The sequence below is a fragment of the Paramisgurnus dabryanus genome, chromosome 18 (genome assembly GCF_030506205.2).
Source record: "Paramisgurnus dabryanus chromosome 18, PD_genome_1.1, whole genome shotgun sequence".
NCBI lineage: Eukaryota > Metazoa > Chordata > Actinopteri > Cypriniformes > Cobitidae > Paramisgurnus > Paramisgurnus dabryanus.
Genome location: NC_133354.1, coordinates 36,558,692 through 36,630,780, shown reverse-complemented (window position 1 = coordinate 36,630,780; position 72,089 = coordinate 36,558,692). Strand labels below are relative to the sequence as shown.

The window sequence follows — 72,089 nt, the reverse complement described above, 5'->3', positions numbered from 1 at the left end:
ATGCTAACTTCCTTGAGCAATGCTCATTCAAGCAGCGGTAACTATCAGTACCTTTGCAATGGCACTGACTTGTCTGTTGTATTCAGTAAGTGCTATTTGTTGGGGTAGTTTTAAGTGACCTATGCTGCTAATAAGAAGACCTTTCGGGAACTCCATGCTGACTTATTCGAGCAATGCTCATTCAATCAGAGGATAAAACACAGTAAGATTACTTCAAATGGCAGCATTGATTGGTCAAATATTCATAAGTGCTTCTCTTTGGGGTAGTTTTAATAGTGTAGTGAACTGCAGACAAGACCCCACATCTTTCCTGTGGTATTTCTTTCACACGAGCTCCAACAACCTACTTGCAATAAAATGCATGCTTAAATGAGAACAAGCTGATTTTTGCTCCAACTTTAGCATTATCCTTCCATCTTGATTAGAAAGTGCTATCAAGTTGGGGTAATTTCTTGCTGACTGACTTCGTGGCCTTGGTTTATTGTTCTTTATGTCCATATCCTACTCTGGATTTCTACAAAGAGAAGCATTCATTAATCTCTCAAAGAATAAGTGCATCTCTTTGGGGCAGTCTTGATGGTGTTTGTTCGTCAATTGTTGTTCCTCTTTGTGTCTTTTTTCAACTCCCACTTCAGACAGTAGTAGGTACTGTTCCACTTAAAGATTTTGCGTTCATCTCATTTTCATTCTTGTAAATACTATTTGAGAATATATGCTGTACTTTGTTTAAATTTAGAAAAGGCAGTAAACAGCTAAATTTCCGTGTTGTGCTGTAAAAGTGTGAAAACCCATTTTAAAATATGATGAGTCGTTCCAAGGATATTAACACAGCAATCAAAACTTGATGAGCTCAGAAGGCCCCCTAAGTGTGAACGACCACTGGAGAGCCAGGGGCACACGGACATACTTAAATGGCTGTTGTTAAACAGCTAGCCTCAGACCAGCTAGATCTACCAGAAAGCAACACATTACTCCTGTCTCTGTCTGTAAGTGATGTCCATTACTGCTAGAGATTTCAATTGTTTTTAGCTGAAAATAATGTTACTATCAGTACCCTTGCAATTGCACTGACTTGTCTGTTGTATTCAGTAAGTGCTATTTGTTGGGGTAGTTTTAAGTGACCTATGCTGCTAAGAGAAGACCTTTCGGGAACTCTATGCTGAATTATTCGAGCAATGCTCATTCAATCAGAGGATAAAACACAGTAAGATTACTTCAAATGGCAGCATTGATTGGTCAAATATTCATAAGTGCTTCTCTTTGGGGTAGTTTTAATTGTGTAGTGAACTGCAGGCAAGACCCCACATCTTTCCTGTGGTATTTCTTTCACACGAGCTCCAACAACCTACTTGCAATAAAATGCATGCTTAAATGAGAACAAGCTGATATTTGCTCCAACTTTAGCATTATCCTTCCATCTTGATTAGAAAGTGCTATCAAGTTGGGGTAATTTTTTGCTGACTGACTTCATGGCCTTGGTTTATTGTTCTTTATGTCCATATCCTACTCTAGATTTCTACAAAGAGAAGCATTCATTAATCTCTCAAAGAATAAGTGCATCTCTTTGGGGCAGTCTTTTTGGTGTTTGTTCATCAATTGTTGTTCCTCTTTGTGTCTTTTTTCAACTCCCACTTCAGACAGTAGTAGGTACTGTTCCACTTAAAGATTTTGCGTTCATCTCATTTTCATTCTTGTAAATACTATTTGAGAATATATGCTGTACTTTGTTTAAATTTAGAAAAGGCAGTAAACAGCTAAATTTCCGTGTTGTGCTGTAAAAGTGTGAAAACCCATTTTAAATTATAATGAGTCGTTCCAAGGATATTAACACAGCAATCAAAACTTGATGAGCTCAGAAGGACCCATAAGTGTGAACGACCACTGAAGAGCCAGGGGCACACGGACATACTTAAATGGCTGTTGTTAAACAGCTAGCCCCAGACCAGCTAGATCTACCAGAAAGCAACACATTTCTCCTGTCTCTGTCTGTAAGTGAAGTCCATTGCTGCTAAAGATTTCATTCGTTTTTAGCCCACAAAGCTGTTACTATCAGTACCTTTGCAATGGCATTGACTTGTGTTGTATTCAGTAAGTGCTATTTGTTGGGGTAGTTTTAAGTGACCTATGCTGCAAAAGAGAAGACTTCAGGAACTCCATGCTGACTTCCTTGAGCAATGCTCATTCAAGCAGCGGTCACTATCAGTACTTGCAATGGCACTGACTTGTCTGTTTTATTCAGTAAGTGCTATTTGTTGGGGTAGTTTTAAGTGACCTATGCTGCAAAAGAGAAGACTTCATCAACTCCATGCTGACTTCCTTGAGCAATGCTCATTCAAGCAGCGGTCACTATCAGTACTTGCAATGGCACTGACTTGTCTGTTGTATTCAGTAAGTGCTATTTGTTGGGGTAGTTTTAAGTGACCTATGCTGCTAATAAGAAGACCTTTCGGGAACTCCATGCTGACTTATTCGAGCAATGCTCATTCAATCAGAGGATAAAACACAGTAAGATTACTTCAAATGGCAGCATTGATTGGTCAAATATTCATAAGTGCTTCTCTTTGGGGTAGTTTTAATAGTGTAGTGAACTGCAGACAAGACCCCACATCTTTCCTGTGGTATTTCTTTCACACGAGCTCCAACAACCTACTTGCAATAAAATGCATGCTTAAATGAGAACAAGCTGATTTTTGCTCCAACTTTAGCATTATCCTTCCATCTTGATTAGAAAGTGCTATCAAGTTGGGGTAATTTTTTGCTGACTGACTTCGTGGCCTTGGTTTATTGTTCTTTATGTCCATATCCTACTCTGGATTTCTACAAAGAGAAGCATTCATTAATCTCTCAAAGAATAAGTGCATCTCTTTGGGGCAGTCTTGATGGTGTTTGTTCGTCAATTGTTGTTCCTCTTTGTGTCTTTTTTCAACTCCCACTTCAGACAGTAGTAGGTACTGTTCCACTTAAAGATTTTGCGTTCATCTCATTTTCATTCTTGTAAATACTATTTGAGAATATATGCTGTACTTTGTTTAAATTTAGAAAAGGCAGTAAACAGCTAAATTTCCGTGTTGTGCTGTAAAAGTGTGAAAACCCATTTTAAATTATCATGAGTCGTTCCAAGGATATTAACACAGCAATCAAAACTTGATGAGCTCAGAAGGACCCATAAGTGTGAACGACCACTGGAGAGCCAGGGGCACACGGACATACTTAAATGGCTGTTGTTAAACAGCTAGCCTCAGACCAGCTAGATCTACCAGAAAGCAACACATTACTCCTGTCTCTGTCTGTAAGTGATGTCCATTACTGCTAGAGATTTCAATTGTTTTTAGCTGAAAATAATGTTACTATCAGTACCCTTGCAATTGCACTGACTTATCTGTTGTATTCAGTAAGTGCTATTTGTTGGGGTAGTTTTAAGTGACCTATGCTGCTAAGAGAAGACCTTTCGGGAACTCTATGCTGAATTATTCGAGCAATGCTCATTCAATCAGAGGATAAAACACAGTAAGATTACTTCAAATGGCAGCATTGATTGGTCAAATATTCATAAGTGCTTCTCTTTGGGGTAGTTTTAATAGTGTAGTGAACTGCAGGCAAGACCCCACATCTTTCCTGTGGTATTTCTTTCACACGAGCTCCAACAACCTACTTGCAATAAAATGCATGCTTAAATGAGAACAAGCTGATATTTGCTCCAACTTTAGCATTATCCTTCCATCTTGATTAGAAAGTGCTATCAAGTTGGGGTAATTTTTTGCTGACTGACTTCATGGCCTTGGTTTATTGTTCTTTATGTCCATATCCTACTCTAGATTTCTACAAAGAGAAGCATTCATTAATCTCTCAAAGAATAAGTGCATCTCTTTGGGGCAGTCTTTTTGGTGTTTGTTCATCAATTGTTGTTCCTCTTTGTGTCTTTTTTCAACTCCCACTTCAGACAGTAGTAGGTACTGTTCCACTTAAAGATTTTGCGTTCATCTCATTTTCATTCTTGTAAATACTATTTGAGAATATATGCTGTACTTTGTTTAAATTTAGAAAAGGCAGTAAACAGCTAAATTTCCGTGTTGTGCTGTAAAAGTGTGAAAACCCATTTTAAATTATCATGAGTCGTTCCAAGGATATTAACACAGCAATCAAAACTTGATGAGCTCAGAAGGACCCATAAGTGTGAACGACCACTGAAGAGCCAGGGGCACACGGACATACTTAAATGGCTGTTGTTAAACAGCTAGCCCCAGACCAGCTAGATCTACCAGAAAGCAACACATTTCTCCTGTCTCTGTCTGTAAGTGAAGTCCATTGCTGCTAAAGATTTCATTCGTTTTTAGCCCACAAAGCTGTAACTATCAGTACCTTTGCAATGGCATTGACTTGTGTTGTATTCAGTAAGTGCTATTTGTTGGGGTAGTTTTAAGTGACCTATGCTGCAAAAGAGAAGACTTCAGGAACTCCATGCTAACTTCCTTGAGCAATGCTCATTCAAGCAGCGGTCACTATCAGTACTTGCAATGGCACTGACTTGTCTGTTTTATTCAGTAAGTGCTATTTGTTGGGGTAGTTTTAAGTGACCTATGCTGCAAAAGAGAAGACTTCATCAACTCCATGCTGACCTCCTTGAGCAATGCTCATTCAAGCAGAGGATACAACACAGTAATATTACTTCAAATGGCAGCATTGATTGGTCAAATATTCAAAAGTGCTTCTCTTTGGGGTAGTTTTAATTGTGTAGTGAACTGCAGGAAAAACCCCACATCTTTCCTTTGGTATTTCTTTCACACGAGCTCCAACAACCTACTTGCAATAAAATGCATGATTAAATGAGAACAAGCTGATATTTGCTCCAACTTTAGCATTATCCTTCCATCTTGATTAGAAAGTGCTATCAAGTTGGGGTAATTTTTTTGCTGACTGACTTTGTGGCCTTGGTTTATTGTTCTTTATGTCCATATCCTACTCTGGATTTCTACAAAGAGAAGCATTCATTAATCTCTCAAAGAATAAGTGCATCTCTTTGGGGCAGTCTTGTTGGTGTTTGTTCATCAATTGTTGTTCCTCTTTGTGTCTTTTTTCAACTCCCACTTCAGACAGTAGTAGGTACTGTTCCACTTAAAGATTTTGCGTTCATCTCATTTTCATTCTTGTAAATACTATTTGAGAATATATGCTGTACTTTGTTTAAATTTATAAAAGACAGTAAACAGCTAAATTTCCGTGTTGTGCTGTAAAAGTGTGAAAACCCATTTTAAAATATGATGAGTCGTTCCAAGGATATTAACACAGCAATCAAAACTTGATGAGCTCATAAGGCCCCCTAAGTGTGAACGACCACTGAAGAGCCAGTGGCACACGGACATACTTAAATGGCTGTTGTTAAACAGCTAGCCTCAGACCAGCTAGATCTTTCAGCATGCAACACATTACTCCTGTCTCTGTCTGTAAGTGATGTCCATTACTGCTAGAGATTTCAATTGTTTTAGCTGAAAATAATGTTACTATCAGTACCCTTGCAATTGCACTGACTTGTCTGTTGTATTCAGTGAGTGCTATTTGTTGGGGTAGTTTTAAGTGACCTATGCTGCTAAGAGAAGACCTTTCGGGAACTCTATGCTGAATTATTCGAGCAATGCTCATTCAATCAGAGGATAAAACACAGTAAGATTACTTCAAATGGCAGCATTGATTGCTAAAATATTCATAAGTGCTTCTCTTTGGGGTAGTTTTAATTGTGTAGTGAACTGCAGGCAAGACCCCACATCTTTCCTGTGGTATTTCTTTCACACGAGCTCCAACACCCTACTTGCAATAAAATGCATGCTTAGATGAGAACAAGCTGATATTTGCTCCAACTTTAGCATTATCCTTCCATCTTGATAAGAAAGTGCTGTCAAGTTGGGGTAATTTTTTGCTGACTGACTTCGTGGCCTTGGTTTATTGTTCTTTATGTCCATATCCTACTCTGGATTTCTACAAAGAGAAGCATTCATTAATCTCTCAAAGAATAAGTGCATCTCTTTGGGACAGTCTTGTTGGTGTTTGTTCGTCAATTGTTGTTCCTCTTTGTGTCTTTTTTCAACTCCCACTTCAGACAGTAGTAGGTACTGTTCCACTTAAAGGTTTTGCGTTCATCTCATTTTCATTCTTGTAAATACTATTTGAGAATATATGCTGTACTTTATTTAAATTTAGAAAAGGCAGTAAACAGCTAAATTTCCGTGTTGTGTTGTAAAAGTGTGAAAACCCATTTTAAAATATGATGAGTCATTCCAAGGATATTAACACAGCAATCAAAACTTGATGAGCTCAGAAGGACCCAAAAGTGTGAACGACCACTGAAGAGCCAGGGGCACACGGACATACTTAAATGGCTGTTGTTAAACAGCTAGCCTCAGACCACCTAGATCTACCAGAAAGCAACACATTTTTCCTGTCTCTGTCTGTAAGTGAAGTCCATTGCTGCTAAAGATTTCATTCGTTTTTAGCCCCCAAAGCTGTTACTATCAGTACCTTTGCAATGGCACTGACTTGTGTTGTATTCAGAAAGTGCTATTTGTTGGGGTAGTTTTAAGTGACCTATGCTGCAAAAGAGAAGACTTCAGGAACTCCATGCTAACTTCCTTGAGCAATGCTCATTCAAGCAGCGGTAACTATCAGTACCTTTGCAATGGCACTGACTTGTCTGTTGTATTCAGTAAGTGCTATTTGTTGGGGTAGTTTTAAGTGACCTATGCTGCTAATAAGAAGACCTTTCGGGAACTCCATGCTGACTTATTCGAGCAATGCTCATTCAATCAGAGGATAAAACACAGTAAGATTACTTCAAATGGCAGCATTGATTGGTCAAATATTCATAAGTGCTTCTCTTTGGGGTAGTTTTAATAGTGTAGTGAACTGCAGACAAGACCCCACATCTTTCCTGTGGTATTTCTTTCACACGAGCTCCAACAACCTACTTGCAATAAAATGCATGCTTAAATGAGAACAAGCTGATTTTTGCTCCAACTTTAGCATTATCCTTCCATCTTGATTAGAAAGTGCTATCAAGTTGGGGTAATTTTTTGCTGACTGACTTCGTGGCCTTGGTTTATTGTTCTTTATGTCCATATCCTACTCTGGATTTCTACAAAGAGAAGCATTCATTAATCTCTCAAAGAATAAGTGCATCTCTTTGGGGCAGTCTTGATGGTGTTTGTTCGTCAATTGTTGTTCCTCTTTGTGTCTTTTTTCAACTCCCACTTCAGACAGTAGTAGGTACTGTTCCACTTAAAGATTTTGCGTTCATCTCATTTTCATTCTTGTAAATACTATTTGAGAATATATGCTGTACTTTGTTTAAATTTAGAAAAGGCAGTAAACAGCTAAATTTCCGTGTTGTGCTGTAAAAGTGTGAAAACCCATTTTAAAATATGATGAGTCGGTCCAAGGATATTAACACAGCAATCAAAACTTGATGAGCTCAGAAGGCCCCCTAAGTGTGAACGACCACTGGAGAGCCAGGGGCACACGGACATACTTAAATGGCTGTTGTTAAACAGCTAGCCTCAGACCAGCTAGATCTACCAGAAAGCAACACATTACTCCTGTCTCTGTCTGTAATTGATGTCCATTACTGCTAGAGATTTCAATTGTTTTTAGCTGAAAATAATGTTACTATCAGTACCCTTGCAATTGCACTGACTTGTCTGTTGTATTCAGTAAGTGCTATTTGTTGGGGTAGTTTTAAGTGACCTATGCTGCTAAGAGAAGACCTTTCGGGAACTCTATGCTGAATTATTCGAGCAATGCTCATTCAATCAGAGGATAAAACACAGTAAGATTACTTCAAATGGCAGCATTGATTGGTCAAATATTCATAAGTGCTTCTCTTTGGGGTAGTTTTAATTGTGTAGTGAACTGCAGGCAAGACCCCACATCTTTCCTGTGGTATTTCTTTCACACGAGCTCCAACAACCTACTTGCAATAAAATGCATGCTTAAATGAGAACAAGCTGATATTTGCTCCAACTTTAGCATTATCCTTCCATCTTGATTAGAAAGTGCTATCAAGTTGGGGTAATTTTTTGCTGACTGACTTCATGGCCTTGGTTTATTGTTCTTTATGTCCATATCCTACTCTAGATTTCTACAAAGAGAAGCATTCATTAATCTCTCAAAGAATAAGTGCATCTCTTTGGGGCAGTCTTTTTGGTGTTTGTTCATCAATTGTTGTTCCTCTTTGTGTCTTTTTTCAACTCCCACTTCAGACAGTAGTAGGTACTGTTCCACTTAAAGATTTTGCGTTCATCTCATTTTCATTCTTGTAAATACTATTTGAGAATATATGCTGTACTTTGTTTAAATTTAGAAAAGGCAGTAAACAGCTAAATTTCCGTGTTGTGCTGTAAAAGTGTGAAAACCCATTTTAAATTATCATGAGTCGTTCCAAGGATATTAACACAGCAATCAAAACTTGATGAGCTCAGAAGGACCCATAAGTGTGAACGACCACTGAAGAGCCAGGGGCACACGGACATACTTAAATGGCTGTTGTTAAACAGCTAGCCTCAGACCAGCTAGATCTTTCCGCATGCAACACATTACTCCTGTCTCTGTCTGTAAGTGATGTCCATTACTGCTAGAGATTTCAATTGTTTTAGCTGAAAATAATGTTACTATCAGTACCCTTGCAATTGCACTGACTTGTCTGTTGTATTCAGTAAGTGCTATTTGTTGGGGTAGTTTTAAGTGACCTATGCTGCTAAGAGAAGACCTTTCGGGAACTATATGCTGAATTATTCGAGCAATGCTCATTCAATCAGAGGATAAAACACAGTAAGATTACTTCAAATGGCAGCATTGATTGCTAAAATATTCATAAGTGCTTCTCTTTGGTGTAGTTTTAACTGTGTAGTGAACTGCAGGCAAGACCCCACATCTTTCCTGTGGTATTTCTTTCACACGAGCTCCAACACCCTACTTGCAATAAAATGCATGCTTAGATGAGAACAAGCTGATATTTGCTCCAACTTTAGCATTATCCTTCCATCTTGATAAGAAAGTGCTATCAAGTTGGGGTAATTTTTTGCTGACTGACTTCGTGGCCTTGGTTTATTGTTCTTTATGTCCATATCCTACTCTGGATTTCTACAAAGAGAAGCATTCATTAATCTCTCAAAGAATAAGTGCATCTCTTTGGGACAGTCTTGTTGGTGTTTGTTCGTCAATTGTTGTTCCTCTTTGTGTCTTTTTTCAACTCCCACTTCAGACAGTAGTAGGTACTGTTCCACTTAAAGATTTTGCGTTCATCTCATTTTCATTCTTGTAAATACTATTTGAGAATATATGCTGTACTTTGTTTAAATTTAGAAAAGGCAGTAAACAGCTAAATTTCCGTGTTGTGTTGTAAAAGTGTGAAAACCCATTTTAAAATATGATGAGTCATTCCAAGGATATTAACACAGCAATCAAAACTTGATGAGCTCAGAAGGACCCAAAAGTGTGAACGACCACTGAAGAGCCAGGGGCACACGGACATACTTAAATGGCTGTTGTTAAACAGCTAGCCTCAGACCACCTAGATCTACCAGAAAGCAACACATTTTTCCTGTCTCTGTCTGTAAGTGAAGTCCATTGCTGCTAAAGATTTCATTCATTTTTAGCCCCCAAAGCTGTTACTATCAGTACCTTTGCAATGGCACTGACTTGTGTTGTATTCAGAAAGTGCTATTTGTTGGGGTAGTTTTAAGTGACCTATGCTGCAAAAGAGAAGACTTCAGGAACTCCATGCTAACTTCCTTGAGCAATGCTCATTCAAGCAGCGGTAACTATCAGTACCTTTGCAATGGCACTGACTTGTCTGTTGTATTCAGTAAGTGCTATTTGTTGGGGTAGTTTTAAGTGACCTATGCTGCAAAAGAGAAGAATTCAGGAACTCCATGCTGACTTCCTTGAGCAATGCTCATTCAAGCAGAGGATACAACACAGTAATATTACTTCAAATGGCAGCATTGATTGGTCAAATATTCAAAAGTGCTTCTCTTTGGGGTAGTTTTAATTGTGTAGTGAACTGCAGGAAAGACCCCACATCTTTCCTGTGGTATTTCTTTCACACGAGCTCCAACAACCTACTTGCAATAAAATGCATGCTTAAATGAGAACAAGCTGATATTTGCTCCAACTTTAGCATTATCCTTCCATCTTGATTAGAAAGTGCTATCAAGTTGAGGTAATTTTTTGCTGACTGACTTTGTGGCCTTGGTTTATTGTTCTTTATTTCCATATCCTCCTCTGGATTTCTACACAGAGAAGCATTCATTAATCTCTCAAAGAATAAGTGCATCTCTTTGGGGCAGTCTTGTTGGTGTTTGTTCCTCAATTGTTGTTCCTCTTTGTGTCTTTTTTCAACTCCCACTTCAGACAGTAGTAGGTACTGTTCCACTTAAATATTTTGCATCCCTCTCATTTTCATTCTTGTAAATACTATTTGAGAATATATGCTGTACTTTGTTTAAATTTAGAAAAGTCAGTAAACAGCTAAATTTCCGTGTTGTGCTGTAAAAGTGTGAAAACCCATTTTAAAATATGATGAGTCGTTCCAAGGATATTAACACAGCAATCAAAACTTGATGAGCTCAGAAGGCCCCCTAAGTGTGAACGACCACTGAAGATCCAGGGGCACACGGACATACTTAAATGGCTGTTGTTAAACAGCTAGCCTCAGACCAGCTAGATCTTTCAGCATGCAACACATTACTCCTGTCTCTGTCTGTAAGTGATGTCCATTACTGCTAGAGATTTCAATTGTTTTTAGCTGAAAATAATGTTACTATCAGTACCCTTGCAATTGCACTGACTTGTCTGTTGTATTCAGTAAGTGCTATTTGTTGGGGTAGTTTTAAGTGACCTATGCTGCAAAAGAGAAGAATTCAGGAACTCTATGCTGACTTCCTTGAGCAATGCTCATTCAAGCAGAGGATACAACACAGTAATTTTACTTCAAATGGCAGCATTGATTGGTCAAATATTCAAAAGTGCTTCTCTTTGGGGTAGTTTTAATTGTGTAGTGAACTGCAGGAAAGACCCCACATCTTTCCTGTGGTATTTCTTTCACACGAGCTCCAACAACCTACTTGCAATAAAATGCATGCTTAAATGAGAACAAGCTGATATTTGATCCAACTTTAGCTTTATCCTTCCATCTTGATTAGAAAGTGCTATCAAGTTGGGGTAATTTTTTGCTGACTGACTTTGTGGCCTTGGTTTATTGTTCTTTATTTCCATATCCTCCTCTGGATTTCTACACAGAGAAGCATTCATTAATCTCTCAAAGAATAAGTGCATCTCTTTGGGGCAGTCTTGTTGGTGTTTGTTCCTCAATTGTTGTTCCTCTTTGTGTCTTTTTTCAACTCCCACTTCAGACAGTAGTAGGTACTGTTCCACTTAAATATTTTGCATCCCTCTCATTTTCATTCTTGTAAATACTATTTGAGAATATATGCTGTACTTTGTTTAAATTTAGAAAAGTCAGTAAACAGCTAAATTTCCGTGTTGTGCTGTAAAAGTGTGAAAACCCATTTTAAAATATGATGAGTCGTTCCAAGGATATTAACACAGCAATCAAAACTTGATGAGCTCAGAAGGCCCCCTAAGTGTGAACGACCACTGAAGAGCCAGGGGCACACGGACATACTTAAATGGCTGTTGTTAAACAGCTAGCCTCAGACCAGCTAGATATTTCAGCATGCAACACATTACTCCTGTCTCTGTCTGTAAGTGATGTCCATTACTGCTAGAGATTTCAATTGTTTTTAGCTGAAAATAATGTTACTATCAGTACCCTTGCAATTGCACTGACTTGTCTGTTGTATTCAGTAAGTGCTATTTGTTGGGGTAGTTTTAAGTGACCTATGCTGCAAAAGAGAAGAATTCAGGAACTCTATGCTGACTTCCTTGAGCAATGCTCATTCAAGCAGAGGATACAACACAGTAATTTTACTTCAAATGGCAGCATTGATTGGTCAAATATTCAAAAGTGCTTCTCTTTGGGGTAGTTTTAATTGTGTAGTGAACTGCAGGAAAGACCCCACATCTTTCCTGTGGTATTTCTTTCACACGAGCTCCAACAACCTACTTGCAATAAAATGCATGCTTAAATGAGAACAAGCTGATATTTGATCCAACTTTAGCTTTATCCTTCCATCTTGATTAGAAAGTGCTATCAAGTTGGGGTAATTTTTTGCTGACTGACTTTGTGGCCTTGGTTTATTGTTCTTTATTTCCATATCCTCCTCTGGATTTCTACACAGAGAAGCATTCATTAATCTCTCAAAGAATAAGTGCATCTCTTTGGGGCAGTCTTGTTGGTGTTTGTTCCTCAATTGTTGTTCCTCTTTGTGTCTTTTTTCAACTCCCACTTCAGACAGTAGTAGGTACTGTTCCACTTAAATATTTTGCATCCCTCTCATTTTCATTCTTGTAAATACTATTTGAGAATATATGCTGTACTTTGTTTAAATTTAGAAAAGTCAGTAAACAGCTAAATTTCCGTGTTGTGCTGTAAAAGTGTGAAAACCCATTTTAAAATATGATGAGTCGTTCCAAGGATATTAACACAGCAATCAAAACTTGATGAGCTCAGAAGGCCCCCTAAGTGTGAACGACCACTGAAGAGCCAGGGGCACACGGACATACTTAAATGGCTGTTGTTAAACAGCTAGCCTCAGACCAGCTAGATATTTCAGCATGCAACACATTACTCCTGTCTCTGTCTGTAAGTGATGTCCATTACTGCTAGAGATTTCAATTGTTTTTAGCTGAAAATAATGTTACTATCAGTACCCTTGCAATTGCACTGACTTGTCTGTTGTATTCAGTAAGTGCTATTTGTTGGGGTAGTTTTAAGTGACCTATGCTGCAAAAGAGAAGAATTCAGGAACTCTATGCTGACTTCCTTGAGCAATGCTCATTCAAGCAGAGGATACAACACAGTAATTTTACTTCAAATGGCAGCATTGATTGGTCAAATATTCAAAAGTGCTTCTCTTTGGGGTAGTTTTAATTGTGTAGTGAACTGCAGGAAAGACCCCACATCTTTCCTTTGGTATTTCTTTCACACGAGCTCCAACAACCTACTTGCGATAAAATGCATGCTTAAATGAGAACAAGCTCATATTTGCTCCAACTTTAGCATTATCCTTCCATCTTGATTAGAAAGTGCTATCAAGTTGGGGTAATTTTTTGCTGACTGACTTTGTGGCCTTGGTTTATTGTTCTTTATTTCCATATCCTCCTCTGGATTTCTACAAAGAGAAGCATTCATTAATCTCTCAAAGAATAAGTGCATCTCTTTGGGGCAGTCTTGTTGGTGTTTGTTCGTCAATTGTTGTTCCTCTTTGTGTCTTTTTTCAACTCCCACTTCAGACAGTAGTAGGTACTGTTCCACTTAAAGATTTTGCATTCATCTCATTTTCATTCTTGTAAATACTATTTGAGAATATATGCTGTACTTTGTTTAAATTTAGAAAAGGCAGTAAACAGCTAAATTTCCGTGTTGTGCTGTAAAAGTGTGAAAACCCATTTTAAAATATCATGAGTCGTTCCAAGGATATTAACACAGCAATCAAAACTTGATGAGCTCAGAAGGACCCATAAGTGTGAACGACCACTGAAGAGCCAGGGGCACACGGACATACTTAAATGGCTGTTGTTAAACAGCTAGCCTCAGACCAGCTAGATCTACCAGAAAGCAACACATTTCTCCTGTCTCTGTCTGTAAGTGAAGTCCATTGCTGCTAAAGATTTCATTCGTTTTTAGCCCCCAAAGCTGTTACTATCAGTACCTTTGCAATGGCACTGACTTGTGTTGTATTCAGAAAGTGCTATTTGTTGGGGTAGTTTTAAGTGACCTATGCTGCAAAAGAGAAGACTTCAGGAACTCCATGCTGACTTCCTTGAGCAATGCTCATTCAAGCAGCGGTAACTATCAGTACCTTTGCAATGGCACTGACTTGTCTGTTGTATTCAGTAAGTGCTATTTGTTGGGGTAGTTTTAAGTGACCTATGCTGCTAATGAGAAGACCTTTCGGGAACTCCATGCTGACTTATTCGAGCAATGCTCATTCAATCAGAGGATAAAACACAGTAAGATTACTTCAAATGGCAGCATTGATTGGTCAAATATTCATAAGTGCTTCTCTTTGGGGTAGTTTTAATAGTGTAGTGAACTGCAGACAAGACCCCACATCTTTCCTGTGGTATTTCTTTCACACGAGCTCCAACAACCTACTTGCAATAAAATGCATGCTTAAATGAGAACAAGCTGATTTTTGCTCCAACTTTAGCATTATCCTTCCATCTTGATTAGAAAGTGCTATCAAGTTGGGGTAATTTTTTGCTGACTGACTTTGTGGCCTTGGTTTATTGTTCTTTATGTCCATATCCTACTCTGGATTTCTACAAAGAGAAGCATTCATTAATCTCTCAAAGAATAAGTGCATCTCTTTGGGGCAGTCTTGTTGGTGTTTGTTCGTCAATTGTTGTTCCTCTTTGTGTCTTTTTTCAACTCCCACTTCAGACAGTAGTAGGTACTGTTCCACTTAAAGATTTTGCGTTCATCTCATGTTCATTCTTGTAAATACTATTTGAGAATATATGCTGTTCTTTGTTTAAATTTAGAAAAGGCAGTAAACAGCTAAATTTCCGTGTTGTGCTGTAAAAGTGTGAAAACCCATTTTAAAATATGATGAGTCATTCCAAGGATATTAACACAGCAATCAAAACTTGATGAGCTCAGAAGGACCCAAAAGTGTGAACGACCACTGAAGAACAAGGGGCACACGGACATACTTAAAGGGCTGTTGTTAAACAGCTAGCCTCAGACCACCTAGGTCTACCAGAAAGCAACACAATTCTCCTGTCTCTGTCTGTAAGTGAAGTCCATTGCTGCTAAAGATTTCATTCGTTTTTAGCCCACAAAGCTGTTACTATCAGTACCTTTGCAATGGCATTGACTTGTGTTGTATTCAGTAAGTGCTATTTGTTGGGGTAGTTTTAAGTGACCTATGCTGCAAAAGAGAAGACTTCAGGAACTCCATGCTGACTTCCTTGAGCAATGCTCATTCAAGCAGAGGATACAACACAGTAATATTACTTCAAATGGCAGCATTGATTGGTCAAATATTCAAAAGTGCTTCTCTTTGGGGTAGTTTTAATTGTGTAGTGAACTGCAGGAAAGACCCCACATCTTTCCTTTGGTATTTCTTTCACATGAGCTCCAACAACCTACTTGCAATTAAATGCATGCTTAGATGAGAACAAGCTGATATTTGCTCCAACTTTAGCATTATCCTTCCATCTTGATTAGAAAGTGCTATCTAGTTGGGGTAGTTTTTTGCTGACTGACTTCGTGGCCTTGGTTTATTGTTCTTTATGTCCATATCCTACTCTAGATTTCTACAAAGAGAAGCATTCATTAATCTCAAAGAATAAGTGCATCTCTTTGGGGCAGTCTTGTTGGTGTTTGTTCATCAATTGTTGTTCCTCTTTGTGTCTTTTTTCAACTCCCACTTCAGACAGTAGTAGGTACTGTTCCACTTAAAGATTTTGCGTTCATCTCATTTTCATTCTTGTAAATACTATTTGAGAATATATGCTGTACTTTGTTTAAATTTAGAAAAGGCAGTAAACAGCTAAATTTCCGTGTTGTGCTGTAAAAGTGTGAAAACCCATTTTAAAATATGATGAGTCGTTCCAAGGATATTAACACAGCAATCAAAACTTGATGAGCTCAGAAGGCCCCCTAAGTGTGAACGACCACTGAAGAGCCAGTGGCACACGGACATACTTAAATGGCTGTTGTTAAACAGCTAGCCTCAGACCAGCTAGATCTTTCAGCATGCAACACATTACTCCTGTCTCTGTCTGTAAGTTAAGTCCATTGCTGCTAAAGATTTCATTCGTGTTTAGCCCACAAAGCTGTTACTATCAGTACCTTTGCAATGGCATTGACTTGTGTTGTATTCAGTAAGTGCTATTTGTTGGGGTAGTTTTAAGTGACCTAAGCTGCAAAAGAGAAGACTTCAGGAACTCCATGCTGACTTCCTTGAGCAATGCTCATTCAAGCAGCGGTCACTATCAGTACTTGCAATGGCACTGACTTGTCTGTTTTATTCAGTAAGTGCTATTTGTTGGGGTAGTTTTAAGTGACCTATGCTGCAAAAGAGAAGACTTCATCAACTCCATGCTGACTTCCTTGAGCAATGCTCATTCAAGCAGAGGATACAACACAGTAAGATAACTTCAAATGGCAGCATTGATTGGTCAAATATTCATAAGTGCTTCTCTTTGGGGTAGTTTTAATAGTGTAGTGAACTGCAGACACGACAACTTTAAGACAACTTTAGCATTATCCTTCCATCTTGATTAGAAAGTGTTATCAAGTTGGGGTAATTTTTTGCTGACTGACTTCGTGGCCTTGGTTTATTGTTCTTTATGTCCATATCCTACTCTGGATTTCTACAAAGAGAAGCATTCATTAATCTCTCAAAGAATATGTGCATCTCTTTGGGGCAGTCTTTTTGGTGTTTGTTCATCAATTGTTGTTCCTCTTTGTGTCTTTTTTCAACTCCCACTTCAGACAGTAGTAGGTACTGTTCCACTTAAAGATTTTGCGTTCATCTCATTTTCATTCTTGTAAATACTATTTGAGAATATATGCTGTACTTTGTTTAAATTTAGAAAAGGCAGTAAACAGCTAAATTTCCGTGTAGTGCTGTAAAAGTGTGAAAACCCATTTTAAAATATGAGTCATTCCAAGGATATTAACACAGCAATCAAAACTTGAATAGCTCAGAACGACCCAAAGTGTGAACGACCACTGAAGAGCCAGGGGCACACGGACATACTTAAATGGCTGTTGTTAAACAGCTAGCCTCAGACCACTTAGATCTACCAGAAAGCAACACATTTCTCCTGTCTCTGTCTGTAAGTGAAGTCCATTGCTGCTAAAGATTTCATTCGTTTTTAGCCCCCAAAGCTGTTACTATCAGTACCTTTGCAATGGCACTGACTTGTGTTGTATTCAGTAAGTGCTATTTGTTGGGGTAGTTTTAAGTGACCTATGCTGCAAAAGAGAAGACTTCAGGAACTCCATGCTGACTTCCTTGAGCAATGCTCATTCAAGCAGCGGTAACTATCAGTACCTTTGCAATGGCACTGACTTGTCTGTTTTATTCAGTAAGTGCTATTTGTTGGGGTAGTTTTAAGTGACCTATGCTGCTAATGAGAAGACCTTTCGGGAACTCCATGCTGACTTATTCGAGCAATGCTCATTCAATCAGAGGATAAAACACAGTAATATTACTTCAAATGGCAGCATTGATTGGTCAAATATTCAAAAGTGCTTCTCTTTGGGGTATTTTTAATTGTGTAGTGAACTGCAGGAAAAACCCCACATCTTTCCTTTGGTATTTCTTTCACACGAGCTCCAACAACCTACTTGCAATAAAATGCATGCTTAAATGAGAACAAGCTGATATTTGCTCCAACTTTAGCATTATCCTTCCATCTTGATTAGAAAGTGCTATCAAGTTGGGGTCATTTTTTGCTGACTGACTTCGTGGCCTTGGTTTATTGTTCTTTATGTCCACATCCTACTCTGGATTTCTACAAAGAGAAGCATTCATTAATCTCTCAAAGAATAAGTGCATCTCTTTGGGGCAGTCTTGTTGGTGTTTGTTCATCAATTGTTGTTCCTCTTTGTGTCTTTTTTCAACTCCCACTTCAGACAGTAGTAGGTACTGTTCCACTTAAAGATTTTGCGTTCATCTCATTTTCATTCTTGTAAATACTATTTGAGAATATATGCTGTACTTTGTTTAAATTTAGAAAAGGCAGTAAACAGCTAAATTTCCGTGTTGTGCTGTAAAAGTGTGAAAACCCATTTTAAAATATGATGAGTCGTTCCAAGGATATTAACACAGCAATCAAAACTTGATGAGCTCATATGGCCCCCTAAGTGTGAACGACCACTGAAGAGCCAGTGGCACACGGACATACTTAAATGGCTGTTGTTAAACAGCTAGCCTCAGACCAGCTAGATCTTTCAGCATGCAACACATTACCCTTACGAAAAAGAAGTTTATTGAAGTGTGCTATAAGTATTCTTCTTTTAAACTTAAAATAAGAAAGTATACTTTCAGTTTACTTTTTATGTACTTCTCTAAAATGTACTTTAGGTACTTCTCAGAAATATACTTAAATTGTACTAAAGTATACTTGACCTATACTGACCGAAATGTCTAAGTATATTTGGCCTATACTTGTTTACTGACATATACTTAAAAGTATAAAGTAAAAATGCAACAACGAAAGCTACATCAAGAAAGCTGCAAAAAGCCAAATGAATAGCCCTGGTGAAAAATAAATTTACTTTATTGTATTTCAAGTATATTTAACTTTGCAATAGTACATTACAAATATACTTAGAAAGAAATGTACCATATTTGAATATATTGAAAGTATGCTTACAACATATTTGCTTACAATTAAACTTTTAACATATTTCAAAATAATTATAATTTAGTATATTTTCTAAAAGTATATACTTTAAAAAATATACTTGGAGTTAAAGTTCTGTGCAATTTTTTAAGTATACTAATTTGAACATATTTTAAAGTTTATTTTAGATATACTTTATCTGTTAAAGTTATCATTATAATAATGTACTGACAGCATATTTATAAAATACATTATTTAGCATCCTTTAGAAACAGTATATTTTAAGTACATTTTGAAAGTATATGTGTACAAATGTATATTATCTTTATGGAGAATCTTTAGTGTAAGTAAACTAGTAAGTTATTAATTTTGTGCTGCAGGTATACTTGCAAGTATTCTTTTACTATACTTTTAGTTAACTAGTGTACTCATACTGAAAGTGTTCTGTTAGTGTACTCTTAGTAAACTAGTAAGTTATTAATTGTGTGCTGCAGGTAAACTTGCAAGTTTTCTTTTACTATACTTGTGCTGCAGGTATACTTGCAAGTATTCTTTTACTATACTTTTAGTTAACTAGTGTACTCATACTGAAAGTGTTCTGTTAGTGTACTCTTAGTAAACTAGTAAGTTATTAATTGTGTGCTGCAGGTAAACTTGCAAGTTTTCTTTTACTATACTTTTAGTTAACTAGTAGTTTACTACTCAACTTTACTTTAAGTGAACTTAACATCATTACTATAAATATAAATATATTGCACTTAAAGTACAATACAATGTTCCTGTGTATTATTTTTTTTTACTTGTACCTTTTAATTGTACTTTCAATTTGAAGCTAAATCTTTCGTATGCTATCAGTGAGCTAATCAAACAAAAATAATAAATACAAAAATTATATATATATAATGGGACACTACAGTGGGACACTGTAGAAATTGTGAGTAAAAAAGGAATGTAATAATTTACAAATCTCATAAACTTATATTTTATTCACAATAGAATATAGACTATCTCTGCCCATCTTGACTTCTGAGAGACACTGCCACACTTTTTATACCCAATCATGTTGCCAATTAAGTTGCAAATTGGTCCTTTATAGGCATGGGCCGATTACCGGTTTCAAGGTATACCGAGGTTTAAAACAGTCAAGGTTTCAAAACCACTAAAATGTTCTGTGATACCGTCTCCAAGGTATGAGCTGTGTTTATACAAAATTCATTAAATCATGAAGTCATGTGATTGATTTGATGTTTACATTTAATATATATTACGAAAATATTATATATGTTTTGAAAGCATATTATAATTTAAAGGCTTTATTGTTCCTGGCATTTGAAAATAACACATTTTAGTGTTGCAATGGCAATACCGCAACACCGTGAAATCGTGGTATTTTTGCTAAAGGTTATCATACCGCCAGAATCTTATACCGGCCCATGCCTAGTCCTTTAGTTGTTCCTTATATGTACATTTAACTTTTATACTCTTATTGCTACCTGTCCCAACTTTTTGGGAATGTGTAGCTCTCATAAAATCCAAATTGAGCCAATATTTGGCATGACATTTCAAAATGTCTCACTTTCAACATTTGATATTTTATCTATATTCTATTGTGAATAAAATATAAGTTTATAAGATTTATAAATTATTCCATTCCTTTTTTACTCACAATTTCTACAGTGTCCCAACTTTTTCTGATTTGAGGTTGTATATATATATCTATATATATGACTGAACCCCCTGAATATTAACTTTCGTTCTGGACTCCATTTCCCATAATCCCACATGCCTGGAATGATAAGTCTGCCACCTGAAACTCATTGGACAGCCTATATAAACTCTCTGGAAACATTCAGTCAGTGCAAAGTCTTGATTTGTACCGGCTGTCATTGCTGAGCGGTTTGCCTGCCTGCTTATCTAGCCGTATTTATTAATCTTGATCTGTTTTACCTGGTTTATGAGTACAGTATGTTTGTTGCCTGCCCTGACCCTTTTGCCTGTTTCATGACTACGAGATTTGCCTGCCTTACATTGCTGTGTTTGCTGTTGTTTGATCTTGCCTGTTGAAATATGAGTGTGTTTAATAAAAACCTGCAGATGGATCCTCAGTGTCAAAGTGCTTTGTTACACAAGCAGTATACAATAAGTAACCTACTAGTTTACTAAGAGTACACTAACAGAACACTTGCATGTACACTTTCAGTATATGACTAGTAAACTACTAGTTAACTGAAAGTATATTAAAAGAACACTTGGAAGTATACCTGCAGCACACAATAAGTAACCTACTAGTTTTCTAAGAGTACACTAACAGAACATTTGCATTTACACTTTCAGTATATGACTAGTAAACAACTAGTTAACTGAAAGTATATTAAAAGAACACTTGGAAGTATACCTGCAGCACACAATAAGTAACCTACTAGTTTACTAAGAGTACACTAACAGAACATTTGCATGCACACTTGAAGTATAAGTATAGAAAACTACTAGTATACTCATGAGTTCACTTGCAGTACAAATGAAGAACTAATTGTGCACTAGTTATACACTTAAAGTTGACTACTCTTACACTTATAGTACACTTAGAAGTATACTTCTATATACTAAAAGTGGGCCAATTTAGTCCCAAGCGGTATTCAAGCAGTACACTTACAAGTATACTACTAGAACATAAATGGTAGTACACTTACTACATAAAGTATACTTAAAACTATACTCCAACATTACTTAAGTATACTTAATAAAATGAACTTAAAGTATACTTCTTTTTGGTAAGGGTACTCCTGTCTCTGTCTGTAAGTTAAGTCCATTGCTGCTAAAGATTTCATTCGTTTTTAGCCCACAAAGCTGATACTATCAGAACCTTTGCAATGGCATTGACTTGTGTTGTATTCAATAAGTGCTATTTGTTGGGGTAGTTTTAAGTGACCTATGCTGCAAAAGAGAAGACTTCAGGAACTCCATGCTGACTTCCTTGAGCAATGCTCATTCAAGCAGAGGATACAACACAGTAATATTACTTCAAATGGCAGCATTGATTGGTCAAATATTCAAAAGTGCTTCTCTTTGGGGTAGTTTTAATTGTGTAGTGAACTGCAGGCAAGACCCCACATCTTTCCTGTGGTATTTCTTTCACACGAGCTCCAACAACCTACTTGCAATAAAATGCATGCTTAAATGAGAACAAGCTGATATTTGCTCCAACTTTAGCATTATCCTTCCATCTTGATTAGAAAGTGCTATCAAGTTGGGGTAATTTTTTGCTGACTGACTTCATGGCCTTGGTTTATTGTTCTTTATGTCCATATCCTACTCTAGATTTCTACAAAGAGAAGCATTAATTAATCTCTCAAAGAATAAGTGCATCTCTTTGGGGCAGTCTTGTTGGTGTTTGTTCATCAATTGTTGTTCCTCTTTGTGTCTTTTTTCAACTCCCACTTCAGACAGTAGTAGGTACTGTTCCACTTAAAGATTTTGCGTTCATCTCATTTTCATTCTTGTAAATACTATTTGAGAATATATGCTGTACTTTGTTTAAATTTAGAAAAGGCAGTAAACAGCTAAATTTCCGTGTTGTGCTGTAAAAGTGTGAAAACCCATTTTAAAATATGATGAGTCGTTCCAAGGATATTAACACAGCAATCAAAACTTGATGAGCTCATATGGCCCCCTAAGTGTGAACGACCACTGAAGAGCCAGGGGCACACGGACATACTTAAATGGCTGTTGTTAAACAGCTAGCCTCAGACCAGCTAAATCTACCAGAAAGCAACACATTTCTGCTGTCTCTGTCTGTAAGTGATGTCCATTGCTGCTAAAGATTTCATTCGTGTTTAGCCCACAAAGCTGTTACTATCAGTACCTTTGCAATGGCATTGACTTGTGTTGTATTCAGTAAGTGCTATTTGTTGGGGTAGTTTTAAGTGACCTATGCTGCAAAAGAGAAGACTTCAGGAACTCCATGCTGACTTCCTTGAGCAATGCTCATTCAAGCAGCGGTCACTATCAGTACTTGCAATGGCACTGACTTGTCTGTTTTATTCAGTAAGTGCTATTTGTTGGGGTAGTTTTAAGTGACCTATGCTGCAAAAGAGAAGACTTCATCAACTCCATGCTGACTTCCTTGAGCAATGCTCATTCAAGCAGAGGATACAACACAGTAAGATTACTTCAAATGGCAGCATTGATTGGTCAAATATTCATAAGTGCTTCTCTTTGGGGTAGTTTTAATAGTGTAGTGAACTGCAGACACGACAACTTTAAGACAACTTTAGCATTATCCTTCCATCTTGATTAGAAAGTGTTATCAAGTTGGGGTAATTTTTTGCTGACTGACTTCGTGGCCTTGGTTTATTGTTCTTTATGTCCATATCCTACTCTGGATTTCTACAAAGAGAAGCATTCATTAATCTCTCAAAGAATATGTGCATCTCTTTGGGGCAGTCTTTTTGGTGTTTGTTCATCAATTGTTGTTCCTCTTTGTGTCTTTTTTCAACTCCCACTTCAGACAGTAGTAGGTACTGTTCCACTTAAAGATTTTGCGTTCATCTCATTTTCATTCTTGTAAATACTATTTGAGAATATATGCTGTACTTTGTTTAAATTTAGAAAAGGCAGTAAACAGCTAAATTTCCGTGTAGTGCTGTAAAAGTGTGAAAACCCATTTTAAAATATGAGTCATTCCAAGGATATTAACACAGCAATCAAAACTTGAATAGCTCAGAACGACCCAAAGTGTGAACGACCACTGAAGAGCCAGGGGCACACGGACATACTTAAATGGATGTTGTTAAACAGCTAGCCTCAGACCACTTAGATCTACCAGAAAGCAACACATTTCTCCTGTCTTTGTCTGTAAGTGAAGTCCATTGCTGCTAAAGATTTCATTCGTTTTTAGCCCCCAAAGCTGTTACTATCAGTACCTTTGCAATGGCACTGACTTGTGTTGTATTCAGTAAGTGCTATTTGTTGGGGTAGTTTTAAGTGACCTATGCTGCAAAAGAGAAGACTTCAGGAACTCCATGCTGACTTCCTTGAGCAATGCTCATTCAAGCAGCGGTAACTATCAGTACCTTTGCAATGGCACTGACTTGTCTGTTTTATTCAGTAAGTGCTATTTGTTGGGGTAGTTTTAAGTGACCTATGCTGCTAATGAGAAGACCTTTCGGGAACTCCATGCTGACTTATTCGAGCAATGCTCATTCAATCAGAGGATAAAACACAGTAATATTACTTCAAATGGCAGCATTGATTGGTCAAATATTCAAAAGTGCTTCTCTTTGGGGTAGTTTTAATTGTGTAGTGAACTGCAGGAAAAACCCCACATCTTTCCTTTGGTATTTCTTTCACACGAGCTCCAACAACCTACTTGCAATAAAATGCATGCTTAAATGAGAACAAGCTGATATTTGCTCCAACTTTAGCATTATCCTTCCATCTTGATTAAAAAGTGCTATCAAGTTGGGGTAATTTTTTGCTGACTGACTTCGTGGCCTTGGTTTATTGTTCTTTATGTCCACATCCTACTCTGGATTTCTACACAGAGAAGCATTAATTAATCTCTCAAAGAATAAGTGCATCTCTTTGGGGCAGTCTTGTTGGTGTTTGTTCATCAATTGTTGTTCCTCTTTGTGTCTTTTTTCAACTCCCACTTCAGACAGTAGTAGGTACTGTTCCACTTAAATATTTGCATCCCTCTCATTTTCATTCTTGTAAATACTATTTGAGAATATATGCTGTACTTTGTTTAAATTTAGAAAAGTCAGTAAACAGCTAAATTTCCATGTTGTGCTGTAAAAGTGTGAAAACCCATTTTAAAATATGATGAGTCGTTCCAAGGATATTAACACAGCAATCAAAACTTGATGAGCTCAGAAGGCCCCCTAAGTGTGAATGACCACTGAAGAGCCAGGGGCACACGGACATACTTAAATGGCTGTTGTTAAACAGCTAGCCTCAGACCAGCTAGATCTTTCAGCATGCAACACATTACTCCTGTCTCTGTAGGTAAGTGATGTCCATTACTGCTAGAGATTTCAATTGTTTTTAGCTGAAAATAATGTTACTATCAGTACCCTTGCAATTGCACTGACTTGTCTGTTGTATTCAGTAAGTGCTATTTGTTGGGGTAGTTTTAAGTGACCTATGCTGCAAAAGAGAAGAATTCAGGAACTCCATGCTGACTTCCTTGAGCAATGCTCATTCAAGCAGAGGATACAACACAGTAATATTACTTCAAATGGCAGCATTGATTGGTCAAATATTCAAAAGTGCTTCTCTTTGGGGTAGTTTTAATTGTGTAGTGAACTGCAGGAAAGACCCCACATCTTTCCTGTGGTATTTCTTTCACACGAGCTCCAACAACCTACTTGCAATAAAATGCATGCTTAAATGAGAACAAGCTGATATTTGCTCCAACTTTAGCATTATCCTTCCATCTTGATTAGAAAGTGCTATCAAGTTGAGGTAATTTTTTGCTGACTGACTTTGTGGCCTTGGTTTATTGTTCTTTATTTCCATATCCTCCTCTGGATTTCTACACAGAGAAGCATTCATTAATCTCTCAAAGAATAAGTGCATCTCTTTGGGGCAGTCTTGTTGGTGTTTGTTCATCAATTGTTGTTCCTCTTTGTGTCTTTTTTCAACTCCCACTTCAGACAGTAGTAGGTACTGTTCCACTTAAATATTTTGCATCCCTCTCATTTTCATTCTTGTAAATACTATTTGAGAATATATGCTGTACTTTGTTTAAATTTAGAAAAGTCAGTAAACAGCTAAATTTCCGTGTTGTGCTGTAAAAGTGTGAAAACCCATTTTAAAATATGATGAGTCGTTCCAAGGATATTAACACAGCAATCAAAACTTGATGAGCTCAGAAGGCCCCCTAAGTGTGAACGACCACTGAAGAGCCAGTGGCACACGGACATACTTAAATGGCTGTTATTAAACAGCTAGCCTCAGACCAGCTAGATCTTTCAGCATGCAACACATTACTCCTGTCTCTGTCTGTAAGTTAAGTCCATTACTGCTAGAGATTTCAATTGTTTTTAGCTGAAAATAATGTTACTATCAGTACCCTTGCAATTGCACTGACTTGTCTGTTGTATTCAGTAAGTGCTATTTGTTGGGGTAGTTTTAAGTGACCTATGCTGCAAAAGAGAAGAAATCAGGAACTCCATGCTGACTTCCTTGAGCAATGCTCATTCAAGCAGAGGATACAACACAGTAATATTACTTCAAATGGCAGCATTGATTGGTCAAATATTCAAAAGTGCTTCTCTTTGGGGTAGTTTTAATTGTGTAGTGAACTGAAGGAAAGACCCCACATCTTTCCTTTGGTATTTCTTTCACACAAGCTCCAACAACCTACTTGCAATAAAATGCATGCTTAAATGAGAACAAGCTGATATTTGCTCCAACTTTAGCATTATCCTTCCATCTTGATTAGAAAGTGCTATCAAGTTGGGGTCATTTTTTGCTGACTGACTTCGTGGCCTTGGTTTATTGTTCTTTATGTCCATATCCTACTCTAGATTTCTACAAAGAGAAGCATTCATTAATCTCTCAAAGAATAAGTGCATCTCTTTGGGGCAGTCTTGTTGGTGTTTGTTCATCAATTGTTGTTCCTCTTTGTGTCTTTTTTCAACTCCCACTTCAGACAGTAGTAGGTACTGTTCCACTTAAAGATTTTGCGTTCATCTCATTTTCATTCTTGTAAATACTATTTGAGAATATATGCTGTACTTTGTTTAAATTTAGAAAAGGCAGTAAACAGCTAAATTTCCGTGTTGTGCTGTAAAAGTGTGAAAACCCATTTTAAAATATCATGAGTCTTTCCAAGGATATTAACACAGCAATCAAAACTTGATGAGCTCAGAAGGACCCATAAGTGTGAACGACCACTGAAGAGCCAGGGGCACACAGACATACTTAAATGGCTGTTGTTAAACAGCTAGCCTCAGACCAGCTAGATCTACCAGAAAGCAACACATTTCTCCTGTCTCTGTCTGTAAGTGAAGTCCATTGCTGCTAAAGATTTCATTCGTGTTTAACCCACAAAGCTGTTACTATCAGTACCTTTGCAATGGCATTGACTTGTGTTGTATTCAGTAAGTGCTATTTGTTGGGGTAGTTTTAAGTGACCTATGCTGCAAAAGAGAAGACTTCAGGAACTCCATGCTGACTTCCTTGAGCAATGCTCATTCAAGCAGCGGTCACTATCAGTACTTGCAATGGCACTGACTTGTCTGTTTTATTCAGTAAGTGCTATTTGTTGGGGTAGTTTTAAGTGACCTATGCTGCAAAAGAGAAGACTTCATCAACTCCATGCTGACTTCCTTGAGCAATGCTCATTCAAGCAGAGGATACAACACAGTAAGATTACTTCAAATGGCAGCATTGATTGGTCAAATATTCATAAGTGCTTCTCTTTGGGTTAGTTTTAATAGTGTAGTGAACTGCAGACACGACAACTTTAAGACAACTTTAGCATTATCCTTCCATCTTGATTAGAAAGTGTTATCAAGTTGGGGTAATTTTTTGCTGACTGACTTCGTGGCCTTGGTTTATTGTTCTTTATGTCCATATCCTACTCTGGATTTCTACAAAGAGAAGCATTCATTAATCTCTCAAAGAATAAGTGCATCTCTTTGGGGCAGTCTTTTTGGTGTTTGTTCATCAATTGTTGTTCCTCTTTGTGTCTTTTTTCAACTCCCACTTCAGACAGTAGTAGGTACTGTTCCACTTAAAGATTTTGCGTTCATCTCATTTTCATTCTTGTAAATACTATTTGAGAATATATGCTGTACTTTGTTTAAATTTAGAAAAGGCAGTAAACAGCTAAATTTCCGTGTTGTGCTGTAAAAGTGTGAAAACCCATTTTAAAATATGAGTCATTCCAAGGATATTAACACAGCAATCAAAACTTGAATAGCTCAGAACGACCCAAAGTGTGAACGACCACTGAAGAGCCAGGGGCACACGGACATACTTAAATGGCTGTTGTTAAACAGCTAGCCTCAGACCACTTAGATCTACCAGAAAGCAACACATTTCTCCTGTCTCTGTCTGTAAGTGAAGTCCATTGCTGCTAAAGATTTCATTCGTTTTTAGCCCCCAAAGCTGTTACTATCAGTACCTTTGCAATGGCACTGACTTGTGTTGTATACAGTAAGTGCTATTTGTTGGGGTAGTTTTAAGTGACCTATGCTGCAAAAGAGAAGACTTCAGGAACTCCATGCTGACTTCCTTGAGCAATGCTCATTCAAGCAGCGGTAACTATCAGTACCTTTGCAATGGCACTGACTTGTCTGTTTTATTCAGTAAGTGCTATTTGTTGGGGTAGTTTTAAGTGACCTATGCTGCTAATGAGAAGACCTTTCGGGAACTCCATGCTGACTTATTCGAGCAATGCTCATTCAATCAGAGGATAAAACACAGTAATATTACTTCAAATGGCAGCATTGATTGGTCAAATATTCAAAAGTGCTTCTCTTTGGGGTAGTTTTAATTGTGTAGTGAACTGCAGGAAAAACCCCACATCTTTCCTTTGGTATTTCTTTCACACGAGCTCCAACAACCTACTTGCAATAAAATGCATGCTTAAATGAGAACAAGCTGATATTTGCTCCAACTTTAGCATTATCCTTCCATCTTGATTAGAAAGTGCTATCAAGTTGGGGTAATTTTTTGCTGACTGACTTCGTGGCCTTGGTTTATTGTTCTTTATGTCCACATCCTACTCTGGATTTCTACACAGAGAAGCATTAATTAATCTCTCAAAGAATAAGTGCATCTCTTTGGGGCAGTCTTGTTGGTGTTTGTTCATCAATTGTTGTTCCTCTTTGTGTCTTTTTTCAACTCCCACTTCAGACAGTAGTAGGTACTGTTCCACTTAAAGATTTTGCATCCCTCTCATTTTCATTCTTGTAAATACTATTTGAGAATATATGCTGTACTTTGTTTAAATTTAGAAAAGACAGTAAACAGCTAAATTTCCGCGTGGTGCTGTAAAAGTGTGAAAACCCATTTTAAAATATGATGAGTCGATCCAAGGATATTAACACAGCAATCAAAACTTGATGAGCTCATAAGGCCCCCTAAGTGTGAACGACCACTGAAGAGCCAGTGGCACACGGACATGCTTAAATGGCTGTTGTTAAACAGCTAGCCTCAGACCAGCTAGATCTACCAGAAAGCAACACATTACTCCTGTCTCTGTCTGTAAGTGATGTCCATTACTGCTAGAGATTTCAATTGTTTTTAGCTGAAAATAATGTTACTATCAGTACCCTTGCAATTGCACTGACTTGTCTGTTGTATTCAGTAAGTGTTATTTGTTGGGGTAGTTTTAAGTGACCTATGCTGCTAAGAGAAGACCTTTCGGGAACTCTATACTGAATTATTCGAGCAATGCTCATTCAATCAGAGGATAAAACACAGTAAGATTACTTCAAATGGCAGCATTGATTGGTCAAATATTCATAAGTGCTTCTCTTTGGGGTAGTTTTAATTGTGTAGTGAACTGCAGGCAAGACCCCACATCTTTCCTGTGGTATTTCTTTCACACGAGCTCCAACAACCTACTTGCAATAAAATGCATGCTTAAATGAGAACAAGCTGATATTTGCTCCAACTTTAGCATTATCCTTCCATCTTGATTAGAAAGTGCTATCAAGTTGGGGTAATTTTTTGCTGACTGACTTCGTGGCCTTGGTTTATTGTTCTTTATGTCCATATCCTACTCTGGATTTCTACAAAGAGAAGCATTCATTAATCTCTCATAGAATAAGTGCATCTCTTTGGGGCAGTCTTGTTGGTGTTTGTTCATCAATTGTTGTTCCTCTTTGTGTCTTTTTTCAACTCCCACTTCAGACAGTAGTAGGTACTGTTCCACTTAAAGATTTTGCGTTCATCTCATTTTCATTCTTGTAAATACTATTTGAGAATATATGCTGTACTTTGTTTAAATTTAGAAAAGACAGTAAACAGCTAAATTTCCGTGTTGTGCTGTAAAAGTGTGAAAACCCATTTTAAAATATGATGAGTCGTTCCAAGGATATTAACACAGCAATCAAAACTTGATGAGCTCAGAAGGACCCAAAAGTGTGAACGACCACTGAAGAGCCAGGGGCACACGGACATACTTAAATGGCTGTTGTTAAACAGCTAGCCTCAGACCAGCTAGATCTTTCAGCATGCAACACATTACTCCTGTCTCTGTCTGTAAGTTAAGTCCATTGCTGCTAAAGATTTCATTCGTTTTTAGCCCACAAAGCTGATACTATCAGAACCTTTGCAATGGCATTGACTTGTGTTGTATTCAGTAAGTGCTATTTGTTGGGGTAGTTTTAAGTGACCTATGCTGCAAAAGAGAAGACTTCAGGAACTCCATGCTGACTTCCTTGAGCAATGCTCATTCAAGCAGAGGATACAACACAGTAATATTACTTCAAATGGCAGCATTGATTGGTCAAATATTCAAAAGTGCTTCTCTTTGGGGTAGTTTTAATTGTGTAGTGAACTGCAGGCAAGACCCCACATCTTTCCTGTGGTATTTCTTTCACACGAGCTCCAACAACCTACTTGCAATAAAATGCATGCTTAAATGAGAACAAGCTGATATTTGCTCCAACTTTAGCATTATCCTTCCATCTTGATTAGAAAGTGCTATCAAGTTGGGGTAATTTTTTGCTGACTGACTTCATGGCCTTGGTTTATTGTTCTTTATGTCCATATCCTACTCTAGATTTCTACAAAGAGAAGCATTAATTAATCTCTCAAAGAATAAGTGCATCTCTTTGGGGCAGTCTTGTTGGTGTTTGTTCATCAATTGTTGTTCCTCTTTGTGTCTTTTTTCAACTCCCACTTCAGACAGTAGTAGGTACTGTTCCACTTAAAGATTTTGCGTTCATCTCATTTTCATTCTTGTAAATACTATTTGAGAATATATGCTGTACTTTGTTTAAATTTAGAAAAGGCAGTAAACAGCTAAATTTCCGTGTTGTGCTGTAAAAGTGTGAAAACCCATTTTAAAAATATGATGAGTCGTTCCAAGGATATTAACACAGCAATCAAAACTTGATGAGCTCATATGGCCCGCTAAGTTGTGAACGACCACTGAAGAGCCAGGGGCACACGGACATACTTAAATGGCTGTTGTTAAACAGCTAGCCTCAGACCAGCTAGATCTACCAGAAAGCAACACATTTCTCCTGTCTCTGTCTGTAAGTGAAGTCCATTGCTGCTAAAGATTTCATTCGTGTTTAGCCCACAAAGCTGTTACTATCAGTACCTTTGCAATGGCATTGACTTGTGTTGTATTCAGTAAGTGCTATTTGTTGGGGTAGTTTTAAGTGACCTATGCTGCAAAAGAGAAGACTTCAGGAACTCCATGCTGACTTCCTTGAGCAATGCTCATTCAAGCAGCGGTCCACTATCAGTACTTGCAATGGCACTGACTTGTCTGTTTTATTCAGTAAGTGCTTGTTGGGGTAGTTTTAAGTGACCTATGCTGCAAAAGAGAAGACTTCATCAACTCCATGCTGACTTCCTTGAGCAATGCTCATTCAAGCAGAGGATACAACACAGTAAGATTACTTCAAATGGCAGCATTGATTGGTCAAATATTCATAAGTGCTTCTCTTTGGGGTAGTTTTAATAGTGTAGTGAACTGCAGACACGACAAACTTTAAGACAACTTTAGCATTATCCTTCCATCTTGATTAGAAAGTGTTATCAAGTTGGGGTATTTTTTTGCTGACTGACTTCGTGGCCTTGGTTTATTGTTCTTTATGTCCATATCCTACTCTGGATTTCTACAAAGAGAAGCATTCATTAATCTCTCAAAGAATATGTGCATCTCTTTGGGGCAGTCTTTTTGGTGTTTGTTCATCAATTGTTGTTCCTCTTTGTGTCTTTTTTCAACTCCCACTTCAGACAGTAGTAGGTACTGTTCCACTTAAAGATTTTGCGTTCATCTCATTTTCATTCTTGTAAATACTATTTGAGAATATATGCTGTACTTTGTTTAAATTTAGAAAAGGCAGTAAACAGCTAAATTTCCGTGTAGTGCTGTAAAAGTGTGAAAACCCATTTTAAAATATGAGTCATTCCAAGGATATTAACACAGCAATCAAAACTTGAATAGCTCAGAACGACCCAAAGTGTGAACGACCACTGAAGAGCCAGGGGCACACGGACATACTTAAATGGATGTTGTTAAACAGCTAGCCTCAGACCACTTAGATCTACCAGAAAGCAACACATTTATCCTGTCTTTGTCTGTAAGTGAAGTCCATTGCTGCTAAAGATTTCATTCGTTTTTAGCCCCCAAAGCTGTTACTATCAGTACCTTTGCAATGGCACTGACTTGTGTTGTATTCAGTAAGTGCTATTTGTTGGGGTAGTTTTAAGTGACCTATGCTGCAAAAGAGAAGACTTCAGGAACTCCATGCTGACTTCCTTGAGCAATGCTCATTCAAGCAGCGGTAACTATCAGTACCTTTGCAATGGCACTGACTTGTCTGTTTTATTCAGTAAGTGCTATTTGTTGGGGTAGTTTTAAGTGACCTATGCTGCTAATGAGAAGACCTTTCGGGAACTCCATGCTGACTTATTCGAGCAATGCTCATTCAATCAGAGGATAAAACACAGTAATATTACTTCAAATGGCAGCATTGATTGGTCAAATATTCAAAAGTGCTTCTCTTTGGGGTAGTTTTAATTGTGTAGTGAACTGCAGGAAAAAACCCCACATCTTTCCTTTGGTATTTCTTTCACACGAGCTCCAACAACCTACTTGCAATAAAATGCATGCTTAAATGAGAACAAGCTGATATTTGCTCCAACTTTAGCATTATCCTTCCATCTTGATTAGAAAGTGCTATCAAGTTGGGGTAATTTTTTGCTGACTGACTTCGTGGCCTTGGTTTATTGTTCTTTATGTCCACATCCTACTCTGGATTTCTACACAGAGAAGCATTAATTAATCTCTCAAGAATAAGTGCATCTCTTTGGGGCAGTCCTTGTTGGTGTTTGTTCATCAATTGTTGTTCCTCTTTGTGTCTTTTTTCAACTCCCACTTCAGACAGTAGTAGGTACTGTTCCACTTAAATATTTGCATTTTTCAAGCGATTTCAGCATTTCAGGTTGGACTGTGACTTTTCATGCAAAAGTGCCCAATTCGGCCTAAAATGCCTTCAGGGGCAATCTTTGATGAGAAATGTCGTTTAAAGGCATTTCCAGCTCAGAAAAGCATTTTTCAAGCGATTTCAGCATTTCAGGTTGGACTGTGACTTTTCATGCAAAAGTGCCCAATTCGGCCTAAAATGCCTTCAGGGGCAATCTTATGATGAGAAAAGTCGTTTAAAGGCATTTCCAGCTCAGAAAAGCATTTTTCAAGCGATTTCAGCATTTCAGGTTGGACTGTGACTTTTCATGCAAAAGTGCCCAATTCGGCCTAAAATGCCTTCAGGGGAATTCTTTTGATGAGAAATGTCGTTTAAAGGCATTTCCAGCTCAGAAAAGCATTTTTCAAGCGATTTCAGCATTTCAGGTTGGACTGTGACTTTTCATGCAAAAGTGCCCAATTCGGCCTAAAATGCCTTCAGGGGAATTCTTTTGATGAGAAATGTCGTTTAAAGGCATTTCCAGCTCAGAAAAGCATTTTTCAAGCGATTTCAGCATTTCAGGTTGGACTGTGACTTTTCATGCAAAAGTGCCCAATTCGGCCTAAAATGCCTTCAGGGGCATTCTTATGATGAGAAATGTTGTTTAAAGGCATTTCCAGCTCAGAAAAGCATTTTTCAAGCGATTTCAGGATTTCAGGTTGGACTGTGACTTTTCATGCAAAAGTGCCCAATTCGGCCTAAAATGCCTTCAGGGGAATTCTTTTGATGAGAAATGTCGTTTAAAGGCATTTCCAGCTCAGAAAAGCATTTTTCAAGCGATTTCAGCATTTCAGGTTGGACTGTGACTTTTCATGCAAAAGTGCCCAATTCGGCCTAAAATGCCTTCAGGGGCAATCTTATGATGAGAAATGTCGTTTAAAGGCATTTTCAGCTCAGAAAAGCATTTTTCAAGCGATTTCAGCATTTCAGGTTGGACTGTGACTTTTCATGCAAAAGTGCCCAATTCGGCTTAAAATGCCTTCAGGGGCATTCTTTTGATGAGAAATGTCGTTTAAAGGCATTTCCAGCTCAGAAAAGCATTTTTCAAGCGATTTCAGCATTTCAGGTTGGACTGTGACTTTTCATGCAAAAGTGCCCAATTCGGCCTAAAATGCCTTCAGGGGCACTCTTATGATGAGAAATGTCGTTTAAAGGCATTTCCAGCTCAGAAAAGCATTTTTCAAGCGATTTCAGCACTTCAGGTTGCATTGTGACTTTTCATGCAAAAGTGCCCAATTCGGCCTAAAATGCCTTCAGGGGCACTCTTATGATGAGAAATGTCGTTTAAAAGGCATTTCCAGCTCAGAAAAGCATTTTTCAAGCGATTTCAGCATTTCAGGTTGGACTGTGACTTTTCATGCAAAAGTGCCCAATTCGGCCTAAAATGCCTTCAGGGGCATTCTTTTGATGAGAAATGTCGTTTAAAGGCATTTCCAGCTCAGAAAAGCATTTTTCAAGCGATTTCAGCATTTCAGGTTGGACTGTGACTTTTCATGCAAAAGTGCCCAATTCGGCCTAAAATGCCTCCAGGGGCATTCTTATGATGAGAAATGTCGTTTAAAGGCATTTCCAGCTCAGAAAAGCATTTTTAAAGCGATTTCAACATTTCAGGTTGGATTTTGACTTTTCATGCAAAAGTGCCCAATTCGGCCTAAAATGCCTTCAGGAGCATTCTTATGATGAGAAATGTCGTTTAAAAGGCATTTCCAGCTCAGAAAAGCATTTTTCAAGCGATTTCAACATTTCAGGTTGGATTTTGACTTTTCATGCAAAAGTGCCCAATTCGGCCTAAAATTCCTTCAGAAGCATTCTTATGATGAGAAATGTCGTTTAAAGGCATTTCCAGCTCAGAAAAGCATTTTTCAAGCGATTTCAACATTTCAGGTTGGATTTTGACTTTTCATGCAAAAGTGCCCAATTCGGCCTAAAATGCCTTCAGAAGCATTCTTATGATGAGAAATGTCGTTTAAAGGCATTTCCAGCTCAGAAAAGCATTTTTCAAGCGATTTCAACATTTCAGGTTGGATTTTGACTTTTCATGCAAAAGTGCCCAATTCGGCCTAAAATGCCTTCAGGAGCATTCTTATGATGAGAAATGTCGTTTAAAGGCATTTCCAGCTCAGAAAAGCATTTTTCAAGCGATTTCAACATTTCAGGTTGGATTTTGACTTTTCATGCAAAAGTGCCCAATTCGGCCTAAAATGCCTTCAGGAGCATTCTTATGATGAGAAATGTCGTTTAATGGCATTTCCAGCTGAGAAAAGCATTTTCAAGCTATTTCAACATTTCAGGTTGGATTTTGACTTTTCATGCAAAAGTGCCCAATTCGGCCTAAAATGCCTTCAGAAGCATTCTTATGATGAGAAATGTCGTTTAAAGGCATTTCCAGCTCAGAAAAGCATTTTTCAAGCGATTTCAACATTTCAGGTTGGATTTTGACTTTTCATGCAAAAGTGCCCAATTCGGCCTAAAATGCCTTCAGGAGCATTCTTATGATGAGAAATGTCGTTTAAAGGCATTTCCAGCTCAGAAAAGCATTTTTCAATCGATTTCAGCATTTCAGGTTGGATTGTGACTATTTCTGCAAAAGTGCCCAATTCGGTCTAAAATGCCTTCAGGAGCATTCTTATGATGAGAAATGTCGTTTAAAGGCATTTCCAGCTCGGAAAAGCATTTTTCAAGCGATTTCAACATTTCAGGTTGGATTTTCACTTTTCATGCAAAAGTGCCCAGTTCGGCCTAAATTGCCTTCAGGAGCATTCTTATGATGAGAAATGTCGTTTAAAGGCATTTCCAGCTCAGAAAAGCATTTTTCAAGCGATTTCAAAATTTCAGGTTGGATTTTGACTTTTCATGCAAAAGTGCCCAATTCGGCCTAAAATGCCTTCAGGAGCATTCTTATGATGAGAAATGTCGTTTAAAGGCATTTCCAGCTCAGAAAAGCATTTTTCAAGCGATTTCAACATTTCAGGTTGGATTTTGACTTTTCATGCAAAAGTGCCCAATTCGGCCTAAAATGCCTTCAGGAGCATTCTTATGATGAGAAATGTCGTTTAAAGGCATTTCCAGCTCAGAAAAGCATTTTTCAAGCGATTTCAACATTTCAGGTTGGATTTTGACTTTTCATGCAAAAGTGCCCAATTCGGCCTAAAATGCCTTCAGGAGCATTCTTATGATGAGAAATGTCGTTTAAAGGCATTTCCAGCTGAGAAAAGCATTTTTCAAGCTATTTCAACATTTCAGGTTGGATTTTGACTTTTCATGCAAAAGTGCCCAATTTGACCTAAAATGCCTTCAGAAGCATTCTTATGATGAGAAATGTCGTTTAAAGGCATTTCCAGCTCAGAAAAGCATTTTTCAAGCGATTTCAACATTTCAGGTTGGATTTTGACTTTTCATGCAAAAGTGCCCAATTCGGCCTAAAATGCCTTCAGGAGCATTCTTATGATGAGAAATGTCGTTTAAAGGCATTTCCAGCTGAGAAAAGCATTTTTCAAGCGATTTCAACATTTCAGGTTGGATTTTGACTTTTCATGCAAAAGTGCCCAATTCGGCCTAAAATGCCTTCAGGAGCATTCTTATGATGAGAAATGTCGTTTAAAGGCATTTCCAGCTGAGAAAAGCATTTTTCAAGCGATTTCAACATTTCAGGTTGGATTTTGACTTTTCATGCAAAAGTGCCCAATTCGGCCTAAAATGCCTTCAGGAGCATTCTTATGATGAGAAATGTCGTTTAAAGGCATTTCCAGCTCAGAAAAGCATTTTTCAAGCGATTTCAGGCATTTCAGGTTGGATTGTGTCTTTTCATGCAAAAGTGCCCAATACGACCTAAAATGCCTTCAGGAGCATTCTTATGATGAGAAATGTCGTTTAAAGGCATTTCCAGCTCAGAAAAGCATTTTTCAAGCGATTTCAGCATTTCAGGTTGGACTGTGACTTTTCATGCAAAAGTGCCCAATTCGGCCTAAAATGCCTTCAGGGGCAATCTTTGATGAGAAATGTCGTTTAAAGGCATTTCCAGCTCAGAAAAGCATTTTTCAAGCGATTTCAGCATTTCAGGTTGGACTGTGACTTTTCATGCAAAAGTGCCCAATTCGGCCTAAAATGCCTTCAGGGGCAATCTTATGATGAGAAAAGTCGTTTAAAGGCATTTCCAGCTCAGAAAAGCATTTTTCAAGCGATTTCAGCATTTCAGGTTGGACTGTGACTTTTCATGCAAAAGTGCCCAATTCGGCCCAAAATGCCTTCAGGGGAATTCTTTTGATGAGAAATGTCGTTTAAAGGCATTTCCAGCTCAGAAAAGCATTTTTCAAGCGATTTCAGCATTTCGGGTTGGACTGTGACTTTTCATGCAAAAGTGCCCAATTCGGCCTAAAATGCCTTCAGGGGAATTCATTTGATGAGAAATGTCGTTTAAAGGCATTTCCAGCTCAGAAAAGCATTTTTCAAGCGATTTCAGCATTTCAGGTTGGACTGTGACTTTTCATGCAAAAGTGCCCAATTCGGCCTAAAATGCCTTCAGGGGAATTCTTTTGATGAGAAATGTCGTTTAAAGGCATTTCCAGCTCAGAAAAGTATTTTTCAAGCGATTTCAGCATTTCAGGTTGGACTGTGACTTTTCATGCAAAAGTGCCCAATTCGGCCTAAAATGCCTTCAGGGGCATTCTTATGATGAGAAATGTCGTTTAAAGGCATTTCCAGCTCAGAAAAGCATTTTTCAAGCGATTTCAGGATTTCAGGTTGGACTGTGACTTTTCATGCAAAAGTGCCCAATTCGGCCTAAAATGCCTTCAGGGGAATTCTTTTGATGAGAAATGTCGTTTAAAGGCATTTCCAGCTGAGAAAAGCATTTTTCAAGCTATTTCAACATTTCAGGTTGGATTTTGACTTTTCATGCAAAAGTCATGAAAACCCATTTTAAAATATGATGAGTCGTTCCAAGGATATTAACACAGCAATCAAAACTTGATGAGCTCAGAAGGCCCCCTAAGTGTGAACGACCACTGAAGAGCCAGTGGCACACGGACATACTTAAATGGCTGTTATTAAACAGCTAGCCTCAGACCAGCTAGATCTTTCAGCATGCAACACATTACTCCTGTCTCTGTCTGTAAGTTAAGTCCATTACTGCTAGAGATTTCAATTGTTTTTAGCTGAAAATAATGTTACTATCAGTACCCTTGCAATTGCACTGACTTGTCTGTTGTATTCAGTAAGTGCTATTTGTTGGGGTAGTTTTAAGTGACCTATGCTGCAAAAGAGAAGAAATCAGGAACTCCATGCTGACTTCCTTGAGCAATGCTCATTCAAGCAGAGGATACAACACAGTAATATTACTTCAAATGGCAGCATTGATTGGTCAAATATTCAAAAGTGCTTCTCTTTGGGGTAGTTTTAATTGTGTAGTGAACTGAAGGAAAGACCCCACATCTTTCCTTTGGTATTTCTTTCACACAAGCTCCAACAACCTACTTGCAATAAAATGCATGCTTAAATGAGAACAAGCTGATATTTGCTCCAACTTTAGCATTATCCTTCCATCTTGATTAGAAAGTGCTATCAAGTTGGGGTAATTTTTTGCTGACTGACTTCGTGGCCTTGGTTTATTGTTCTTTATGTCCATATCCTACTCTAGATTTCTACAAAGAGAAGCATTCATTAATCTCTCAAAGAATAAGTGCATCTCTTTGGGGCAGTCTTGTTGGTGTTTGTTCATCAATTGTTGTTCCTCTTTGTGTCTTTTTTCAACTCCCACTTCAGACAGTAGTAGGTACTGTTCCACTTAAAGATTTTGCGTTCATCTCATTTTCATTCTTGTAAATACTATTTGAGAATATATGCTGTACTTTGTTTAAATTTAGAAAAGGCAGTAAACAGCTAAATTTCCGTGTTGTGCTGTAAAAGTGTGAAAACCCATTTTAAAATATCATGAGTCTTTCCAAGGATATTAACACAGCAATCAAAACTTGATGAGCTCAGAAGGACCCATAAGTGTGAACGACCACTGAAGAGCCAGGGGCACACAGACATACTTAAATGGCTGTTGTTAAACAGCTAGCCTCAGACCAGCTAGATCTACCAGAAAGCAACACATTTCTCCTGTCTCTGTCTGTAAGTGAAGTCCATTGCTGCTAAAGATTTCATTCGTGTTTAACCCACAAAGCTGTTACTATCAGTACCTTTGCAATGGCATTGACTTGTGTTGTATTCAGTAAGTGCTATTTGTTGGGGTAGTTTTAAGTGACCTATGCTGCAAAAGAGAAGACTTCAGGAACTCCATGCTGACTTCCTTGAGCAATGCTCATTCAAGCAGCGGTCACTATCAGTACTTGCAATGGCACTGACTTGTCTGTTTTATTCAGTAAGTGCTATTTGTTGGGGTAGTTTTAAGTGACCTATGCTGCAAAAGAGAAGACTTCATCAACTCCATGCTGACTTCCTTGAGCAATGCTCATTCAAGCAGAGGATACAACACAGTAAGATTACTTCAAATGGCAGCATTGATTGGTCAAATATTCATAAGTGCTTCTCTTTGGGGTAGTTTTAATAGTGTAAATAACTGCAGACAAGACAACTTTAAGACAACTTTAGCATTATCCTTCCATCTTGATTAGAAAGTGCTATCAAGTTGGGGTAATTTTTTGCTGACTGACTTCGTGGCCTTGGTTTATTGTTCTTTATGTCCATATCCTACTCTGGATTTCTACAAAGAGAAGCATTCATTAATCTCTCAAAGAATAAGTGCATCTCTTTGGGGCAGTCTTGTTGGTGTTTGTTCATCAATTGTTGTTCCTCTTTGTGTCTTTTTTCAACTCCCACTTCAGACAGTAGTAGGTACTGTTCCACCTAAAGATTTTGCGTTCATCTCATTTTCATTCTTGTAAATACTATTTGAGAATATATGCTGTACTTTGTTTAAATTTAGAAAAGGCAGTAAACAGCTAAATTTCCGTGTAGTGCTGTAAAAGTGTGAAAACCCATTTTAAAATATGAGTCATTCCAAGGATATTAACACAGCAATCAAAACTTGAATAGCTCAGAACGACCCAAAGTGTGAACGACCACTGAAGAGCCAGGGGCACACGGACATACTTAAATGGCTGTTGTTAAACAGCTAGCCTCAGACCACTTAGATCTACCAGAAAGCAACACATTTCTCCTGTCTCTGTCTGTAAGTGAAGTCCATTGCTGCTAAAGATTTCATTCGTTTTTAGCCCCCAAAGCTGTTACTATCAGTACCTTTGCAATGGCACTGACTTGTGTTGTATTCAGTAAGTGCTATTTGTTGGGGTAGTTTTAAGTGACCTATGCTGCAAAAGAGAAGACTTCAGGAACTCCATGCTGACTTCCTTGAGCAATGCTCATTCAAGCAGCGGTAACTATCAGTACCTTTGCAATGGCACTGACTTGTCTGTTTTATTCAGTAAGTGCTATTTGTTGGGGTAGTTTTAAGTGACCTATGCTGCTAATGAGAAGACCTTTCGGGAACTCCATGCTGACTTATTCGAGCAATGCTCATTCAATCAGAGGATAAAACACAGTAATATTACTTCAAATGGCAGCATTGATTGGTCAAATATTCAAAAGTGCTTCTCTTTGGGGTAGTTTTAATTGTGTAGTGAACTGCAGGAAAAACCCCACATCTTTCCTTTGGTATTTCTTTCACACGAGCTCCAACAACCTACTTGCAATAAAATGCATGCTTAAATGAGAACAAGCTGATATTTGCTCCAACTTTAGCATTATCCTTCCATCTTGATTAGAAAGTGCTATCAAGTTGGGGTCATTTTTTGCTGACTGACTTCGTGGCCTTGGTTTATTGTTCTTTATGTCCACATCCTACTCTGGATTTCTACAAAGAGAAGCATTCATTAATCTCTCAAAGAATAAGTGCATCTCTTTGGGGCAGTCTTGTTGGTGTTTGTTCATCAATTGTTGTTCCTCTTTGTGTCTTTTTTCAACTCCCACTTCAGACAGTAGTAGGTACTGTTCCACTTAAAGATTTTGCGTTCATCTCATTTTCATTCTTGTAAATACTATTTGAGAATATATGCTGTACTTTGTTTAAATTTAGAAAAGGCAGTAAACAGCTAAATTTCCGTGTTGTGCTGTAAAAGTGTTAAAAACCCATTTTAAAATATGATGAGTCGTTCCAAGGATATTAACACAGCAATCAAAACTTGATGAGCTCATATGGCCCCCTAAGTGTGAACGACCACTGAAGAGCCAGTGGCACACGGACATACTTAAATGGCTGTTGTTAAACAGCTAGCCTCAGACCAGCTAGATCTTTCAGCATGCAACACATTACTCCTGTCTCTGTCTGTAAGTTAAGTCCATTGCTGCTAAAGATTTCATTCGTTTTTAGCCCACAAAGCTGATACTATCAGTACCTTTGCAATGGCATTGACTTGTGTTGTATTCAGTAAGTGCTATTTGTTGGGGTAGTTTTAAGTGACCTATGCTGCAAAAGAGAAGACTTCAGGAACTCCATGCTGACTTCCTTGAGCAATGCTCATTCAAGCAGAGGATACAACACAGTAATATTACTTCAAATGGCAGCATTGATTGGTCAAATATTCAAAAGTGCTTCTCTTTGGGGTAGTTTTAATTGTGTAGTGAACTGCAGGCAAGACCCCACATCTTTCCTGTGGTATTTCTTTCACACGAGCTCCAACAACCTACTTGCAATAAAATGCATGCTTAAATGAGAACAAGCTGATATTTGCTCCAACTTTAGCATTATCCTTCCATCTTGATTAGAAAGTGCTATCAAGTTGGGGTATTTTTTTGCTGACTGACTTCATGGCCTTGGTTTATTGTTCTTTATGTCCATATCCTACTCTAGATTTCTACAAAGAGAAGCATTAATTAATCTCTCAAAGAATAAGTGCATCTCTTTGGGGCAGTCTTGTTGGTGTTTGTTCATCAATTGTTGTTCCTCTTTGTGTCTTTTTTCAACTCCCACTTCAGACAGTAGTAGGTACTGTTCCACTTAAAGATTTTGCGTTCATCTCATTTTCATTCTTGTAAATACTATTTGAGAATATATGCTGTACTTTGTTTAAATTTAGAAAAGGCAGTAAACAGCTAAATTTCCGTGTTGTGCTGTAAAAGTGTGAAAACCCATTTTAAAATATGATGAGTCGTTCCAAGGATATTAACACAGCAATCAAAACTTGATGAGCTCATATGGCCCCCTAAGTGTGAACGACCACTGAAGAGCCAGGGGCACACGGACATACTTAAATGGCTGTTGTTAAACAGCTAGCCTCAGACCAGCTAGATCTACCAGAAAGCAACACATTTCTCCTGTCTCTGTCTGTAAGTGAAGTCCATTGCTGCTAAAGATTTCATTCGTGTTTAGCCCACAAAGCTGTTACTATCAGTACCTTTGCAATGGCATTGACTTGTGTTGTATTCAGTAAGTGCTATTTGTTGGGGTAGTTTTAAGTGACCTATGCTGCAAAAGAGAAGACTTCAGGAACTCCATGCTGACTTCCTTGAGCAATGCTCATTCAAGCAGCGGTCACTATCAGTACTTGCAATGGCACTGACTTGTCTGTTTTATTCAGTAAGTGCTATTTGTTGGGGTAGTTTTAAGTGACCTATGCTGCAAAAGAGAAGACTTCATCAACTCCATGCTGACTTCCTTGAGCAATGCTCATTCAAGCAGAGGATACAACACAGTAAGATTACTTCAAATGGCAGCATTGATTGGTCAAATATTCATAAGTGCTTCTCTTTGGGGTAGTTTTAATAGTGTAGTGAACTGCAGACACGACAACTTTAAGACAACTTTAGCATTATCCTTCCATCTTGATTAGAAAGTGTTATCAAGTTGGGGTAATTTTTTGCTGACTGACTTCGTGGCCTTGGTTTATTGTTCTTTATGTCCATATCCTACTCTGGATTTCTACAAAGAGAAGCATTCATTAATCTCTCAAAGAATAAGTGCATCTCTTTGGGGCAGTCTTTTTGGTGTTTGTTCATCAATTGTTGTTCCTCTTTGTGTCTTTTTTCAACTCCCACTTCAGACAGTAGTAGGTACTGTTCCACTTAAAGATTTTGCGTTCATCTCATTTTCATTCTTGTAAATACTATTTGAGAATATATGCTGTACTTTGTTTAAATTTAGAAAAGGCAGTAAACAGCTAAATTTCCGTGTAGTGCTGTAAAAGTGTGAAAACCCATTTTAAAATATGAGTCATTCCAAGGATATTAACACAGCAATCAAAACTTGAATAGCTCAGAACGACCCAAAGTGTGAACGACCACTGAAGAGCCAGGGGCACACGGACATACTTAAATGGCTGTTGTTAAACAGCTAGCCTCAGACCACTTAGATCTACCAGAAAGCAACACATTTCTCCTGTCTCTGTCTGTAAGTGAAGTCCATTGCTGCTAAAGATTTCATTCGTTTTTAGCCCCCAAAGCTGTTACTATCAGTACCTTTGCAATGGCACTGACTTGTGTTGTATACAGTAAGTGCTATTTGTTGGGGTAGTTTTAAGTGACCTATGCTGCAAAAGAGAAGACTTCAGGAACTCCATGCTGACTTCCTTGAGCAATGCTCATTCAAGCAGCGGTAACTATCAGTACCTTTGCAATGGCACTGACTTGTCTGTTTTATTCAGTAAGTGCTATTTGTTGGGGTAGTTTTAAGTGACCTATGCTGCTAATGAGAAGACCTTTCGGGAACTCCATGCTGACTTATTCGAGCAATGCTCATTCAATCAGAGGATAAAACACAGTAAGATTACTTCAAATGGCAGCATTGATTGGTCAAATATTCAAAAGTGCTTCTCTTTGGGGTAGTTTTAATTGTGTAGTGAACTGCAGGAAAAACCCCACATCTTTCCTTTGGTATTTCTTTCACACGAGCTCCAACAACCTACTTGCAATAAAATGCATGCTTAAATGAGAACAAGCTGATATTTGCTCCAACTTTAGCATTATCCTTCCATCTTGATTAGAAAGTGCTATCAAGTTGGGGTAATTTTTTGCTGACTGACTTCGTGGCCTTGGTTTATTGTTCTTTATGTCCACATCCTACTCTGGATTTCTACACAGAGAAGCATTAATTAATCTCTCAAAGAATAAGTGCATCTCTTTGGGGCAGTCTTGTTGGTGTTTGTTCATCAATTGTTGTTCCTCTTTGTGTCTTTTTTCAACTCCCACTTCAGACAGTAGTAGGTACTGTTCCACTTAAATATTTGCATCCCTCTCATTTTCATTCTTGTAAATACTATTTGAGAATATATGCTGTACTTTGTTTAAATTTAGAAAAGTCAGTAAACAGCTAAATTTCCATGTTGTGCTGTAAAAGTGTGAAAACCCATTTTAAAATATGATGAGTCGTTCCAAGGATATTAACACAGCAATCAAAACTTGATGAGCTCAGAAGGCCCCCTAAGTGTGAACGACCACTGAAGAGCCAGGGGCACACGGACATACTTAAATGGCTGTTGTTAAACAGCTAGCCTCAGACCAGCTAGATCTTTCAGCATGCAACACATTACTCCTGTCTCTGTCTGTAAGTGATGTCCATTACTGCTAGAGATTTCAATTGTTTTTAGCTGAAAATAATGTTACTATCAGTACCCTTGCAATTGCACTGACTTGTCTGTTGTATTCAGTAAGTGCTATTTGTTGGGGTAGTTTTAAGTGACCTATGCTGCTAAGAGAAGACCTTTCGGGAACTCTATGCTGAATTATTCGAGCAATGCTCATTCAATCAGAGGATAAAACACAGTAAGATTACTTCAAATGGCAGCATTGATTGGTAAAATATTCATAAGTGCTTCTATTTGGGGTAGTTTTAATTGTGTAGTGAACTGCAGGCAAGACCCCACATCTTTCCTGCGGTATTTCTTTCACACGAGCTCCAACAACCTACTTGCAATAAAATGCATGCTTAAATGAGAACAAGCTGATATTTGCTCCAACTTTAGCATTATCCTTCCATCTTGATTAGAAAGTGCTATCAAGTTGGGGTAATTTTTTGCTGACTGACTTTGTGGCCTTGGTTTATTGTTCTTTATGTCCATATCCTACTCTAGATTTCTACAAAGAGAAGCATTCATTAATCTCTCAAAGAATAAGTGCATCTCTTTGGGGCAGTCTTGTTGGTGTTTGTTCATCAATTGTTGTTCCTCTTTGTGTCTTTTTTCAACTCCCACTTCAGACAGTAGTAGGTACTGTTCCACTTAAAGATTTTGCATCCCTCTCATTTTCATTCTTGTAAATACTATTTGAGAATATATGCTGTACTTTGTTTAAATTTAGAAAAGACAGTAAACAGCTAAATTTCCGCGTGGTGCTGTAAAAGTGTGAAAACCCATTTTAAAATATGATGAGTCGATCCAAGGATATTAACACAGCAATCAAAACTTGATGAGCTCATAAGGCCCCCTAAGTGTGAACGACCACTGAAGAGCCAGTGGCACACGGACATGCTTAAATGGCTGTTGTTAAACAGCTAGCCTCAGACCAGCTAGATCTACCAGAAAGCAACACATTACTCCTGTCTCTGTCTGTAAGTGATGTCCATTACTGCTAGAGATTTCAATTGTTTTTAGCTGAAAATAATGTTACTATCAGTACCCTTGCAATTGCACTGACTTGTCTGTTGTATTCAGTAAGTGTTATTTGTTGGGGTAGTTTTAAGTGACCTATGCTGCTAAGAGAAGACCTTTCGGGAACTCTATACTGAATTATTCGAGCAATGCTCATTCAATCAGAGGATAAAACACAGTAAGATTACTTCAAATGGCAGCATTGATTGGTCAAATATTCATAAGTGCTTCTCTTTGGGGTAGTTTTAATTGTGTAGTGAACTGCAGGCAAGACCCCACATCTTTCCTGTGGTATTTCTTTCACACGAGCTCCAACAACCTACTTGCAATAAAATGCATGCTTAAATGAGAACAAGCTGATATTTGCTCCAACTTTAGCATTATCCTTCCATCTTGATTAGAAAGTGCTATCAAGTTGGGGTAATTTTTTGCTGACTGACTTCGTGGCCTTGGTTTATTGTTCTTTATGTCCATATCCTACTCTGGATTTCTACAAAGAGAAGCATTCATTAATCTCTCAAAGAATAAGTGCATCTCTTTGGGGCAGTCTTGTTGGTGTTTGTTCATCAATTGTTGTTCCTCTTTGTGTCTTTTTTCAACTCCCACTTCAGACAGTAGTAGGTACTGTTCCACTTAAAGATTTTGCGTTCATCTCATTTTCATTCTTGTAAATACTATTTGAGAATATATGCTGTACTTTGTTTAAATTTAGAAAAGACAGTAAACAGCTAAATTTCCGTGTTGTGCTGTAAAAGTGTGAAAACCCATTTTAAAATATGATGAGTCGTTCCAAGGATATTAACACAGCAATCAAAACTTGATGAGCTCAGAAGGACCCAAAAGTGTGAACGACCACTGAAGAGCCAGGGGCACACGGACATACTTAAATGGCTGTTGTTAAACAGCTAGCCTCAGACCAGCTAGATCTTTCAGCATGCAACACATTACTCCTGTCTCTGTCTGTAAGTTAAGTCCATTGCTGCTAAAGATTTCATTCTTTTTTAGCCCACAAAGCTGTTACTATCAGTACCTTTGCAATGGCATTGACTTGTGTTGTATTCAGTAAGTGCTATTTGTTGGGGTAGTTTTAAGTGACCTATGCTGCAAAAGAGAAGAGTTCAGGAACTCCATGCTGACTTCCTTGAGCAATGCTCATTCAAGCAGCGGTCACTATCAGTACTTGCAATGGCACTGACTTGTCTGTTTTATTCAGTAAGTGCTCTTTGTTGGGGTAGTTTTAAGTGACCTATGCTGCAAAAGAGAAGACTTCATCAACTCCATGCTGACTTCCTTGAGCAATGCTCATTCAAGCAGAGGATACAACACAGTAAGATTACTTCAAATGGCAGCATTGATTGGTCAAATATTCATAAGTGCTTCTCTTTGGGGTAGTTTTAATAGTGTAGTGAACTGCAGACACGACAACTTTAAGACAACTTTAGCATTATCCTTCCATCTTGATTAGAAAGTGTTATCAAGTTGGGGTAATTTTTTGCTGACTGACTTCGTGGCCTTGGTTTATTGTTCTTTATGTCCATATCCTACTCTGGATTTCTACAAAGAGAAGCATTCATTAATCTCTCAAAGAATAAGTGCATCTCTTTGGGGCAGTCTTTTTGATGTTTGTTCATCAATTGTTGTTCCTCTTTGTGTCTTTTTTCAACTCCCACTTCAGACAGTAGTAGGTACTGTTCCACTTAAAGATTTTGCGTTCATCTCATTTTCATTCTTGTAAATACTATTTGAGAATATATGCTGTACTTTGTTTAAATTTAGAAAAGGGAGTAAACAGCTAAATTTCCGTGTAGTGCTGTAAAAGTGTGAAAACCCATTTTAAAATATGAGTCATTCCAAGGATATTAACACAGCAATCAAAACTTGAATAGCTCAGAACGACCCAAAGTGTGAACGACCACTGAAGAGCCAGGGGCACACGGACATACTTAAATGGCTGTTGTTAAACAGCTAGCCTCAGACCACTTAGATCTACCAGAAAGCAACACATTTCTCCTGTCTCTGTCTGTAAGTGAAGTCCATTGCTGCTAAAGATTTCATTCGTTTTTAGCCCCCAAAGCTGTTACTATCAGTACCTTTGCAATGGCACTGACTTGTGTTGTATTCAGTAAGTGCTATTTGTTGGGGTAGTTTTAAGTGACCTATGCTGCAAAAGAGAAGACTTCAGGAACTCCATGCTGACTTCCTTGAGCAATGCTCATTCAAGCAGCGGTAACTATCAGTACCTTTGCAATGGCACTGACTTGTCTGTTTTATTCAGTAAGTGCTATTTGTTGGGGTAGTTTTAAGTGACCTATGCTGCTAATGAGAAGACCTTTCGGGAACTCCATGCTGACTTATTCGAGCAATGCTCATTCAATCAGAGGATAAAACACAGTAATATTACTTCAAATGGCAGCATTGATTGGTCAAATATTCAAAAGTGCTTCTCTTTGGGGTAGTTTTAATTGTGTAGTGAACTGCAGGAAAAACCCCACATCTTTCCTTTGGTATTTCTTTCACACGAGCTCCAACAACCTACTTGCAATAAAATGCATGCTTAAATGAGAACAAGCTGATATTTGCTCCAACTTTAGCATTATCCTTCCATCTTGATTAGAAAGTGCTATCAAGTTGGGGTAATTTTTTGCTGACTGACTTCGTGGCCTTGGTTTATTGTTCTTTATGTCCACATCCTACTCTGGATTTCTACACAGAGAAGCATTAATTAATCTCTCAAAGAATAAGTGCATCTCTTTGGGGCAGTCTTGTTGGTGTTTGTTCATCAATTGTTGTTCCTCTTTGTGTCTTTTTTCAACTCCCACTTCAGACAGTAGTAGGTACTGTTCCACTTAAATATTTGCATCCCTCTCATTTTCAATCTTGTAAATACTATTTGAGAATATATGCTGTACTTTGTTTAAATTTAGAAAAGTCAGTAAACAGCTAAATTTCCATGTTGTGCTGTAAAAGTGTGAAAACCCATTTTAAAATATGATGAGTCGTTCCAAGGATATTAACACAGCAATCAAAACTTGATGAGCTCAGAAGGCCCCCTAAGTGTGAACGACCACTGAAGAGCCAGGGGCACACGGACATACTTAAATGGCTGTTGTTAAACAGCTAGCCTCAGACCAGCTAGATCTTTCAGCATGCAACACATTACTCCTGTCTCTGTCTGTAAGTGATGTCCATTACTGCTAGAGATTTCAATTGTTTTTAGCTGAAAATAATGTTACTATCAGTACCCTTGCAATTGCACTGACTTGTCTGTTGTATTCAGTAAGTGCTATTTGTTGGGGTAGTTTTAAGTGACCTATGCTGCTAAGAGAAGACCTTTCGGGAACTCTATGCTGAATTATTCGAGCAATGCTCATTCAATCAGAGGATAAAACACAGTAAGATTACTTCAAATGGCAGCATTGATTGGTAAAATATTCATAAGTGCTTCTATTTGGGGTAGTTTTAATTGTGTAGTGAACTGCAGGCAAGACCCCACATCTTTCCTGCGGTATTTCTTTCACACGAGCTCCAACAACCTACTTGCAATAAAATGCATGCTTAAATGAGAACAAGCTGATATTTGCTCCAACTTTAGCATTATCCTTCCATCTTGATTAGAAAGTGCTATCAAGTTGGGGTAATTTTTTGCTGACTGACTTCGTGGCCTTGGTTTATTGTTCTTTATGTCCATATCCTACTCTAGATTTCTACAAAGAGAAGCATTCATTAATCTCTCAAAGAATAAGTGCATCTCTTTGGGGCAGTCTTGTTGGTGTTTGTTCATCAATTGTTGTTCCTCTTTGTGTCTTTTTTCAACTCCCACTTCAGACAGTAGTAGGTACTGTTCCACTTAAAGATTTTGCATCCCTCTCATTTTCATTCTTGTAAATACTATTTGAGAATATATGCTGTACTTTGTTTAAATTTAGAAAAGACAGTAAACAGCTAAATTTCCGCGTGGTGCTGTAAAAGTGTGAAAACCCATTTTAAAATATGATGAGTCGATCCAAGGATATTAACACAGCAATCAAAACTTGATGAGCTCATAAGGCCCCCTAAGTGTGAACGACCACTGAAGAGCCAGGGGCACACGGGCATACTTAAATGGCTGTTCTCATCATAAGAATTCCCCTGAAGGCATTTTAGGCCGAATTGGGCACTTTTGCATGAAAAGTCACAGTCCAACCTGAAATGCTGAAATCGCTTGAAAAATGCTTTTCTGAGCTGGAAATGCCTTTAAACGACATTTCTCATCATAAGAATTCCCCTGAAGGCATTTTAGGCAGAATTGGGCACTTTTGCATGAAAAGTCACAGTCCAACCTGAAATGCTGAAATCGCTTGAAAAATGCTTTTCTGAGCTGGAAATGCCTTTAAACGACATTTCTCATCATAAGAATTCCCCTGAAGGCATTTTAGGCCGAATTGGGCACTTTTGCATGAAAAGTCACAGTCCAACCTGAAATGCTGAAATCGCTTGAAAAATGCTTTTCTGAGCTGGAAATGCCTTTAAACGACATTTCTCATCAAAAGAATGCCCCTGAAGGCATTTTAGGCCGAATTGGGCACTTTTGCATGAAAAGTCACAGTCCGACCTGAAATGCTGAAATCGCTTGAAAAATGCTTTTCTGAGCTGGAAATGCCTTTAAACGACATTTCTCATCATAAGAGTGCCCCTGAAGGCATTTTAGGCCGAATTGGGCACTTTTGCATGAAAAGTCACAGTCCAACCTGAAATGCTGAAATCGCTTGAAAAATGCTTTTCTGAGCTGGAAATGCCTTTAAACGACATTTCTCATCATAAGATTGCCCCTGAAGGCATTTTAGGCCGAATTGGGCACTTTTGCATGAAAAGTCACAGTCCAACCTGAAATGCTGAAATCGCTTGAAAAATGCTTTTCTGAGCTGGAAATGCCTTTAAACGACATTTCTCATCATAAGATTGCCCCTGAAGGCATTTTAGGCCGAATTGGGCACTTTTGCATGAAAAGTCACAGTCCAACCTGAAATGCTGAAATCGCTTGAAAAATGCTTTTCTGAGCTGGAAATGCATTTAATCGACATTTCTCATCATAAGAGTGCCCCTGAAGGCATTTTAGGCCGAATTGGGCACTTTTGCATGAAAAGTCACAGTCCAACCTGAAATGCTGAAATCGCTTGAAAAATGCTTTTCTGAGCTGGAAATGCCTTTAAACGACATTTCTCATCATAAGATTGCCCCTGAAGGCATTTTAGGCCGAATTGGGCACTTTTCAATGAAAAGTCACAGTCCAACCTGAAATGCTGAAATCGCTTGAAAAATGCTTTTCTGAGCTGGAAATGCCTTTAAACGACATTTCTCATCATAAGATTGCCCCTGAAGGCATTTTAGGCCGAATTGGGCACTTTTGCATGAAAAGTCACAGTCCAACCTGAAATGCTGAAATCGCTTGAAAAATGCTTTTCTGAGCTGGAAATGCCATTAAATGACATTTCTCATCATAAGATTGCCCCTGAAGGCATTTTAGGCCGAATTGGGCACTTTTGCATGAAAAGTCACAGTCCAACCTGAAATGCTGAAATCGCTTGAAAAATGCTTTTCTGAGCTGGAAATGCCTTTTAAACGACATTTCTCATCAAAAGAGTGCCCCTGAAGGCATTTTAGGCCGAATTGGGCACTTTTGCATGAAAAGTCACAGTCCAACCTGAAATGCTGAAATCGCTTGAAAAATGCTTTTCTGAGCTGGAAATGCCTTTAAACGACATTTCTCATCAAAAGAGTGCCCCTGAAGGCATTTTAGGCCGAATTGGGCACTTTTGCATGAAAAGTCACAGTCCAACCTGAAATGCTGAAATCGCTTGAAAAATGCTTTTCTGAGCTGGAAATGCCTTTAAACGACATTTCTCATCATAAGATTGCCCCTGAAGGCATTTTAGGCCGAATTGGGCACTTTTGCATGAAAAGTCACAGTCCAACCTGAAATGCTGAAATCGCTTGAAAAATGCTTTTCTGAGCTGGAAATGCCTTTAAACGACATTTCTCATCAAAAGAGTGCCCCTGAAGGCATTTTAGGCCGAATTGGGCACTTTTGCATGAAAAGTCACAGTCCAACCTGAAATGCTGAAATCGCTTGAAAAATGCTTTTCTGAGCTGGAAATGCCTTTAAACGACATTTCTCATCATAAGATTGCCCCTGAAGGCATTTTAGGCCGAATTGGGCACTTTTGCATGAAAAGTCACAGTCCAACCTGAAATGCTGAAATCGCTTGAAAAATGCTTTTCTGAGCTGGAAATGCCTTTAAACGACATTTCTCATCATAAGAATTCCCCTGAAGGCATTTTAGGCCGAATTGGGCACTTTTGCATGAAAAGTCACAGTCCAACCTGAAATGCTGAAATCGCTTGAAAAATGCTTTTCTGAGCTGGAAATGCCTTTAAACGACATTTCTCATCATAAGAGTGCCCCTGAAGGCATTTTAGGCCGAATTGGGCACTTTTGCATGAAAAGTCACAGTCCAACCTGAAATGCTGAAATCGCTTGAAAAATGCTTTTCTGAGCTGGAAATGCCTTTAAACGACATTTCTCATCAAAAGAATGCCCCTGAAGGCATTTTAAGCCGAATTTGGCACTTTTGCATGAAAAGTCACAGTCCAACCTGAAATGCTGAAATCGCTTGAAAAATGCTTTTCTGAGCTGGAAATGCATTTAAACGACATTTCTCATCATAAGATTGCCCCTGAAGGCGTTTTAGGCCGAATTGGGCACTTTTGCATGAAAAGTCACAGTCCAACCTGAAATGCTGAAATCGCTTGAAAAATGCTTTTCTGAGCTGGAAATGCCTTTAAACGACATTTCTCATCATAAGATTGCCCCTGAAGGCATTTTAGGCCGAATTGGGCACTTTTGCATGAAAAGTCACAGTCCAACCTGAAATGCTGAAATCGCTTGAAAAATGCTTTTCTGAGCTGGAAATGCCTTTAAACGACATTTCTCATCAAAAGAATGCCTCTGAAGGCATTTTAGGCCGAATTGGGCACTTTTGCATGAAAAGTCACAGTCCAACCTGAAATTCTGAAATCGCTTGAAAAATGCTTTTCTGAGCTGGAAATGCCTTTAAACGACATTTCTCATCATAAGAGTGCCCCTGAAGGCATTTTAGGCCGAATTGGGCACTTTTGCATGAAAAGTCACAGTCCAACCTGAAATTCTGAAATCGCTTGAAAAATGTTTTTCTGAGCTGGAAATGCCTTTAAACGACATTTCTCATCATAAGAGTGCCCCTGAAGGCATTTTAGGCCGAATTGGGCACTTTTGCATGAAAAGTCACAGTCCAACCTGAAATGCTGAAATCGCTTGAAAAATGCTTTTCTGCCCTGGTGAAAAACAAATATACTTTATTGTATTTCAAGTATATTTAACTTTGCAATAGTACATTACAAATATACTTACAAAGGAATGTACTTTCTTTAAACATATTTAAAGTATGCTTACAACATATTTGCGCGTATTTTTTACAATTAAACTTTTAACATACTTCAAAATAATTATACTTTAGTATATTTTCTAAAAGTATACTTTAGAAAAATATACTTAAAGTTAAAGTTTTGTGCAATTTTTAAAGTATACTAAATTTAAACTTATTTTAAAATGTATTTCAGGTATACTTTATCGGTATGCTTAAAGTTATCATTATAATAATGCACTGCCAGTATATTTCTAAAATACATTATTTAGTATTTTTTAGAAACAGTATATTTTAAGTACATTTTGAAAGTATATGGGGTGTACAAATGTATATTATTTTATGGAGAAATAACGTGGGCTTAAAATTACGAGAGAGCAGTATGTTCAGTTACATTTTATATTGTAGATGTATACATTTGTAATATACTATTAACATAAGGTACACTTTAACTTCACTATAGTCAAGCATTGGATAAACCAATTAACTGTGTTTTACCTCAAAATAACCGTGGTTTTGCTAATAATAATCAATACACCAAAAAAAACATGGTTACTAAACTTTTACCACAAAAAAAAAAAACATTCATTTTCGTAAGGGGAATATGAGTGTTTGTTTTTTTGTAGTTTTTCAGTCAATTGCATACCGCTTTTAGCTGTACAAAACTGAAACAGTTTTCGTAAATGCATTTCAGAGAAAAGTGAATTCTGAGATTTGAATAATGCATCTGACGTGTGTGTGATGACGTCACGACGCACGTATTTTGATTTTTACCAGTCGTTCAAGGCGGACGGATTCAGTCCCAAGGTACGTTAAAATATCTTAAAATTAATTATATTTGATTATCGTTTGACCATTCTGAAGTTTATCAGTAGACTATCATATTTCGAATGCGAAATGTTGTCAATAACGCGGTGTCTAACTCGCTATTAGTGATAAGCTGCTGTGTAGCTTAGCTTAGCTTATAGCTAATGTTAAAGGTTTGAAAGATAGCACTGTCAGCCTGTTATATCGAATTAGTACACCCGATTGTTTTGTTAAATATATGTATTGGTGTGTATGTATATGTTAATGAAAAAAGGTACCGTCAGAAAATCTGTTTTTTAAATGTAGCGTGAAAGTTAACCATTTATTGACTGTTTAGAGGTTGTAAGGCTTTTACCTAACTGTATTTAGTATTAATGATGCTGCATTCTTTCCTCAGAAGCTAAAGTTTTTCAAAGACATTTGTAGGGAGGACTTTGCAGCTAATGGTAAGTCATTTTAAACTCTTAAGATATAATAATTCATTCGTAGTAGTAAATCAAGCTTCAGTTTAGATAACGTTATACATATTGAGGCGGTTTCCCGGACAGGGATTAGACTAGTCCTAGACTAAAATAAATGTAAGAGCTGTCCAAACTGAAAACAACTTGCACTGACATATCTTAAAATACACAAGTGTCCTTTGTTTTTCCTCAAAATGCACACAGGTAATGTTTTTATTATGGCATGTTTTTTGAAACTGGTTATATTTCTTAATTAAACTAAGGCCTAGTCCTGTTTTAAGATAACCCCTTTCCAGGAAACACCCAATTGTCTGCTTGTTGCATTTTCTTTCTGACAATTTTTACATTTAAATTTAATACAATAAAATCTTTCTTTAGGAGCTGAAGTATTTTATGTAAGGAGGATTTTGCAGCCCATATAGGCAAGTCATTATAATGAAAACTCTTAGGGGTGGTTTCCCAGACAGGGATTAGATTTATCCAGGACTAGCAGGGGCGTCAGTTTGTGTTCAAAAGTGGTGGGGACAAAAGATCAGATGAAAAAACATTACAGCAGGACGGGAAAAATACTGAATAACGGCGCATCAAAAATGGGCATAGTGTAGGTCAACAACACAAAAATACTCAGCATAAAACCCTCAACAATGTCGACTGCACACATGTAACAGTCCCTACAACACCAGCTCAACCGAACAGCGCCAAAGCACCATACTGTAGAAAACAGCAGCACGTTTAGTCAATGATTACAACGAAATTCATTACATATGTAAAAGAAAACACACCAAAAGCACACAACGCAAAATATGTGACCCTGAACCACAAAACCAGTCGTACACTGCAAAAAATGATTTTCAAGAAAAAATTTCTTTCTGTTTTTGTCTTGTTTTCAGTAAAAATATAAAAAAATTCTTAAATTAAGAAGTTTTTTCTTGATGAGCAAAATGACCTAAAAAAATAATAAGTCTAGTTTTTAGACCGAAAACACCAAATGTAAGTGATTTTGTGCATAAAAGAAGCAAAAAAATCTGCCAATGGGGTAAGCAAAAAAATCTTGAACATTTTTCTTAAACATTAAATTCAAGAAAAATTCTAAAAAAAAATTGCTTACCCCATTGGCAGATTTTTTTGCTTGTTTTATGCACAAAATCACTTAAATTTGATATTTTTGGTCTAAAAACTAGATTTTTGCTCATCAAGACAAAGCATCTTAATTATGAATTTTTAGATATGCCTGAAGAAGATCTTACGATCGAAACGTCGCAATAAATATTTTGCAAGTTATTAGTGTGCGGGATATCTCTTTTATATACATAGATATTTTTACTGAAAACAAGACAAAAATAATAATTTTTTCTTGAAAATCTGACTTTCTTAGTATTTTTGTCTTGTTTTCAGTAGAACTATCTAAAAATTCTTAAATCAAGAACATATGTTTAGTTTATAGACAAAAACTATACAATTGAAGTGAATTTGTGCTTAAAACAAGCAAAAATATCTGCCAATGGGGTGAGAAAATTCTGCTTAAATTAAGTTTTTAGGAAAAAATAAATCTTTTTAGATGTTTTTTCTCACCCCATTGGCAGATATTTTTGCTTGTTTTAATCACAAATTCACTTAAATTGTATTTTTTTGTCTAAAAACTAGACTTATTTTCTTAGGTCATTTTGCTCATCAAAAAAAGCATCTTAATTTAAGAATTTTTAGATATTTCTACTGAAAACCAGACAAAAATACTAAGTAAGAAAGTCATTTTTGCAGTGTAAGTCGCACAGGTATTGTTTGATTTTTCAGAACATTTTAACTTAAATGCTTTCAAAAAGTGGTGGGGACAAAATCAACCATTTCAAAAAGTGGTGGGGACATGTCCCCAGCGTCCCCAGTGTAAATGACACCTATGAGGACTAGACCTTAGTTTAATTAGGATAGTTTTAACAAACATGCCTCACTAAAAACATTACTTATGTGCTTTACGATGTAAAACAAAGGGCACTGATGTAGCACTTCTGAGCTGGAAATGCCTTTAAACGACATTTCTCATCATAAGAATGCTCCTGAAGGCATTTTAGGTCGTATTGGGCACTTTTGCATGAAAAGACACAATCCAACCTGAAATGCCTGAAATCGCTTGAAAAATGCTTTTCTGAGCTGGAAATGCCTTTAAAAGACATTTCTCATCATAAGAATGCTTCTGAAGGCATTTTAGGCCGAATTGGGCACTTTGGCATGAAAAGTCAAAATCCAACCTGAAATGTTGAAATCGCTTGAAAAATGCTTTTCTCAGCTGGAAATGCCTTTAAACGACATTTGTCATCATAAGAATGCTCCTGAAGGCATTTTAGGCCGAATTGGGCACTTTTGCATGAAAAGTCAAAATCCAACCTGAAATGTTGAAATCGCTTGAAAAATGCTTTTCTCAGATGGAAATGCCTTTAAACGACATTTCTCATCATAAGAATGCTCCTGAAGGCATTTTAGGCCGAATTGGGCACTTTTGCATGAAAAGTCAAAATCCAACCTGAAATGTTGAAATCGCTTGAAAAATGCTTTTCTGAGCTGGAAATGCATTTAAACGACATTTCTCATCATAAGATTGCCCCTGAAGGCGTTTTAGGCCGAATTGGGCACTTTTGCATGAAAAGTCACAGTCCAACCTGAAATGCTGAAATCGCTTGAAAAATGCTTTTCTGAGCTGGAAATGCCTTTAAACGACATTTCTCATCATAAGATTGCCCCTGAAGGCATTTTAGGCCGAATTGGGCACTTTTGCATGAAAAGTCACAGTCCAACCTGAAATGCTGAAATCGCTTGAAAAATGCTTTTCTGAGCTGGAAATGCCTTTAAACGACATTTCTCATCAAAAGAATGCCTCTGAAGGCATTTTAGGCCGAATTGGGCACTTTTGCATGAAAAGTCACAGTCCAACCTGAAATTCTGAAATCGCTTGAAAAATGCTTTTCTGAGCTGGAAATGCCTTTAAACGACATTTCTCATCATAAGAGTGCCCCTGAAGGCATTTTAGGCCGAATTGGGCACTTTTGCATGAAAAGTCACAGTCCAACCTGAAATTCTGAAATCGCTTGAAAAATGTTTTTCTGAGCTGGAAATGCCTTTAAACGACATTTCTCATCATAAGAGTGCCCCTGAAGGCATTTTAGGCCGAATTGGGCACTTTTGCATGAAAAGTCACAGTCCAACCTGAAATGCTGAAATCGCTTGAAAAATGCTTTTCTGCCCTGGTGAAAAACAAATATACTTTATTGTATTTCAAGTATATTTAACTTTGCAATAGTACATTACAAATATACTTACAAAGGAATGTACTTTCTTTAAACATATTTAAAGTATGCTTACAACATATTTGCGCGTATTTTTTACAATTAAACTTTTAACATACTTCAAAATAATTATACTTTAGTATATTTTCTAAAAGTATACTTTAGAAAAATATACTTAAAGTTAAAGTTTTGTGCAATTTTTAAAGTATACTAAATTTAAACTTATTTTAAAATGTATTTCAGGTATACTTTATCGGTATGCTTAAAGTTATCATTATAATAATGCACTGCCAGTATATTTCTAAAATACATTATTTAGTATTTTTTAGAAACAGTATATTTTAAGTACATTTTGAAAGTATATGGGGTGTACAAATGTATATTATTTTATGGAGAAATAACGTGGGCTTAAAATTACGAGAGAGCAGTATGTTCAGTTACATTTTATATTGTAGATGTATACATTTGTAATATACTATTAACATAAGGTACACTTTAACTTCACTATAGTCAAGCATTGGATAAACCAATTAACTGTGTTTTACCTCAAAATAACCGTGGTTTTGCTAATAATAATCAATACACCAAAAAAAACATGGTTACTAAACTTTTACCACAAAAAAAAAAAACATTCATTTTCGTAAGGGGAATATGAGTGTTTGTTTTTTTGTAGTTTTTCAGTCAATTGCATACCGCTTTTAGCTGTACAAAACTGAAACAGTTTTCGTAAATGCATTTCAGAGAAAAGTGAATTCTGAGATTTGAATAATGCATCTGACGTGTGTGTGATGACGTCACGACGCACGTATTTTGATTTTTACCAGTCGTTCAAGGCGGACGGATTCAGTCCCAAGGTACGTTAAAATATCTTAAAATTAATTATATTTGATTATCGTTTGACCATTCTGAAGTTTATCAGTAGACTATCATATTTCGAATGCGAAATGTTGTCAATAACGCGGTGTCTAACTCGCTATTAGTGATAAGCTGCTGTGTAGCTTAGCTTAGCTTATAGCTAATGTTAAAGGTTTGAAAGATAGCACTGTCAGCCTGTTATATCGAATTAGTACACCCGATTGTTTTGTTAAATATATGTATTGGTGTGTATGTATATGTTAATGAAAAAAGGTACCGTCAGAAAATCTGTTTTTTAAATGTAGCGTGAAAGTTAACCATTTATTGACTGTTTAGAGGTTGTAAGGCTTTTACCTAACTGTATTTAGTATTAATGATGCTGCATTCTTTCCTCAGAAGCTAAAGTTTTTCAAAGACATTTGTAGGGAGGACTTTGCAGCTAATGGTAAGTCATTTTAAACTCTTAAGATATAATAATTCATTCGTAGTAGTAAATCAAGCTTCAGTTTAGATAACGTTATACATATTGAGGCGGTTTCCCGGACAGGGATTAGACTAGTCCTAGACTAAAATAAATGTAAGAGCTGTCCAAACTGAAAACAACTTGCACTGACATATCTTAAAATACACAAGTGTCCTTTGTTTTTCCTCAAAATGCACACAGGTAATGTTTTTATTATGGCATGTTTTTTGAAACTGGTTATATTTCTTAATTAAACTAAGGCCTAGTCCTGTTTTAAGATAACCCCTTTCCAGGAAACACCCAATTGTCTGCTTGTTGCATTTTCTTTCTGACAATTTTTACATTTAAATTTAATACAATAAAATCTTTCTTTAGGAGCTGAAGTATTTTATGTAAGGAGGATTTTGCAGCCCATATAGGCAAGTCATTATAATGAAAACTCTTAGGGGTGGTTTCCCAGACAGGGATTAGATTTATCCAGGACTAGCAGGGGCGTCAGTTTGTGTTCAAAAGTGGTGGGGACAAAAGATCAGATGAAAAAACATTACAGCAGGACGGGAAAAATACTGAATAACGGCGCATCAAAAATGGGCATAGTGTAGGTCAACAACACAAAAATACTCAGCATAAAACCCTCAACAATGTCGACTGCACACATGTAACAGTCCCTACAACACCAGCTCAACCGAACAGCGCCAAAGCACCATACTGTAGAAAACAGCAGCACGTTTAGTCAATGATTACAACGAAATTCATTACATATGTAAAAGAAAACACACCAAAAGCACACAACGCAAAATATGTGACCCTGAACCACAAAACCAGTCGTACACTGCAAAAAATGATTTTCAAGAAAAAATTTCTTTCTGTTTTTGTCTTGTTTTCAGTAAAAATATAAAAAAATTCTTAAATTAAGAAGTTTTTTCTTGATGAGCAAAATGACCTAAAAAAATAATAAGTCTAGTTTTTAGACCGAAAACACCAAATGTAAGTGATTTTGTGCATAAAAGAAGCAAAAAAATCTGCCAATGGGGTAAGCAAAAAAATCTTGAACATTTTTCTTAAACATTAAATTCAAGAAAAATTCTAAAAAAAAATTGCTTACCCCATTGGCAGATTTTTTTTGCTTGTTTTATGCACAAAATCACTTAAATTTGATATTTTTGGTCTAAAAACTAGATTTTTGCTCATCAAGACAAAGCATCTTAATTATGAATTTTTAGATATGCCTGAAGAAGATCTTACGATCGAAACGTCGCAATAAATATTTTGCAAGTTATTAGTGTGCGGGATATCTCTTTTATATACATAGATATTTTTACTGAAAACAAGACAAAAATAATAATTTTTTCTTGAAAATCTGACTTTCTTAGTATTTTTGTCTTGTTTTCAGTAGAACTATCTAAAAATTCTTAAATCAAGAACATATGTTTAGTTTATAGACAAAAACTATACAATTGAAGTGAATTTGTGCTTAAAACAAGCAAAAATATCTGCCAATGGGGTGAGAAAATTCTGCTTAAATTAAGTTTTTAGGAAAAAATAAATCTTTTTAGATGTTTTTTCTCACCCCATTGGCAGATATTTTTGCTTGTTTTAATCACAAATTCACTTAAATTGTATTTTTTTGTCTAAAAACTAGACTTATTTTCTTAGGTCATTTTGCTCATCAAAAAAAGCATCTTAATTTAAGAATTTTTAGATATTTCTACTGAAAACCAGACAAAAATACTAAGTAAGAAAGTCATTTTTGCAGTGTAAGTCGCACAGGTATTGTTTGATTTTTCAGAACATTTTAACTTAAATGCTTTCAAAAAGTGGTGGGGACAAAATCAACCATTTCAAAAAGTGGTGGGGACATGTCCCCAGCGTCCCCAGTGTAAATGACACCTATGAGGACTAGACCTTAGTTTAATTAGGATAGTTTTAACAAACATGCCTCACTAAAAACATTACTTATGTGCTTTACGATGTAAAACAAAGGGCACTGATGTAGCACTTCTGAGCTGGAAATGCCTTTAAACGACATTTCTCATCATAAGAATGCTCCTGAAGGCATTTTAGGTCGTATTGGGCACTTTTGCATGAAAAGACACAATCCAACCTGAAATGCCTGAAATCGCTTGAAAAATGCTTTTCTGAGCTGGAAATGCCTTTAAAAGACATTTCTCATCATAAGAATGCTTCTGAAGGCATTTTAGGCCGAATTGGGCACTTTGGCATGAAAAGTCAAAATCCAACCTAAAATGTTGAAATCGCTTGAAAAATGCTTTTCTCAGCTGGAAATGCCTTTAAACGACATTTGTCATCATAAGAATGCTCCTGAAGGCATTTTAGGCCGAATTGGGCACTTTTGCATGAAAAGTCAAAATCCAACCTGAAATGTTGAAATCGCTTGAAAAATGCTTTTCTCAGATGGAAATGCCTTTAAACGACATTTCTCATCATAAGAATGCTCCTGAAGGCATTTTAGGCCGAATTGGGCACTTTTGCATGAAAAGTCAAAATCCAACCTGAAATGTTGAAATCGCTTGAAAAATGCTTTTCTGAGCTGGAAATGCCTTTAAACGACATTTCTCATCATAAGAATGCTCCTGAAGGCATTTTAGGCCGAATTGGGCACTTTTGCATGAAAAGTCAAAATCCAACCTGAAATGTTGAAATCGCTTGAAAAATGATTTTCTGAGCTGGAAATGCCTTTAAACGACATTTCTCATCATAAGAATGCTCCTGAAGGCATTTTAGGCCGAACTGGGCACTTTTGCATGAAAAGTGAAAATCCAACCTGGAATGTTGAAATCGCTTGAAAAATGCTTTTCTGAGCTGGAAATGCCTTTAAACGACATTTCTCATCATAAGAATGCTCCTGAAGGCATTTTAGACCGAATTGGGCACTTTTGCAGAAATAGTCACAATCCAACCTGAAATGCTGAAATCGCTTGAAAAATGCTTTTCTGAGCTGGAAATGCCTTTAAACGACATTTCTCATCATAAGAATGCTCCTGAAGGCATTTTAGGCCGAATTGGGCACTTTTGCATGAAAAGTCAAAATCCAACCTGAAATGTTGAAATCGCTTGAAAAATGCTTTTCTGAGCTGGAAATGCCTTTAAACGACATTTCTCATCATAAGAATGCTTCTGAAGGCATTTTAGGCCGAATTGGGCACTTTTGCATGAAAAGTCAAAATCCAACCTGAAATGTTGAAATAGCTTGAAAAATGCTTTTCTCAGCTGGAAATGCCTTTAAACGACATTTCTCATCAAAAGAATTCCCCTGAAGGCATTTTAGGCCGAATTGGGCACTTTTGCATGAAAAGTCACAGTCCAACCTGAAATGCTGAAATCGCTTGAAAAATGCTTTTCTGAGCTGGAAATGCCTTTAAACGACATTTCTCATCAAAAGAATGCCTCTGAAGGCATTTTAGGCCGAATTGGGCACTTTTGCATGAAAAGTCACAGTCCAACCTGAAATTCTGAAATCGCTTGAAAAATGCTTTTCTGAGCTGGAAATGCCTTTAAACGACATTTCTCATCATAAGAGTGCCCCTGAAGGCATTTTAGGCCGAATTGGGCACTTTTGCATGAAAAGTCACAGTCCAACCTGAAATTCTGAAATCGCTTGAAAAATGTTTTTCTGAGCTGGAAATGCCTTTAAACGACATTTCTCATCATAAGAGTGCCCCTGAAGGCATTTTAGGCCGAATTGGGCACTTTTGCATGAAAAGTCACAGTCCAACCTGAAATGCTGAAATCGCTTGAAAAATGCTTTTCTGCCCTGGTGAAAAACAAATATACTTTATTGTATTTCAAGTATATTTAACTTTGCAATAGTACATTACAAATATACTTACAAAGGAATGTACTTTCTTTAAACATATTTAAAGTATGCTTACAACATATTTGCGCGTATTTTTTACAATTAAACTTTTAACATACTTCAAAATAATTATACTTTAGTATATTTTCTAAAAGTATACTTTAGAAAAATATACTTAAAGTTAAAGTTTTGTGCAATTTTTAAAGTATACTAAATTTAAACTTATTTTAAAATGTATTTCAGGTATACTTTATCGGTATGCTTAAAGTTATCATTATAATAATGCACTGCCAGTATATTTCTAAAATACATTATTTAGTATTTTTTAGAAACAGTATATTTTAAGTACATTTTGAAAGTATATGGGGTGTACAAATGTATATTATTTTATGGAGAAATAACGTGGGCTTAAAATTACGAGAGAGCAGTATGTTCAGTTACATTTTATATTGTAGATGTATACATTTGTAATATACTATTAACATAAGGTACACTTTAACTTCACTATAGTCAAGCATTGGATAAACCAATTAACTGTGTTTTACCTCAAAATAACCGTGGTTTTGCTAATAATAATCAATACACCAAAAAAAACATGGTTACTAAACTTTTACCACAAAAAAAAAAAACATTCATTTTCGTAAGGGGAATATGAGTGTTTGTTTTTTTGTAGTTTTTCAGTCAATTGCATACCGCTTTTAGCTGTACAAAACTGAAACAGTTTTCGTAAATGCATTTCAGAGAAAAGTGAATTCTGAGATTTGAATAATGCATCTGACGTGTGTGTGATGACGTCACGACGCACGTATTTTGATTTTTACCAGTCGTTCAAGGCGGACGGATTCAGTCCCAAGGTACGTTAAAATATCTTAAAATTAATTATATTTGATTATCGTTTGACCATTCTGAAGTTTATCAGTAGACTATCATATTTCGAATGCGAAATGTTGTCAATAACGCGGTGTCTAACTCGCTATTAGTGATAAGCTGCTGTGTAGCTTAGCTTAGCTTATAGCTAATGTTAAAGGTTTGAAAGATAGCACTGTCAGCCTGTTATATCGAATTAGTACACCCGATTGTTTTGTTAAATATATGTATTGGTGTGTATGTATATGTTAATGAAAAAAGGTACCGTCAGAAAATCTGTTTTTTAAATGTAGCGTGAAAGTTAACCATTTATTGACTGTTTAGAGGTTGTAAGGCTTTTACCTAACTGTATTTAGTATTAATGATGCTGCATTCTTTCCTCAGAAGCTAAAGTTTTTCAAAGACATTTGTAGGGAGGACTTTGCAGCTAATGGTAAGTCATTTTAAACTCTTAAGATATAATAATTCATTCGTAGTAGTAAATCAAGCTTCAGTTTAGATAACGTTATACATATTGAGGCGGTTTCCCGGACAGGGATTAGACTAGTCCTAGACTAAAATAAATGTAAGAGCTGTCCAAACTGAAAACAACTTGCACTGACATATCTTAAAATACACAAGTGTCCTTTGTTTTTCCTCAAAATGCACACAGGTAATGTTTTTATTATGGCATGTTTTTTGAAACTGGTTATATTTCTTAATTAAACTAAGGCCTAGTCCTGTTTTAAGATAACCCCTTTCCAGGAAACACCCAATTGTCTGCTTGTTGCATTTTCTTTCTGACAATTTTTACATTTAAATTTAATACAATAAAATCTTTCTTTAGGAGCTGAAGTATTTTATGTAAGGAGGATTTTGCAGCCCATATAGGCAAGTCATTATAATGAAAACTCTTAGGGGTGGTTTCCCAGACAGGGATTAGATTTATCCAGGACTAGCAGGGGCGTCAGTTTGTGTTCAAAAGTGGTGGGGACAAAAGATCAGATGAAAAAACATTACAGCAGGACGGGAAAAATACTGAATAACGGCGCATCAAAAATGGGCATAGTGTAGGTCAACAACACAAAAATACTCAGCATAAAACCCTCAACAATGTCGACTGCACACATGTAACAGTCCCTACAACACCAGCTCAACCGAACAGCGCCAAAGCACCATACTGTAGAAAACAGCAGCACGTTTAGTCAATGATTACAACGAAATTCATTACATATGTAAAAGAAAACACACCAAAAGCACACAACGCAAAATATGTGACCCTGAACCACAAAACCAGTCGTACACTGCAAAAAATGATTTTCAAGAAAAAATTTCTTTCTGTTTTTGTCTTGTTTTCAGTAAAAATATAAAAAAATTCTTAAATTAAGAAGTTTTTTCTTGATGAGCAAAATGACCTAAAAAAATAATAAGTCTAGTTTTTAGACCGAAAACACCAAATGTAAGTGATTTTGTGCATAAAAGAAGCAAAAAAATCTGCCAATGGGGTAAGCAAAAAAATCTTGAACATTTTTCTTAAACATTAAATTCAAGAAAAATTCTAAAAAAAAATTGCTTACCCCATTGGCAGATTTTTTTGCTTGTTTTATGCACAAAATCACTTAAATTTGATATTTTTGGTCTAAAAACTAGATTTTTGCTCATCAAGACAAAGCATCTTAATTATGAATTTTTAGATATGCCTGAAGAAGATCTTACGATCGAAACGTCGCAATAAATATTTTGCAAGTTATTAGTGTGCGGGATATCTCTTTTATATACATAGATATTTTTACTGAAAACAAGACAAAAATAATAATTTTTTCTTGAAAATCTGACTTTCTTAGTATTTTTGTCTTGTTTTCAGTAGAACTATCTAAAAATTCTTAAATCAAGAACATATGTTTAGTTTATAGACAAAAACTATACAATTGAAGTGAATTTGTGCTTAAAACAAGCAAAAATATCTGCCAATGGGGTGAGAAAATTCTGCTTAAATTAAGTTTTTAGGAAAAAATAAATCTTTTTAGATGTTTTTTCTCACCCCATTGGCAGATATTTTTGCTTGTTTTAATCACAAATTCACTTAAATTGTATTTTTTTGTCTAAAAACTAGACTTATTTTCTTAGGTCATTTTGCTCATCAAAAAAAGCATCTTAATTTAAGAATTTTTAGATATTTCTACTGAAAACCAGACAAAAATACTAAGTAAGAAAGTCATTTTTGCAGTGTAAGTCGCACAGGTATTGTTTGATTTTTCAGAACATTTTAACTTAAATGCTTTCAAAAAGTGGTGGGGACAAAATCAACCATTTCAAAAAGTGGTGGGGACATGTCCCCAGCGTCCCCAGTGTAAATGACACCTATGAGGACTAGACCTTAGTTTAATTAGGATAGTTTTAACAAACATGCCTCACTAAAAACATTACTTATGTGCTTTACGATGTAAAACAAAGGGCACTGATGTAGCACTTCTGAGCTGGAAATGCCTTTAAACGACATTTCTCATCATAAGAATGCTCCTGAAGGCATTTTAGGTCGTATTGGGCACTTTTGCATGAAAAGACACAATCCAACCTGAAATGCCTGAAATCGCTTGAAAAATGCTTTTCTGAGCTGGAAATGCCTTTAAAAGACATTTCTCATCATAAGAATGCTTCTGAAGGCATTTTAGGCCGAATTGGGCACTTTGGCATGAAAAGTCAAAATCCAACCTAAAATGTTGAAATCGCTTGAAAAATGCTTTTCTCAGCTGGAAATGCCTTTAAACGACATTTGTCATCATAAGAATGCTCCTGAAGGCATTTTAGGCCGAATTGGGCACTTTTGCATGAAAAGTCAAAATCCAACCTGAAATGTTGAAATCGCTTGAAAAATGCTTTTCTCAGATGGAAATGCCTTTAAACGACATTTCTCATCATAAGAATGCTCCTGAAGGCATTTTAGGCCGAATTGGGCACTTTTGCATGAAAAGTCAAAATCCAACCTGAAATGTTGAAATCGCTTGAAAAATGCTTTTCTGAGCTGGAAATGCCTTTAAACGACATTTCTCATCATAAGAATGCTCCTGAAGGCATTTTAGGCCGAATTGGGCACTTTTGCATGAAAAGTCAAAATCCAACCTGAAATGTTGAAATCGCTTGAAAAATGATTTTCTGAGCTGGAAATGCCTTTAAACGACATTTCTCATCATAAGAATGCTCCTGAAGGCATTTTAGGCCGAACTGGGCACTTTTGCATGAAAAGTGAAAATCCAACCTGGAATGTTGAAATCGCTTGAAAAATGCTTTTCTGAGCTGGAAATGCCTTTAAACGACATTTCTCATCATAAGAATGCTCCTGAAGGCATTTTAGACCGAATTGGGCACTTTTGCAGAAATAGTCACAATCCAACCTGAAATGCTGAAATCGCTTGAAAAATGCTTTTCTGAGCTGGAAATGCCTTTAAACGACATTTCTCATCATAAGAATGCTCCTGAAGGCATTTTAGGCCGAATTGGGCACTTTTGCATGAAAAGTCAAAATCCAACCTGAAATGTTGAAATCGCTTGAAAAATGCTTTTCTGAGCTGGAAATGCCTTTAAACGACATTTCTCATCATAAGAATGCTTCTGAAGGCATTTTAGGCCGAATTGGGCACTTTTGCATGAAAAGTCAAAATCCAACCTGAAATGTTGAAATAGCTTGAAAAATGCTTTTCTCAGCTGGAAATGCCTTTAAACGACATTTCTCATCAAAAGAATTCCCCTGAAGGCATTTTAGGCCGAATTGGGCACTTTTGCATGAAAAGTCACAGTCCAACCTGAAATCCTGAAATCGCTTGAAAAATGCTTTTCTGAGCTGGAAATGCCTTTAAACGACATTTCTCATCATAAGAATGCCCCTGAAGGCATTTTAGGCCGAATTGGGCACTTTTGCATGAAAAGTCACAGTCCAACCTGAAATGCTGAAATCGCTTGAAAAATACTTTTCTGAGCTGGAAATGCCTTTAAACGACATTTCTCATCAAAAGAATTCCCCTGAAGGCATTTTAGGCCGAATTGGGCACTTTTGCATGAAAAGTCACAGTCCAACCTGAAATGCTGAAATCGCTTGAAAAATGCTTTTCTGAGCTGGAAATGCCTTTAAACGACATTTCTCATCAAATGAATTCCCCTGAAGGCATTTTAGGCCGAATTGGGCACTTTTGCATGAAAAGTCACAGTCCAACCCGAAATGCTGAAATCGCTTGAAAAATGCTTTTCTGAGCTGGAAATGCCTTTAAACGACATTTCTCATCAAAAGAATTCCCCTGAAGGCATTTTGGGCCGAATTGGGCACTTTTGCATGAAAAGTCACAGTCCAACCTGAAATGCTGAAATCGCTTGAAAAATGCTTTTCTGAGCTGGAAATGCCTTTAAACGACTTTTCTCATCATAAGATTGCCCCTGAAGGCATTTTAGGCCGAATTGGGCACTTTTGCATGAAAAGTCACAGTCCAACCTGAAATGCTGAAATCGCTTGAAAAATGCTTTTCTGAGCTGGAAATGCCTTTAAACGACATTTCTCATCTGAGATTGCCCCTGAAGGCATTTTAGGCCGAATTGGGCACTTTTGCATGAAAAGTCACAGTCCAACCTGAAATGCTGAAATCGCTTGAAAAATGCTTTTCTGAGCTGGAAATGCCTTTAAACGACATTTCTCATCATAAGAATGCTCCTGAAGGCATTTTAGGTCGTATTGGGCACTTTTGCATGAAAAGACACAATCCAACCTGAAATGCCTGAAATCGCTTGAAAAATGCTTTTCTGAGCTGGAAATGCCTTTAAACGACATTTCTCATCATAAGAATGCTCCTGAAGGCATTTTAGGCCGAATTGGGCACTTTTGCATGAAAAGTCAAAATCCAACCTGAAATGTTGAAATCGCTTGAAAAATGCTTTTCTCAGCTGGAAATGCCTTTAAACGACATTTCTCATCATAAGAATGCTCCTGAAGGCATTTTAGGCCGAATTGGGCACTTTTGCATGAAAAGTCAAAATCCAACCTGAAATGTTGAAATCGCTTGAAAAATGCTTTTCTCAGCTGGAAATGCCTTTAAACGACATTTCTCATCATAAGAATGCTCCTGAAGGCATTTTAGGCCGAATTGGGCACTTTTGCATGAAAAGTCAAAATCCAACCTGAAATGTTGAAATCGCTTGAAAAATGCTTTTCTGAGCTGGAAATGCCTTTAAACGACATTTCTCATCATAAGAATGCTCCTGAAGGCATTTTAGGCCGAATTGGGCACTTTTGCATGAAAAGTCAAAATCCAACCTGAAATGTTGAAATCGCTTGAAAAATGCTTTTCTGAGCTGGAAATGCCTTTAAACGACATTTCTCATCATAAGAATGCTCCTGAAGGCATTTTAGGCCGAACTGGGCACTTTTGCATGAAAAGTGAAAATCCAACCTGAAATGTTGAAATCGCTTGAAAAATGCTTTTCTGAGCTGGAAATGCCTTTAAACGACATTTCTCATCATAAGAATGCTCCTGAAGGCATTTTAGACCGAATTGGGCACTTTTGCAGAAATAGTCACAATCCAACCTGAAATGCTGAAATCGCTTGAAAAATGCTTTTCTGAGCTGGAAATGCCTTTAAACGACATTTCTCATCATAAGAATGCTCCTGAAGGCATTTTAGGCCGAATTGGGCACTTTTGCATGAAAAGTCAAAATCCAACCTGAAATGTTGAAATCGCTTGAAAAATGCTTTTCTGAGCTGGAAATGCCTTTAAACGACATTTCTCATCATAAGAATGCTTCTGAAGGCATTTTAGGCCGAATTGGGCACTTTTGCATGAAAAGTCAAAATCCAACCTGAAATGTTGAAATAGCTTGAAAAATGCTTTTCTCAGCTGGAAATGCCTTTAAACGACATTTCTCATCATAAGAATGCTCCTGAAGGCATTTTAGGCCGAATTGGGCACTTTTGCATGAAAAGTCAAAATCCAACCTGAAATGTTGAAATCGCTTGAAAAATGCTTTTCTGAGCTGGAAATGCCTTTAAACGACATTTCTCATCATAAGAATGCTCCTGAAGGCATTTTAGGCCGAATTGGGCACTTTTGCATGAAAAGTCAAAATCCAACCTGAAATGTTGAAATCGCTTGAAAAATGCTTTTCTGAGCTGGAAATGCCTTTAAACGACATTTCTCATCATAAGAATGCTCCTGAAGGCATTTTAGGCCGAATTGGGCACTTTTGCATGAAAAGTCACAGTCCAACCTGAAATGCTGAAATCGCTTGAAAAATGCTTTTCTGAGCTGGAAATGCCTTTAAACGACATTTCTCATCATAAGATTGCCCCTGAAGGCATTTTAGGCCGAATTGGGCACTTTTGCATGAAAAGTCACAGTCCAACCTGAAATGCTGAAATCGCTTGAAAAATGCTTTTCTGAGCTGGAAATGCCTTTAAACGACATATCTCATCATAAGAATGCTACTGAAGGCATTTTAGGCCGAATTGGGCACTTTTGCATGAAAAGTCAAAATCCAACCTGAAATGTTGAAATCGCTTGAAAAATGCTTTTCTGAGCTGGAAATGCCTTTAAACGACATTTCTCATCAAAAGAATGCTCCTGAAGGCATTTTAGGCCGAATTGGGCACTTTTGCATGAAAAGTGAAAATCCAACCTGAAATGTTGAAATCGCTTGAAAAATGCTTTTCTGAGCTGGAAATGCCTTTAAACGACATTTCTCATCATAAGAATGCTTCTGAAGGCATTTTAGGCCGAATTGGGCACTTTTGCATGAAAAGTCAAAATCCAACCTGAAATGTTGAAATCGCTTGAAAAATGCTTTTCTGAGCTGGAAATGCCTTTAAACGACATATCTCATCATAAGAATGCTTCTGAAGGCATTTTAGGCCGAATTGGGCACTTTTGCATGAAAAGTCAAAATCCAACCTGAAATGTTGAAATCGCTTGAAAAATGCTTTTCTGAGCTGGAAATGCCTTTAAACGACATTTCTCATCATAAGAATGCTCCTGAAGGCATTTTAGTCCGAATTGGGCACTTTTGCATGAAAAGTGAAAATCCAACCTGAATTGTTGAAATCGCTTGAAAAATGCTTTTCTGAGCTGGAAATGCCTTTAAACGACTTTTCTCATCATAAGATTGCCCCTGAAGGCATTTTAGGCCGAATTGGGCACTTTTGCATGAAAAGTCACAGTCCAACCTGAAATGCTGAAATCGCTTGAAAAATGCTTTTCTGAGCTGGAAATGCCTTTAAACGACATTTCTCATCATAAGATTGCCCCTGAAGGCATTTTAGGCCGAATTGGGCACTTTTGCATGAAAAGTCACAGTCCAACCTGAAATGCTGAAATCGCTTGAAAAATGATTTTCTGAGCTGGAAATGCCTTTAAACGACATTTCTCATCAAAAGAATGCCTCTGAAGGCATTTTAGGCCGAATTGGGCACTTTTGCATGAAAAGTCACAGTCCAACCTGAAATTCTGAAATCGCTTGAAAAATGCTTTTCTGAGCTGGAAATGCCTTTAAACGACATTTCTCATCATAAGAGTGCCCCTGAAGGCATTTTAGGCCGAATTGGGCACTTTTGCATGAAAAGTCACAGTCCAACCTGAAATGCTGAAATCGCTTGAAAAATGCTTTTCTGAGCTGGAAATGCCTTTAAACGACATTTCTCATCATAAGAGTGCCCCTGAAGGCATTTTAGGCCGAATTGGGCACTTTTGCATGAAAAGTCACAGTCCAACCTGAAATGCTGAAATCGCTTGAAAAATGCTTTTCTGAGCTGGAAATGCCTTTAAACGACATTTCTCATCATAAGAGTGCCCCTGAAGGCATTTTAGGCCGAATTGGGCACTTTTGCATGAAAAGTCACAGTCCAACCTGAAATGCTGAAATCGCTTGAAAAATGCTTTTCTGAGCTGGAAATGCCTTTAAACGACATTTCTCATCAAAAGAGTGCCCCTGAAGGCATTTTAGGCCGAATTGGGCACTTTTGCATGAAAAGTCACAGTCCAACCTGAAATGCTGAAATCGCTTGAAAAATGCTTTTCTGAGCTGGAAATGCCTTTAAACGACATTTCTCATCATAAGAGTGCCCCTGAAGGCATTTTAGGCCGAATTGGGCACTTTTGCTTGGAAAGTCACAGTCCAACCTGAAATGCTGAAATCGCTTGAAAAATGCTTTTCTCAGCTGGAAATGCCTTTAAACGACATTTCTCATCATAAGAATGCTCCTGAAGGCATTTTAGACCGAATTGGGCACTTTTGCAGAAATAGTCACAATCCAACCTGAAATGCTGAAATCGCTTGAAAAATGCTTTTCTGAGCTGGAAATGCCTTTAAACGACATTTCTCATCATAAGAGTGCCCCTGAAGGCATTTTAAGCCGAATTGGGCACTTTTGCATGAAAAGTCACAGTCCAACCTGAAATGCTGAAATCGCTTGAAAAAGGCTTTTCTGAGCTGGAAATGCCTTTAAACGCCATTCTTATGATGAGAAATGTCGTTTAAAGGCATTTCCAGCTCAGAAAAGCATTTTTCAAGCGATTTCAACATTTCAGGTTGGATTTTGACTTTTCATGCAAAAGTGCCCAATTCGGCCTAAAATGCCTTCAGGAGCATTCTTATGATGAGAAATGTCGTTTAAAGGCATTTCCAGCTCAGAAAAGCATTTTTCAAGCGATTTCAACATTTCAGGTTGGATTTTGACTTTTCATGCAAAAGTGCCCAATTCGGCCTAAAATGCCTTCAGAAGCATTCTTATGATGAGAAATGTCGTTTAAAGGCATTTCCAGCTCAGAAAAGCATTTTTCAAGCGATTTCAGCATTTGAGGTTGGACTGTGACTTTTCATTCAAAAGTGCCCAATTCGGCCTAAAATGCCTTCAGGGGCACTCTTATGATG

At 37.2% G+C, this 72,089-nt stretch overlaps 3 long non-coding RNA genes across 3 annotated transcripts; all 3 read left to right on the top strand.

Moving 5' to 3' along the window:
- The first annotated feature begins 52,985 nt into the window (after positions 1-52,985).
- Positions 52,986-54,352, top strand: LOC135752951 (uncharacterized). Its single transcript, XR_010533402.2, has 3 exons — positions 52,986-53,469; positions 53,867-53,915; positions 54,309-54,352. It is a non-coding gene; the product is annotated as an uncharacterized lncRNA (long non-coding RNA).
- A 3,223-nt stretch (positions 54,353-57,575) lies between these two features.
- On the top strand, positions 57,576-58,942 carry LOC135752949 (uncharacterized). Its single transcript, XR_010533400.2, has 3 exons — positions 57,576-58,059; positions 58,457-58,505; positions 58,899-58,942. It is a non-coding gene; the product is annotated as an uncharacterized lncRNA (long non-coding RNA).
- A 3,768-nt stretch (positions 58,943-62,710) lies between these two features.
- LOC135752950 (uncharacterized) lies at positions 62,711-64,125 on the top strand. The gene is made up of 3 exons (XR_010533401.2): positions 62,711-63,194; positions 63,592-63,640; positions 64,034-64,125. It is a non-coding gene; the product is annotated as an uncharacterized lncRNA (long non-coding RNA).
- Positions 64,126-72,089: the final 7,964 nt, after the last annotated feature.